Source organism: Eulemur rufifrons, chromosome 30 (assembly GCF_041146395.1).
Source record: "Eulemur rufifrons isolate Redbay chromosome 30, OSU_ERuf_1, whole genome shotgun sequence".
Classification (NCBI taxonomy): Eukaryota; Metazoa; Chordata; class Mammalia; order Primates; family Lemuridae; genus Eulemur; species Eulemur rufifrons.
In genome coordinates, this window is record NC_091012.1 from 125,312,423 (window position 1) to 125,384,511 (window position 72,089).

Below are 72,089 nucleotides of genomic sequence, written 5' to 3' on the forward strand. Positions count from 1 at the left end.
CCCCCAATAGAAAAATTAATTTCAGTCAGAATTCCATAAGCCTTGATTTCAAGTGCTGAAAAGCAAAGTTGACAAGTTTGAAAATGCCCTTCATTTAAAAATACAATATGCCAGAGTATACAGAGACTCAATCAAGTTGGAAAACTACTATCTGTCATAAAACAAAGTTCCACAGTAAGTCATCCTGTTTGACCAAATTGAATGATTAAATTCTTAACAAAATCCATTTAATTGGTGTGTGTGTTGTGTCAGTTTTGTGGAGTCGCTTTAAGCTGAGGTGCTCCACGTGGTTGACACTAAATCAATGACTGATTTAGAACACACTGTTCAGAAAATGATTTAACAACATGTGATTTAAGAATAAAACCAATCCCCTCTTCAGTTGTGTTATATAAATAATGGCCTAGTTGCAGGCCCCTTGGAGAGAGAATTGATCGAATATCTATTATGCAAACTTGCCCTTTTGTGAGGACTGTACTTGTCCTCAGATTAAAGCTTATTATCATCTAGTTGAGTGCATAACATGTTGGTATGATTGTTTAGTGTGTCTGCAGGGGAGACTGAGTAAGTGTGGAATGCACTAGCTATTCCTGCACATGTATTTAGAACTATGTGGACAACAGTACACGAAATAGAAAGCACAGGTTTGCACTTGGTGTGGTTACATCTGAATCATTTGAACTTTTTTTGTTGTTTCGAAAGATAATGGCAAACCTAAACCCCAAATATTTTAATCCCAGACATTAAAAAAAGTCTTCCCTGTGGCCAATAATGTCCTATGTTCCTTCCTTAGAAATGTACTTTGAGGGGAGTAATAGCCATCTTATAACAAAACCTAAAATTGGCCTGCCCTGTCTTAGGCATGCTAAAATGATGGACATCCTCTAGTGGTGTGACCTGAGTGAGTCACTTTGTTCTCCTAGGTCTCAGTTTCCTCCTCTGTGGAGGATGGGGAAGTTGCACAGTATGTCTGCTAAGGTCCAGAAAGGTAAGATGCTTTTGGGACATGCCTACCACTATAGATGTCTAAATAAGCTACATCTCTAAAAGAGAAAAATATTGTAGATTTTTGCTTCAAATGTAACCAGGCTTTAGCTTCATTTTTAATAAAGAAATACGGGGGGGGGGATTTGGGGCAACATACACAGCCTCTTCAGATCAAACCATTTCTGTTTCGATCTGTGAATCATCCCCCTGTAGACACTGGAAGCCAACAGTATAAACATCTAGGCTTGTTAATGTACAGAAGGGTCTTGCTATGATGAAGTAGAGGGGGCACCAAAAAAGGGGTGTAGGAGGACGAGGAGGGTGAGGTGCAGCCAGTTTAGCAGGAAAGTTTGACTGGTATCATTGATAGATTTGTATGGGTGATGACTTTCACCAGCTATTTCCATCTAATCTATATCCTTTTGGGCCATCTCCCTGCACTTCTACAAAGTTTCTCAGTTGTTAGGACTTAGAATTACCAAATATTTCCCCCTCTCCCATTTAAGTCTCTGAACAGGCATGTCTCAAAGCAAAAGCAGACTTGCACTACAAGTTGGAAGCTATAGCAAATAACTATTTCAGTGTTCATTTTTCCTTTCTCAACTATGTGTGGGCAGATGTTTCTGGGCATCCATGCAAAAAATGCATGTTGGGCCAAACCACAAACAGCTGTACCAGCTGGCTATTGTTTTTGTTAAAATAGACACACTGTCTCTGGGTTAAGTATACACCTGCTTTTCCTTTATCATGCCAGGTACTTGGATTTGGCTGTGTGGTTTTGGGTCCTCTGTCCCTCCTGCTGAGAGCTGTAACTAATAAAGCAGACCTATTTGATGAGAAGCGACAAGCTATTCCAAAATATAATCACACCAAGTCTGCAAAGCTGGAGCTGTCATTGGTTTCAAGGTGTATTAACCAAACTGTACAAATGTTAAAAGTGTACCAATGGGGGAATATTATAAATTCATTCTAGACAACAAAACTGCCTCACCTGGGTGAACTCAATTTCAGTACATGGGTGATGGCCACCCTATCACATGTCTGTTTTCAAGGCTCTGGCTTGCTTTTTTTTGCTTGTCAGAACTTTCATAAGTGTCCCCTTGGGTGGCGGGGAGCTAGGTGAGGTGGCTAGGACTTCAAACCACAGACCATGACTGGAGCTACTGCTGTGCAGACATTCTGGAAGCCTTATTGTTTGAACAATGTTTAAAGCTATTTCTGCCTTTGCAGTTGACCCTTCAATCAGTAGGTTTTGTCAAAATACCAGCAATATCTGCAGTGTGGATAAAATAGGATCCTGCTTGTTAATAAGCTTTTCTTCTATTTGATCTTAGTTTAAGAGACTATGGGTCTCCTAGGGTCTCTCTCTGTCTCTCTCTGTGTGTAAATTGTCATAACAACCTTTTGTTTAAAGATTGAAAATATGCCATTCCCACCTTCCCTTCTTGTTGTTTTCCTTTTATTCTTTTGGCAATGCCTGTTTAGTATCCTTTAAAAAAGGAACAAATTTGAGTTTAATTGTTTCATTAATATAACCTCCTTGCTCTTGATAAGACCTAAGGTGAAAATATACCAAGCGGACACTATCACACTGTTGTAATTTGGTCAACCACTCGGGTACTATCAATATCCACCATTTCTACACACTCAATTTCCTCCCTGTTTTCAGGATTTTTCTTCTCTTTCCTTTTTTTCTTAGAGGGTGGCAGGAAAGTCAGTATCACAGGTAAAATGGCAAAGCAGTGAAAGAAGGTGACAAATGCTATTAAAAACAAGCACCTGAACAGTGTACAGGTCAGATTTGAAGGCACAGCTGCAAGAGGAATCAGACCAACAATATAGCAGAGGTAACTCTGTAAAATAGCTACCCCGTGCACTTCCAGGGAATTTTTTACCCATTTAGTTCTTGTGAAATCCTTGCCCAGAACAAATGTGGATAACAGTGGAGCACAATTGTCAATTGTATAATTAATTCCATAAATTAAGCAGAGCACAGAAATGCAGTCCAGTTCTACTTTCCATAATGTCATGAAACCTATCACTCCAAACTCCACGGACACAACTGTTAGAGTGATCCAGACATTAATCAGAGAATCTGCCACTAGGAATGCTGAGAAGAATAGCAGGAACAAAGCACTGATGCAGGAGTTGTGCAGGGGGGCTCCCAGAGAGGAGGCATATCGATCCATGTACACAAAGGATGGATTGAAGACGATGAACTTCACCTTGGAGGTGACAGAAAGTCTTCTCAGGGTTTCCAAGAGATTATAGAGTTCTTCTCTGTTTGTTTCCATGGTCTTGGCCACCAGAAACATTCTGGAGGCCACTACATCGACCTCATCATTGTACTTTTTAGAGAAGATGATGTCCTCTTGAAAATGTGAAAATTGGGGGGCTTTCAAGAAGGAATGCCTCAACATGTCTGTGAAATTTTTCTTAGGCAAGCCAGTGGATACATTGAGTTTCCGAAGGTAATTTAAATAGCTCTCAAACCAGGATATCCGCACAAACCCCTTGGTGTATTCTAGTACATCTTCTTGGACACTAGTGTTCCAGTATTCTATGGACTCATACATGTAAAACCCAATCACAGGACTGTAGTTGCTAAAGTACTTTTGCTGGGCAGTAGTGTACTCAATGGTTTGCGTTGCAGTTGCTACGATGTTACTGAGGTCTGACCCTTCACTGACCTGCAGATAGCCCATTAAGGCAAAGGAAATATAAATAAGGTAAAAGAGAACTACAAAAGGCTTGACATAGGTGTTGGTTATCCAGTCACAGTAATAGCGTTTGAGGAAACATACCAATAGGTGACTCTCGTAAGTGTTCGCTTCCTCGCCTTCAGTTGTGTCCTCACTGAATCTGGCTGTCAGGAGAAACCTGTACCATGCCGGCTTCTCTTGTAATACCTCAGGCTTTGGGACTTTTCTACAGAAGATACTATGCTGGTAATTGTTTTCTATGTAGCCAGTGAACACCAGGCTGGAACCATAAAACGAGAGTACATAGAGGTAGTTGAAGAAGATTGCAATACAGGAATTGCAGCAGAAAATCCTGGCTGCCTCAATGTTCGTGAAAGGGCTGGCCCCTATGCCAAAGGTGACCAAGTACATGGCAGTGGTGAGAGAAAAGGAGAGCATGGAGTCCGCATAGACTGCTGCAGTTCTCTCTTTAACATGTTGGTCTTCTCTAGTTTTCCTCCAGGAGGATAACATTTCAAAAGTCCCATATAATCCATGACCTGAGAGGGCAGAAAAAGACCACAGAGCAGAAGTTTAAAGAAATAATCTTTTTTTAAGAGGGAAACCAACTTGATCATGAGGGTTGACTGGGTCAAGGGAAATATAACCAGCCCTAGTGGTGACGGGTTTGTAAATGCCAATGATTTCTCCTATAGGAGATAGACCCATGTTTTGGTGAATGATAAATATTAATGGATAGTAAAGGGCAGCTAGAGGGGCAAAGATCTTCATGCTCCTTTCTGGCTTAAGAAAGCTGGATGAACTTTTGCCTATAGAAAGATGAGTAGACTTGTGCCTGTGTCTCTGGGGGGTTATATACATTGATAGCTTAGGGTTGTTGGTGCAGTTTGGTTGGTGGAACACTGCAGAGGAAATGTCTGGACACTCATTATTTTGCTTTCCATCTCCACAAGTTTGGCTGGGGGTCAGTACAGAGGAAGGCAGTGGGCAGAGAGTTCTGAGTTAATGTCCTGTCACCTTATTTAAAATTGGCCAAGTGGAGGACTTTAGTGAGAAAGAGGCAATGTATTTAATTTGAGTCTTGACAGGAAACTAAATCACAGCCTCTGGTGTTTTTTTTTTTTTTTGCTTCCCCAAATATCAGGGCAGGAAGCAATAAATCTGAGAAAGAAGGAAGCAGAATAAGTAGGCACAAGTTTGAGTGAAGAAGAAACATGGGAGAAAATACAGACGGAACAAGATTCATATGAACTCTTCTGGCTATTGATAAAAATTAGAATTCAGGATGAAGGTTGATGACTTGTATTTTGTCTTTAGGGATCTGTTTGACTAATTTTGATTGTCCATAGATGACATATCATAATGACTCTGCTTGCTGGCTTCCCTGCACTATTTGGCAGTGGCCTCTGTGGGAGAGCCAGGTCAGTAACCTCTTTCCTTAACTGCTTAGTGCCTTTGCCTCCCTGGTTAGTATTCCTGCAAAACTGGAATAGCAGAGGTATACTAAGTGCCCTTGTTCTGACTCCATTCTGCTGCCTGGGACCTCATCTAGCCCAACTTCCACTATCTCTTCTTGTAGGTGCTAGACACTTCGCCACTGTACCTTCCTGGGTTTTCAGGTGTCTGAAACATTGGAAAGCCCACCAAAGTGATCCATTGCAGCTTTCCATAACCCCTGTCTTGGCAATGGGATCAGCAGATCTAATTTTTTGCTTCCACGCTTTGGCATATTCAATCCCATTACAGAGGTTAATAAAATCTTTACCCTGTGGTACAATAGTCTTGTTTTTAAAAAGGTATTTAAAATCTCCAGCCAAGCATAATGCTGAATGAAGTGAGTCACTGTTATCTTGTGTGTACAATAACTAAGCACGTCTTCCCTCGTGCCCAGGCTGGTATTTATATTCTTATTGTGAAGTCCTGGCCTCAAACCCAAACGTCCATTTCATAGTAGTGATATAGGCCTGTTTCCTCAAAGGGATTTGGCATTTGTCTTAATTTACTAGGCATCGTTTTACAGCCACTTTTAGAGGTCAGGTCAAGACTGTCAATTTGATAACTAGCACCGTGGCCCCTATTAAATTGGAGGCACCTAAACTCCCCAGACACAAAGTAAAAAGTACACTCATTGACTGGCATCCTGGCATCCTGTTGTTAATTATGTTTTAGGTAGTTAACATCTAGTCTTGGGAGGGAAAACTATTAAATCTGTTTCCACTGTGTTCTCAATATAGACCAACTGACTTTTTATTAATAGTAACTGATCCCTTGACAATGAGAGTAAAAAGAGAATTAACGCCTCTGAGGCACTGGCACCCTGGGGAAACAATACTGACTATTTTGTCTGGGACCATGTAGACAAAGGAAACTTTGATGGGCAAATCACACTTTAAGGGGTCACTGTAAGTGGCAAATGAATTTTTTTACAGTATTTACTTGCCAGAAACAAAATATATATATAGTTTAAAACAGAGCTTTAGTACTGAGTCATTAAATACAGTAAGAAAATAAGGATACATATAGCAGAATTAGAATTAGTCATATAGTAGAATTTAAATTAAGTCTATTTTGCAGTCCTTTAAAAAATCAATGTGATGTTTTATAATGACATTATCTGACCCTTACTCTTGTTGGAAAACACAATAAGAATTCATTTTTTTTACCTTGTTGTTGAACAATCTTAAAAGCTAATTAAGAAAATAAATTCGAATTAACAGAGCTATTAGGTGACAAGAGTGAGGCTCCAGGGTCCAGAATGAAAATGATCAAACTCAAGGAAAGGTGGAAGTAGGCTGTTAGCTTGTTTCTTGAGTTCTGTTGCTGCATTTTAAATGCCTTGTCCTTCTATAGTTTGATCTTTTGTATCGAGTCCTGACTTTTTGCATATGTTCTTGGTTTGGGGGCAGTTCCAAACAGAATTCTAATTTTATTCTTAGGGGTTTTTGGAAATAATGCCTTTTTTTGGTCCTGTTGCTACAGGGGTGTGTGTGTGTGTGTGTGTGTGTGTGTGTGTGTGTGCAGACATTCATAGAGGCCAGAGAAGGCTCTGAGAAAGATCTGTTCTACCAGATCATTCAGCATTTGTTACTAGACCTCTTTGACCTTGCCTCCAAAGGCCTCAACCACCATTCCTGATAGGCCTGATTCTTGTTTCTCCAGCCACACCTCTCTAGCAGATGCCTATACCCTAAACCCCAAACTGGAGTTGTATGGTGTCTTATAAAAACCCTTTGGATTTCTGGGACAATTGCTGATGCCATAACTGGGCCTCCTTCCTGAAGCTTAGTCATTCAAGGGAGGAACGAGTGCCAACAATAGCTGTAGATGCCTCTCAGGGATTAACAGCCTGGAGTGCCTGGCTGGCACTAAACCCAGCTCACAGCTGGGTATTTATGCTAAAGAGGTCAGTCTGTTGCCCTAAACAGACCTCTGTTTCCTGGCCTGGACTCACTGGGAGACACATTCCACAAGCCATAGAACATGAGGAACACCCTGCCACCCCCCAAATTACAGCTGAATTCCCTTTGGTTTTGGCCTTCAAGGGTATCCTTTTAAATGCAGACTCCTCTGGGACAGTGGTCTACTGAAGCAGCTTCCTTCAGGTGTGGGAAATCGGACAGAGAATAGGAATGGGGAGGGAATGAAGAGGAAATGGTAAGGAGGAGAATTTCACAGAGACTAACTTCTTCATGATTTTTCCTCCAGCCAGCGCTGGCCTTATCTTTTACTGCCACTCCAGAAGCTAGGCCCATCAGAGCCAAGGAAAGGCAGAGAAGTAAGGTTTTCTTAGGTTCTGTTCCTCTCTACTTTCCTCTCTCAGCAGGTGGCTCCTTTCTTTAGTGTCACCATCATCCATTACTCTCCTAACTTTGGAGCTGGAGTCCAGCAAAGACTCTGAACCACATCTTACATCAGATACTGCATGTGGACTGAAGATATTTTTCAGAGGTTTGACTACTGTTTACTCCATTTTTAAAAAGTGCTTTAAAAGCACTTTTTATTGCTGTTTTCTTTGTGTGCTAGCTTAAAATTTTTTTCTATGAAGTATGAAAAAAATTCTATACGCTTCTCTATTAAGTCTGACCAAAGGGCCTATGTCACTGACAGAAAGCATCACTTTGGCAAGGGACAATTTCCCATCTCCAGGGTCCCAACTCTGTTCCCAAGGACTCCCAGGAAGGCAGAGCTTATGGGGGAGGAGTTACCTAGGTATGAAGTTTCAAAGAGATTCTGACCTTGGTGACCAGGGGCCCTACAGTGGTAATGGGAGTCATGGCTCATCATCAGAGGGGCAGGTCACAGCCTGAAACCTGGAAGTACAAGACTATCATAGTGAGGATGTCGGGAAACTCCACATCCTGACACTCACATTCCAAGGAACGTCCTGGATGATGAAACATCCAGGACATTCAGTCACAGTATAAGGTTGAAGAGTTGCCAAAGGGAACTGTTAAACAGTACATACTGATTCTATCAAATTTTGAAGATAAAGAGGCCTTTAAAGCATTTGCTTGTCTTTCAAATGCACATTCAAGATGTTTGTTTCCATTACACTGCATGTGTGTATTGTTACATGCATATGAACACATGCATATCGGTACACGTCAAGACACATATACATATACACACACAAACACACAGGTCCGAGTTCTAATTATTCATGAGTGAATGCTTTGAGGCAACACAGGCTTTTAGTCAGGGACTGGGTTAAGGACATTAGAGTGCTTCACCGATGTTCAGATACAATTTATACCAGGAGTATGATTTTAAAAAGGACATTGCTGTATTAATTTTATTAGCAGCAGATTTGGGGGTTGTTAGCTAGTAAAATCAAATCCTAAAGGATTTAGGCCAATAATTTTTCTTCTTTTGCAAAGAATTTTTACATCTGAATGTGTAGTTAACTTTCAGGCTTTGGAGCCAATGGAGAGGAAAAGCAGCACGGATGATAAATAACACTGATGGTGGAAAAAACTCAAGTGGCTGATCCTCCAGTCACATAGGGTGACTCTCAGGCACACTCACAGATTAAATCTCACTCTCACTCAGACCCTTTTCTGAGGCCTGACCAAAGCCTTCAGGGTTGTTTATAATTCAGTAAGGCAAGAATCCACTAACAAATAGTTGAAAGTTAACCTAACTTTACCCAGTAGATATGCCTCTGTAAAGTTGTAAAGTGAATCATATTTGCAATATTATAGGTGATTTGGTTTTTTTGTTGTTGTTTGTTTATGAATAATCATAGGCAAATTGATCTACTGTGTACATCTGGATTTTGTAAGTCTGATTTTTCTTCAGGTCCAGATTCTCCCACCTTCCCCAGTACACACAGCCATAAACAGAGGCTGGTTGATGCCTTCAGATACTATTCAAATTTTAATCCTTTCCACACTAGCAAGATTTGCTCATCCTGAATTCCTCAAAGTGAGGAATTGCTGAGAAGATGAAGAAGTGAAATGGGATGGTTTGCTGATGGATGATCTTTCAGTTTCAGTATAAAAACATTTAATATCATGAGTCAATGAAGCCATTTATAGCATGCCTGGGCAGTACCAAATTTCATAGATGGAAATAAAATTACTACATTCTTCTCGAAAATCCATAGAATATAATGCATGAGCAAAATCTGCTTAAAACATATTTTATTCTTAGATGAGCTTCACCAAGTAGCTCATGTTTATAAAATGCTTGTCTTTTGATGACATCCACATAAATTCATGATTTTGGAGTTTTTTGAGAATAAATTTAAAGTATATATATGTCTGGATTGAGTAACATCTATTTTCAGGGAGAAGTTCATTAAGTGGGTTATATTTACACTTTGCCAGTTATAAACATTTACTTTCTAAGCTGAATTGTTTGGTTTATCACAGCCTGTTTTGTCTCACAGTTAAGAGTAAGAGTAAAGGTGTACTCTGCTCAAGTAAAGACAGATGTTCACATCAGGGGGAATACACATATCTTATTTTTTGTACTAGAGCATTGTCACATTTTGATAATTTTAATCACAGCATTGGGTTTTAACCTTAGAAATGATTTTTCTTCACTAGATAGCTGCAAAAACCCCCCCTAGAAATGAATTTGCTAATAGCTCTTCCTTGTTTAAAGATAAGGTAGTTAGATATTGTGTGTACACGCACTATGTAAAACCAGTGTATATAAATGTGGCCCATAATATATGCTATGGTCGTTGTATATCTTTTCATATAGAAAACAGATGTAATATATAAATATATGTATATGTGGCATATCCTGTTCAAACATTTTATATGTTTACATATAAAATGTTTGAATATACAGTATATTGTATATAAGGAGAAATAGCATTTAAACATTCAAACAATATATATTACATAATATATGTTATAAACACATTGCATATATTATGAAATATGTTTGCATAATATATGTATTATATGCATACATATAAATACATAACATGGGCTTATGACATATATTACATGTGATATATAATATAGCTAGTGTGATATATATAAATATTATGCACACATATTATATACATACATACACATACACACATGAGATGGATAGTAGGCTAATGTGAAATTATTTTCCTGATGAGCACAGAAATGTTAGTGCTGCTATAGCAAAGAAGCGGTTATAGAATTCCTCTCTTGGGCTCCATCTGTCTACATTTGGTTCTTGACTGACAAAGTAACCTTGGTGAAATGCAGGGTTTCCTTGACAATGATTTTGAATCTGCTTGGGTTGTGAGGTCCTGTAGACCCATCTGGTTAAGAATTGCCTAGCTGTGACTTTCTGAGATTCTAACCCAAATGTAGATACTAGGTGTTTCTCCTCATGTTCTGTTTTTAACTCAGTGTCCTGATGTTGTTTCCTGCTACCTGACCTTTATGGGGTCTGCTACTCCTCCATTCCTTAGATAGACCACCCAGAGGAAAGCTAGGGGTCCTGAGTCAAAGACAAAGCCTCTGCCTGAGGTCTGCCTTTCTGGACCTGCATCCTCAGTCCTGTTCTTGTTTTACTTTATGGTTAAGAATAGAACAGTAGAACTTGCTTTGTTCCATCTTCCCAAATCTATTTATCTCTACCTATTTATCTCCACCATAGTATGATTGATGAAGCATAAAAATAAAAGGCTGAAAACTAATCAAAAAACTAGATTATACAATCTCCTTGTAAATTAGTCCCATAATGACCATGGGGCATTACAAAAAAAAAGATATTCAAGAAACAAACTTTGAAAATATTATAAAATAAAATATCTCTTATTTTAAATCAGATATACCAAAAATGTGAACAAAACCCCCTTATAAACCAGTTTTTTCCTAGAAACTACTGAACCTATTACTGATTTATATCTAAGCAGAGTATTTTCACAGGACTCTAATATACTTCTACCCCATCAGGCAGTTTGTCATATTGTTGCAAGGAATGGATTTTTACAATAATATTTTAGGTCAAACCATACAAAATTACCATTTTTGTAGTTCAAAAATAGCCAGATATTGGTACCAATTTTATAGGTCAAAAATGGTTAGATATTGGCAATTTCATATGGTTTAAACTTTATTATTACCTGGGTGATTTTTCCCCCATGTTCTCACGACTTTAGGAATATATCAGAATACTCATCAGGAAAGCAAAACCTTTCAGGTTTGCTTAAGTTTAGAGCAAAAATAATTAAGAGTTCCAGTTTTCCAGTTGAAACTAAATTTCTTGCACCAAGAATTTTTGCCCCCCCCTTTATAAGTTCCATATACTGCATCATATTTCAAGTGGAATCATATGAGAATAAATTCTTGAAGAACTGAACTCAGTCTCTCTCCTGGTTTCAGCTAAATACAGATAGTCTTAGAATATACAGCTGAAAGCAGCCAAATTTCCCTGGTATTATTCTCTTCTTAACAGTAATCCACATTCTTTTTTTCCTTTCATATCCTTGTCTCTGAGTGGCCTGGGTGGATAATTCAACAGGTAGAAAGAGGGCACCCTGGACCTGACATTTGACCTCAAAATCCCAAACATTTAAAAAAAGGGCTTGAAGAGTATTTATTATCTCAGCCAATCTCCAGGGCTCTTGTATCTTGATAAATGCAAAGTTACCCTTATAAATCAGATTACCAAGTAGAAACTAATAATATTGAAACTATCTTTCACCATGACTTCAGCCCTCCCTTTTTAGCTGTATATGATGTACATGAAGCAACAAACTTTCCAGATACAGAAGGAAGAAAACCTTCCTTCTGTTCCTTTCTATATTCTCTAACATTCCATCCCTTTCCTGATTTGTGTCTGTCTGATCAGCAGAGCTGTGGAAATACTAAGACTGTAAGGAGAGCTTGCACATATAAAACCTATGCCAATTTCTTAAATAATACCCAACTAGAAATCAATGGCATAAATCCTCATCCTTTAAGGAAACTCCATAACAGATTAAAATGGTGAGTATCATATGTTTACAAATGGTAATTCAAGTACTTCACTACTTGATAGCAATGTAGTTTGGAAAGAAAGGACATTATTTTATGCATGATAAAGGGGTATATAGCAAATAAACTCTTCTCCAAATTATAGTAACTAAAAAATGTCAATGAGCATTTTTAATAGTGTAGACCTTTTAGGATTTCAGCTCTAAATAAACCGATCTGACTCATCTGGACAGAGGTTTTGGCAGAAGTGGGATCGTCTAATATGCACAACACTGATTAAAAACATTCTAAATCATGATGTATCTATGCTTACATCATTGCCAAAATGATTCATCTGTGTAGGATATATTCTTGCTGCCAGAGATGTCACGTATCGTCTTGGCTAGAAACACACAGTCACATCCCATTATGGTGAACTCTTAGAGTTTATCCAAATTCTTTCCTCTTCTGGAATTTTGTCAGGTTAATACCGCTTGACACATGTGGTCTTAAAATTTTCCATTCTAAATCTGCCATTTTGGCATTTGGCTGAATCTGGCCTTATGTGACCAGAATCACACTGCCCATGTTTAGTTTGTTGAGTTTTAAATCTATAATGTTTATCACATTATAGACCTATTGACAGCCAAGGAAATGTCTGCAGTTGAGACTCTAAGATAATTTTCCTTCTAAATGAAGGCTATATATATTTTTATTTGATTTGATATTGTATTTATATAACATACTAAATCAAGTAATTTTGCTTAAATCTGCTTAGGTTAAGTGTAGCCATTTTATGTTATAGACAGGCAAATTTAAATACTGGACAAACAGTTTATTGACCCAGTGCAAAACCATTAGCATGGCATTTCTTCTTGGTCATTTGAAATATTTATTGGCATTTTAGAACTGGTCATCAAAAAACCAGAATTAAACATTGACCTTGAATGCATCATTTGTGAACCTGTTGTTGCTTATATTTCATTTCACAATCAAACTCTAAAGAATGAAGAGTTTATCTGAGAAATACAGAAGGGCAACCATCCTAAATCCAGGCACTGTTAGCTTTATGAGCATATAAGCACCCATTACATCGTGCAAATTATTTTTTGCAAATGGGCCTTAGCTACTAAAACATATAGCTTCCTTTCATGTTGTGACTAAGTAATTTGAGAACTCTTTGGGCTGAAAGTATAAAGGTTGCACACTGATTGTCAGCAGGGAAAACTGCTGTCAAATCAATGCATGTAGCATTCCTCACAAATTGCAAACAAGGGCGTATTGGGCACCTGTGGTGCCTGGTCTCTTTCACTGCGAATGCCAGATTTTTCTGAATTGAACTCTGACGTAAAGTTCAGTGATACCCAGTCCCTGTGGAGTTATGGCACTACTATTTCTGGATTTGTTTTTAAAAGACACTCTCCTGCTAACAGCATCTTTTCATCCTGCTATCTCTTACCTCCTTCTCTACATCAATAAGATCTGCCATAGTCTTTTTTTTTTTTTTTTTTTTGAGACAGAGTCTCACTCTGTTGCCCAGGCTAGAGTGAGTGCCGTGGCGTCAGCCTAGCTCACAGCAACCTCAAACTCCTGAGCTCAAGCGATCCTCCTGTCTCAGCCTCCCGAGTAGCTGGGACTACAGGCATGCACCACCATGCCCGGATAATTTTTCTATATATATTTTAACTGTCCATATAATTTCTTTCTATTTTTTGGTAGAGATGGGGTCTCGCTCTTGCTCAGGCTGGTCTCGAACTCCTGAGCTCAAACGATCCGCCCACCTCGGCCTCCCAGAGTGCTAGGATTACAGGCGTGAGCCACCACGCCCGGCCTCATAGTCTTTTTGTGTTGACTTTGACTTACAATATTTAAAACTTCTTTAAAGGGTACAAAAAAGTTTTAAATACTGTATTTAATAAAATTAATTTTAAGAAGTTTTGAATATTGTAATTTCATTGTACTTAGTATAATTAATTTTTAAGAAGTTTTATGTATTCTAATGTGCTTTGGGCTCACTGGTAACAACCTGGCATGTCATAAAACCAGCACCGATCGTCCTTTCTCTAGCTCCGACATCCTTTTTTCTCACCTTAACAACCTTACTATCTCCCTTCAGTTCCCCACCCTTTTCTTATTCATGTTTGTCTTCCTGCTGCAAAAGCGGCAACAAAAAAAATCACTGTATTTTGAAAATTGAAAGCTAAAAAAACCCTCAAAAAATCCCCAAAACACTCAAGCATGTGACTAATCATGGGCAAAACATCTTAAATTACACTTTGACTCAAACCTTTTTGGAAGCTACTAATACTCAGTCCTACTCACTCTTCAAGGAACCACCTTGTATTCCACAATCAACCCCCATGGTCCTGAGGTTATTTTAAAGAGGCCAGTTATGCTGCTTTTTTAACAGGCTGGATTCAGGAGGAAATACATCAGGCTCCTTCTCTGTTGTTTTCAGTAGTGACAAGTAAACTGACTGAGCAAATTCTCAGGCTGCTCAGTCTCCCCACAGTGCCTAACTTTTCACAAAAGCTACTAGTTATATGTTTATTGACTAGGTCTCAATTCCCACAGGCCACAGAACATCGAGGGCAGTATGTAATTCTGTGGCCTTACAGCCCCACCAGCCCTGCTTGTTATCATTTAACTGTAACAGAGCTGAGATTTCCTGAGGAAATTCTTGTCTTTTCTACTACTCGAAAAGAGGGCATAAGGCATACTAATGAACTCAACCATGGTTATTTCTCAGTCAAAGAAAAATGCCACTTCATTTGTCATATTAGTATCTGATTCCAAATGACATTTTATTTTTGCTAAAGGAATTGATGAGAAGTTGCCACAGAAAAAGGAGAAAGCTAACTGCTTGAATACTTGGCCCACAGAAACCCTGCCATCAGGCTTGCTGGGCATGCCATCTTGGATACCAGATGGACAGAGCAACCGATGTTATGACCACTATGGCTTTGTTTTGACCATTATCTCTATCAGGGAATTCCTGCAGCCCCCCAGAGTGAATACACTGGAAGCATACTGTAACTGTCACTATCATTTTAAAATATTCTTCTGAGTTCATAGGAAGAACAGGGAAAAAGTTACCTTCCTACTGATGTCTCACATGTTACTTTCAAAGTTCTTGTACATTTATCATGTCCTTTTGTGTGATGTTCACATCCACTCTCTTCATAAGGTGGGGAAACTGAGAGTAGGAGACACCATTAGTGCCCAATCCATGTGCCCTTTCATTCACCATTCTTGAACTCATTGAAGACTTACTACTACAGAGTCACCTGAGGCCTTTCTCTGGCTGCAAGAGTAGGCTCAGACTTCTCTGGGAAGTGCTGGGGAGTTAACTACCCTGGGGAGTAGCCCTCAATGAATCACAGGGTTTCTGGGTAAATAGCCCAGCTTCCTCACCCCTCAGGGAGGACCTCTCTGAAGTGTGTTTCACAGTGTCTCCCAAAGGTTCCCAGTGGGATTGATCCACAGGTGTCCACAGCAAGGACCTGTTCATGAACATACCCTGAACTGTCCACCTTCCTGTCTCACTTCCTCACTCCCATGCTGGTGATTTCAGGGCTCACCTCACAAATAAACTACTTGTATCCAAATCCTTGTCTCAGGGTCTACTTCTGGGGAAGCTGAACCTAAGACCCTGGGGCACAGAGAAGATTAATATCTGCTAAATACCACACAGCTACTTAATGGAAAACGAGGGCTGGAACCCAGGACTTTGGATTTCTGGTACATTTAGCAGATTAGGTTGCCTCTTGGTGATGACCAGCACTTTACAGAATTGGTTGCAGGACTTCTTGGCAAAATGAGGACACTATAAATGAAACAAAATTGTTAGATGGCTAGTCTTGGCCTTTTAGGAACACAGCACCACCAGCAGGAGGAAACAGAAAAAGAAAGGGTAGTAATTACCTAGCATGATGAAAGGGACTCCCAGGAAGGTAGAATTATATTTCCCACCAGTAAGATTGATGATCCCAGCTGCAGTGAGAGTGGCCAGGCTTATGGTCACCAACCCGAGCAGACCTAGCCAGGGTTTGCTGCGGACGCAGTCCTGCATAGAGCAGCAGAGGATGGCCATAGTGACCACCAGGATCAGGCTGGTGACCAGGTAACGTTCTGACACACGGCTGGTCTTCTGGAAATCTTCCCTCAGTGATGAGGACGTGTAAGGGTACATTTTGACTTTGCTGTTGGATTTCTGGAACAGTCTGACAGTGTCGCAGAAGCTGGACTCCCACCTCTCAGCCACCATGTCATTGAGACTGTTGATTGACTGCAGGTAGTAGGTGAGCTGGATGGCCTCTGCAGATTTCACCCGGTCCTTGCTGTGCACGGTGACACCCCCAAGCTGATGCCCATTGTACACGGCCCTCCCATCCTTTAAGTGAGTGATTGGGTATGTGATAGCAAAATTGGTCCGATTGGTGGCCCGAGCATTCTTTAGCTCTTCCAGGACATGCACTATGTCATCCACGATGCAAGTCTTATCATTATTCAGGATACATATGTGGGCAAACGTGTAATTAAAACCAGGCCTTGGAACCTGGATCTTGGTCACAGCAGCATGCAACTGTGGGGAAAAAATGACAGTGTTTATTACCAAAAATTAGATGTTAATAAGACAGACATTAGCTCTGTGGGTTTGAATATTTCTGTTTTTTGTTTTTTGAGGGGGGAGTCATTCATTCCATCTCTAAGCTAAAGAGTTCAAATTAAATGTTATAACCTTAGAACAGAAATAGGTAGTAGGGATGCAAAACACACACTTGACCAGTGGCTCTCACAGTGTGTCCCCTAAACCAGCAGCATCAGCACAACCTGGGAGCTTGTCAGAAATGAAAATACTTGAGGGGGAGGGTGGAGCCTAGGAAACTGGGTTTTCACAAGTCCTCCAGGGAATTCTGATGCAGCTAAAGTTTGAGAAGTGCTACATTAAAGCACCAGCATTATTTCCACATGGTCTTTATTTGCGACCCAATTGGTCTATAATGTTTGGAAATCTTATATAGGTCCCCTGTTCAGTCTCCCTCTTGAAAATGTAATGTAAAAAGTGAACTAAGGTACAATTCCGAATGCAGAAGTCTTCTGCAGGTCCATCCTTTGCTGCTGATTTGCAGGGCAGCTAAATGATCTTCTCATCCAATTCAATCACTCTCTACCTTAAAAGACAAGAGGTTCACCTCGAGGGTCCTTGTATTCCTTGGTTTTCTTTGTCTGCATAGTAGGAAGGAAGAGAGCTGTAACTGTAAGAGCCTGGCTGGGATACATGGGAATCATGCAAAATGAGAACAATAGGATTTATTCTACATGTTGCCCCATGTTGAATTTGCTTTGCCCATGTACCATATACCTGCCATCAAAGTGCACATGAGAATACAAGCACTAATTTAACTGCCCCTACTACATGCCAGACACAGTTCTAGACCCTTTATACAGATTAACTCATTTAATCCTTACAAGAAATTAAGACATAGGTACAAATGCTAGCCTCATTTTACAGATGAGGAAATTGAGACAAAAAAGCCAAGTCACTTGCCCAAGGTCACACACATGGTAAGAGGCACAGCTGGGCTATCCCAGGCAGTCTGGCTCCAGAACCTGTGCTCTTAGCCCCTCACCATGCACCTCTAGGTTGGCAGTGCCAGTAGCTGAATGAAGGTTCTTGCCAGCAACTAATTCCTGAATTTGTGCTTTTACTACCCCACCCCTAAAAAAATCACAAGTAGGAATATGTGTAATCTATTATCTAAGATAAGAAAACAAGGCAATGTAGGGGGGAAGTAAGTGACTTAAATGAGCTACTGCCATGTGTCAGGGCTTCACACCTTAAGTTCTCTAAACAGTTCATTTTACAGATGAGACAACTGAGGCCTGGGGAGGGCATGCAGTTGGGTGATGAGGCTAATCGCTGTCTTTTCTTTAATGGCATTGTGTTACTGTTTCAGTGGTAGCTACACAGGTCCCTAATTTAATTGTTTCAACTAGCCAGCTGCTTGTCCTCGTGGTGGCTTTGCCTTCTCTGTGTAAAATGTGTCCAGTCTGGAAAATGAGGCCAGTGGCAGACATATAGTTGAGTGTTAAGTAAATGAGTGTATCTAGGACTGTGCCTAGCACTGTGTGGGCTCTCCCAAAAGCACAGATAGCCATTTTGCATGTCTGATGAATGAAGAACATTTCATTTGTAAAGAAAATAGAATTTAACATACACAGAGTAGCCATACTGTAGCTGTGCCATTGCAAATCATAATCTTCTGAGAGTCTCCGTGACCCTGATAAATTTTCTCAGATTTCTGTTCTAGATAGATTATTTGTTAAGACATTTTGCTGTGCACGTGCCTGGGTGAGTGAGATATTATGCTTTTGAAAAAATGTCTGAGGGGCACTGGCAGTCAAAGTTTTTTTGTTAGCACAGAGCATGAGTTGTTAATCCTGATTTTCAGTGCCTCTTTCCCCTACATCTCTTCATGGGTACCAACATTCAGGTTCATAAAACATTTTATTATATTATGTTTGGCTGAAATATTTGGGGTTCTTTCATATATATTAATACATAGCTACACACACAGGGATACCTAAGGGGCTATTTTCACAACCCTAAACATATGCTAATTGCTTGTTTTGATGCTTTGGGGACTAATGGTGAGCAAAATGTCTTCAATGGTTTTAAGCTGTAAAAGTGTGTTTTTATCCATTCTTCTCTAAGCATGGCCCAGTGAATTTTGGTTAAAAGAACTCCTAACTAAAAAAAAATTTGCAAAATGTAAAAGGTTATTTTGGACAAGAGAAGAACTAAGGAATTTAAAGACAAGAGAGTTTTGATAAGATATGAAAGAAAGACTTTGGGGAAAGATTCAAAAGAGGCTAGAAAAGGAGTGGTATTGAAAGCATGCATATGTATAATATTTAGTGCATTGTTTGTTCCCATGAGCAGTATAATAAATCTTCCTTAGAGTGATTACTAAATATGTCAAGTGAAAAAGATTGCCAAATAAGATGGTGTTAAGCCACAGGGCTGAACCCAATTATAGCAAGGGGATATTTTCCATCCATTCTCTAAGTTGACCATGCCCTGCTGGGTGGGGAGTTGTAAACTATTTAGTGATCTGCCAACTCTGCAGATCTACTGCTATGACCCCTGAGACCATACATTGAAGAAAGCAGACACCATGTTAACCCCTGTACCACCAGACCATAGGAAAATGAGAATCTTACTGAAGTCTGAGAGGGAAGGTTTCTTAACTCAGCACCAGAGCTGCTGTAGGATGCAGCTGCCTTGACTTTCTGATGGAGTGGTGGGCAGAACATGTGTCACTCTTGCTTCTGAGTGGCAGGTTGATACAGAGTGACAAAGCAGCCAGAGAGGGGGTGTTGGCTGAGGCCACCCACCTGGCAGGGGGAGTCTGTGGGATTCTACCATGGGATAAGAGGTGAAAGGGTAATAAGAGGAATGGGAAAGGAGAGTTAAGACGGACTCCCTTCTATGACTTCTGAGATAGCTCAGTTCTGATTTTTGGTTCTTATGACTACACATCAAGTACATACACAGTCTACTCTTGGATATCCATGAAGTCATGGGCAGACAAACTACACATGCCACCAGAACATCTACCCATATAGGGTTTTAGAATGCCCTGACTTTCCTAAAGGAGCCCCACTCAGGACAGAAACATTAGCAGATGTTCTAAACCATGGTACCAGATATATTCACAGGGGGGAAAGGAAGCCAGAGATCAAAGCTATGCTTCAGATAATACACAAAATGGACAACCACAATCCACACAAGCTTAATATCGAACTAGGTAAGAGACTCTCTTCTCAGAAAAGGAAGGGAAAATGACACAAAGTAATAGCCCTCACCCTTGATGCGGTCTCAATCTGTCATGTGAATCAACATATAATCCATGTTTCTATCACTATGTATAGATTCTAGATGATTCACTCAACACACATTCAACAAGTACTCATCAAATCCCCTGTGTTGCCAATAATAGGATAATTTCTCTGAATTTAGTGTGCTTGCACTCTTGCATGGAAAAATCACATGAGATACAATGTCCAAAACAAAGGAAATATCCTAACAGTAAACAATGCCAAGCACTTTGTGCTAGTAAATCCCAATCCAATGTCAATTCTGATCAGAACATTTTTGATTATTATTGTATTTGCTGTGAAAGAGGCCAGACTGAACGTTAAATTGAGATTCATGCTAAAGCTCTGAACATATCATTTAAATTATTAGCTGCTTTGCTCTCATCACCCTTCAGGTTAAGAACGATAATGATAATAGTAGTACTTTTCTGTACAGTTTAAAAAAATTATTCAATGCAAAGATTCTATGAAAATGGTTAAATGATTATCCTCAATTTACAGCTGGTGCAACTGAGGCCTAAAGAATTTCAATCACTCACCTAAGACGACCGAGTTTAAAAGGCAGATGCAGGATTCTAAATTAGGTCTTACTCCACAGCAGGACACTTACCCTGGACCAACACAAATTCAGCAGTGAAGATGTAGAGAATTTAGAGAAGAAGAGTCAGCCCGCCTGGTTCAAATAACTAGTGGTGGATATGACCAAGCCGTGGAATGGTCGGTCACACGTAGAAATGTGGAGTCCGATAAGAGAGACCAGAAATAATCCAAACAGCCAAACCACATCTCCAGATGGCAATATTATATGGCAATATTAATAGGTAATGAAGGGGATGGGTTTTGAGTTTATTGATTTTTCTTAATCACCATCCAGCCTCTGAAATTACTAAATAAAACATTTCAAAGACAGGCTTATTAAGAAAAAAGGCCATGAACACAACGAATCCAGTAATAAGAAGTTGTGGCTTCCAGTGTGGCTTCTGCTACTTACCTTAGAAGTGTCAGAGACCTTAGGAATGTCACTCTTCTTCTTTAGGTCTGAGACTTCAGGTCTCAGATTTATCAGGAAGAAAAGGGTATTGATCTAGCTAATCTTTAAGGACAAACCCTTCCAGTTCTAACACTACATAATTCTAAGATGAATGACATTCACAAACTATGCAGATACTGGGTGAGAAAGTTAACTTTATAAATACCAGTTTGAGATTTTATTACAGCTGCTTGAGGTATGCTTTTTCAAAACATTGACGTTCTTTTTAGGACAATGACAGACCTGATAGTAGATGAAACCCAGAAGGAAAATAGGGTAAAGAAAATAGGTTTCCTGAAAAAAACAAAACAAAACAAAACAAACAAACAAAAAAAAAGATTCCCTTCTTTGAGTGATTTCTCGTTCTGGGGAGGCACTGGCTCTTATAATCCCCTTCTGCCAGAGCCTGGGACAAAGCCAGTATGGGCTGCCGGTCACGACAGGCCAGAGTCTAATTTCCTCTCTGCCTCTCCTTGGCACACTCAGATCTTCCTCAGAAGACAGCAGGGACACCTTGTAGAGGAGAGTACAGAAGGGATCTGGGAGGAGGAAGTATCTGCTCCTGAGTGGTGACTAACATAGGAAAAATACCTGTGGGTTTAGAGGATCTTATACAATACCTTTCAGCTCTTTTGTATTTGTTTCTTGTTGAAAAGAGAAGAGGGAAGGCAGGATGGCCACTCTGCCCATGCAGGGCAATTAATACGCTCTGGGAACAGCCTCAAGTAGTCCCCAGGAATCTCATGTGCTAGGGAAGACTCGGAGAAGGTGTGGGTTCCCCAGGTTCCAGCAGGATGGAGCTCCAGTCACCTCTAGTGGGAGTTAGCCTGATGATCCCCCCTTTATGGGCTGCCTTCCCTTCCTTGTCTCACATTCCCACCCCCGCTTCTGCTACTCCCAAAGAAGCTGCATACATTTTAAAAATGCAAAAAAGGAGACTGTGGTTTGCCTTCCTAACCTATATCATTTGCCCCCAAATATTACCTTCCAAGTGACACTACATCAAAATTGCTTAAGAATGCTTTCAAGGAATATCTGTTTTTTACCCCTAAATGAAATGTTTTCTTCACTGAATCTCTCCAAATCCCAGGTCTTGGTCTGGGGCTATCTATATTTTGCAACTGTAAATGGGTAGGTACTAACTGGCAAGGTATCCTAACCCAGGACACAAGAAAATACCTTGAAGTGGATGGATCTGGCCGCTGCAGTTCATAAATTACGCTAACTCCTTTGGTATTATGTTCTGTCTTTGCATGATCTCACTCTCACCCACTCTCTTTCCTCTTCTTTTAATAGAAATGCATTACATCAGAACACCAGAAGTCGCAAGTTGGGGATTGTTACCATGATTCATTTGTAGTGCAGCCAAAAGCAAGTTAGTCATCCCTTAATAAGTGAACAGAAATATCATTCTGCCTTTGAAACATTACATTTTCAGAGGACACCAAATTTAAGCTGTGGATGTAGCCAAACAAGTGACTATCTATCCACACGCTTCCTCTGCACATGTGTGCCTGGTGTCATGCTGACCTGCTCCAGTAACAAAAAGACAAATGGTCACCTCTGTCAATACTGCAATGCCAGTGCAGGTCTGGGAGAGTGGAATGCTTCTGTTTTGCCCCTTACTTTACAGAGGGGTAAACACTCTTCTTGCGGGTGTTGACACTGAAAAGCAGCCAAGGCAGCCCCACATTGTAATTCCCCAAACAAGCTCAGTTTGTCTTTGCAGCCTTGGCTGAAAAAACAAAGCAGCTTTGGATCTGAAGCAGATAAATCTCAGATTTTAGAAACAAAAAATAATGATGGTGAAAGAAAATGCAATAGCAATATCTCATTGCAACTTCTGCCTGATTCCTTACTGGTCTGGATGAAAAAGACATTACAATGAACCACAGGTCCAATAATCTCTTTATTTCCATGGTCTGGGAGAAAATCTCATTTGGTCTTGATTTTTTAAAAATCCTTCAGATCATGGAGATGCCTGGCAATCTGTAAAGTTAAACTTTCTGATTAGAGTGTTTATTTTCTACTTCTCTAAATTCTCACTTGATTTCATGGTCAAGCTTAAACTTTAGTTGAGCAAGTTTGTGGGTGATGAGTTTTGCTGGACAGCTCTAAGAGGACTGGATGATCAGAGAAACGGGAGAATGTTAAAGATGACTGAGGGGCCAAACTGCAAAGGGAAGTGCCAGGGAGCCAACTGTGCAGGGAACAGGCAACAGTTGTCTTAAGATTTGGTTAAGAGGACACAAATAACCATTGCAAAGAACAGGAAAAACAGGATGCCGAGGACATTTAGGTCTAGAGAATGACCTGAGTGGGAGGAGCACTGCATCAGGAGTCAGAAGGCTTCAATTTTAGTCCCGGTTCTGGGTCTTGATGGCCATGTGACTTAGAGAAAAACAAAAAATGAACCTACGAAAACATGCCACTTCTCTGCTCTAAATCCCCCAAGGTTCCCCATTATGCTCAGAGCAAAAACCCAAGTGTTGACTATGGCCAATGACATGAGAAAGTGTCCTTGCTGACCTCTTCGGACTAGTGTCTTACTATTCTCACATCGCACTGCTTGTCTGGTTTTTGATTCTGCCTGGAATGTTCTTCCTCCAGACACCTATAAAACTTGTGTCCTCACTTCCTTTACTTCCCTGCTTAAATGCAATCATCTTACCTGACTGCATCCCCAATTTAAAAAAAGTAGCATCCCTTGGCATCACCATCATCTTTTCTTATTCTAATTTTCTCATGGCCCCAATCATGATAGGACATTATCAAAGGTTTCATTGTTTTTCTTTTTTAAAAAAATATTTTTTATTTCAAAATATTAAGTGGGTATAAATGTATAAATGTTTTTGTTACATAGATAGCTTTATAATGCTTTAGTCAGGGCTGTAAGTGTGCCCGTCACCTGAACATTGTTCACTGTACCTGTTAGGTAGGTTTTTATTCCCCTCCTCCTCTCCCCACCCTCTTCTTGATTTACAATGATTTTACTTCTTTCTGTGCCCATCCATGTGTGCCCATCAATTAGTTCCAAATTCTTAGGGAGTACGTGTAATGATACAAGAAGGGTCACTGAACACTGGGAAGAAAGTACTGACCATTGTTTCTTTATTCTGCTGCCCCCACTAGAATATGAGTTCTGCCGTGGTGGTACCTGTGTCTGTTTGGTCCACCTTTACATCTCTGTTACCTAGAACCGTGCCTGGAACACATACTCAGTTAGCTGTGGATTAAACACATGAACATAATAATCTCATGAGTGAATGGACTTTAGTCTGTCTCATGGGCATGATGAGAGCCAAATGAGATGATGGATATGCATGCCTTTTGTAAACTCTGGAGGGCTACACAAATGCAATTATGTTATCATATAGCAGGAAGCATGGATAAATAATATCTCCTCTGGTTAGTGGTCTTACAGATGTCCAAGCATAACCTAGAGTCGATTCCTGATTGCCCTGGACCCCTGATCTTTCCCAGTTTGACAACATCTTGTGCTTTAGTGGGAAGGATGTGGGTTATGACATCAGAATGCCGCAAGTTCAAATCCTACCTCTGTTAGTACTAGCTGTGGGATTGTAGCAGACACAGCTGGGCCCTGCCCACATCCCCTTGCCCTTACCACTTTAACACACCAGCCTTATTCCCAGTCTGCTGTGGAAATACTGGAATATTAACATACTATCTCAGTCCCAAGTAGCCTGGACCTATGACTAAAGACAGTCTGTGTATAAACAGCCCAGCTCGCATGTCCTCCCAGGTGGGATAACCCCGCAGCATGTATTTCTCACTGTTTCCCAGAGTTCCCCAACAGGATTAGGCTCCAGCTGCCCATAGGACAAATGGCTTGACAATGTCCCCATAACTGAGTGCTTTCCTTCCCTGTCTCATGCTGCCATTCTCTTCTCAGTGCTTCCTGGGATTGTCTTCCAAATATACTACTTTCATGGAGTCCTTGACTCCAGGTCAGCTTCTGGGGGAGGGAATCCAAACTAAGCCAATGACTTTAGGCATTTAGTTCAGTTTCATTATCTGTAAAATGGGGATAATCCTTACCATATAGGGTCATTACAATAACATATAAAAGGTGTCTGGCCTGGCATTTAGTATTAGGTCAAACCATATAAAATTGTCATTTCTATAGGTTAAAAAGTGGTTCAATAGTAGCAGTTTCATGTGGTTTACTTAATTGACCTTCAGTGAGTGCTTGTTCTTTCCCTCTCCTGGCCCCTGCTCCCCAATATTCCTGTCAGAACCTAAGCTTCCCTAGAGGGTATCAGAAAATTTTTTTGGTTTCCAAGAGACAATTTGGTGGTACTAGAGCAGGCTTTTAGAGAACAGACAACAGTTTTGGGCTAGGGAGGAGCTCACAAATCTATCCAGTCATTCCCTTTTCCACAAGCAAGAACAGAGCTGCACACATTTGGGCATAAGCTCCCACATGCAATTGTAATTCACGCTTTTAGTAGTTTCAGCTTAAGAAAAAAAAACCAAAAGTCAAAATGCCATATAAGCCATATCCTTGAAATATCTGAAACTGTGAATAATTAATAACACTATTAAATCTAAAAAATTATGAATATGTGTCTCCACCAGATGAGCTCTTTGGCAATTTTTTTTTCCTTGAAAGGATTTTCTAAGTTTCTTATGGGCACTGAGCTTGAGAATAATGAAAATTATGGCTGACGAAAAAAAAAAAAAAAACAAGAAACAAGTTCCACCTAATGACATGGTAATGGTTCTCCTGAATGATGGACTATGAGCCTTACAAGAATGAGTACTTGATGTCATTCATAAAAGAGCATTAATACCTGATAGTGCATTTTTCCCAACAATAATTTTTCTGTGTTCTCAAGGTTCTCATACAAAGCTACTGCCCTTAAAATCATAGCAGCGTTTCAGCCACTGCCCTCCAGTTCCTGTTCTAAAGAGAGGTCTTATAGCATAAAAGGTCAAGCTGTGATAGTTTCTGTGATTCAGCTTGCTAAGGCCTTGACCCCTTCTGGGAGATGCTGATGTTGGTGGCATGTTTTGGCATTGTGGAGACAGACTGCCTGATCAAATCCCAGCTTTGGCACCTAGCAGATGAATGATCTTGGACACGAAGCCGTTATTTAATGGCTATCTCTGTGCCTCAGTTTCCTCATCTATAAAATGGGGACAATAATAGTACTATCTCATTAGGATTGTTGGAGGATAAATGAAAAATTGAATGTAAACTGCTCAGTAGTCTCTGACACACAAGTGGTACCTAGTAAATGTCTGATAGCAAAAAAAAAAAAAATGAATAAACAGAAAACCCCATTTCTATCTTCTATTTTGCCTTGCTCCACCCCAACTTTTTTTTTCATTTAAATAATGTAACTTCCTCAGTTGTTCTTGAAAAGTATATTCAATGCAATGTAATGGTGACAGATTTTTGCTCACATCTTCGATGAAAGACTAAGGGGTAAAATGGGGTTAGAAGCATGCATCAGTACAAATATTTGAAGAGAATAGCTGGATAGGATAGTGTGTGTTTAAAAGTTGGCACTTCCTAATTCCGGTATAAGCTCCCAGGCTAAAAACTATCCCATCTTCTTCAGGTTAGCCCCCTAGTTAGATTACCATGCACAACAAGTAAAGGAATCCAATGCAGGCAGGTAAAGATGGTGGGGATAAAAGAAGGAAACTGAAAAGTATTAAGTGCCTACTAAGTGTTGGACATTGTTGAAAGAATGCTACATCTATCCTCTCATTTAATCCTTACAGCAACTAAGAGAGGTAGATATCATACTCCCATTTCTGGGTAAGGAAACTGAGCCTCAAGAAGCTTAAATAACTTGCCCAAGGTCACAAATTTAGTAAGTGGATCAGCCCAGATTTAAATCCTGAGCTCAGAAGATTGTCCCCTAATGGGAGTTCCTTTGGCAAAATTCCCTAATCTCTCTGCTTTGGGCATTTCAATATTGATAAATTTGCTTTCTGGTATTAAGCGTAAGCATGGGCAGCCCACAGCATGAGATGGTAATGATGCAGCAAAGTCAAGGGGTCAGACGTGACAGAGCAACCTAGGAAAAGCAACAAGACTCTGACCTGTATTGAATAGTGAAGCCCAGTGAATGCCAGATATTTACAACAGAAACCTCAGAAAGAAGCCACAACCCCATTACCAATGACAAGCATGCTCAACCAGCTAGAGACAAAGAAAACAGATGTGAAAAGAGACAAGACTTTCATCAGTCCAGATAGCATCCTTTGCATCATGTATGTTTCCTATGTTACCCTCGCCCCACCCAGACTTACACACAAGGGAAAAGAAAAAACAAAACAAACGTTTACAGAAAATATTAGTAAAAAGGCGTGACAGTGTGTGAATTTATTGAAAACATCAGATTGAAGTTGGGGGTGTTATAGGACTTGGGTATCATCCCTCCCCAAAGGCAATTTAACACTAGAATATACATGCTCATGAGGGCAGGGACTTTGTCTCTTTCACTCAATCCTGTATCCTAGGCCCCTAGAGTAGTGCCTGGCACATGGAAGAAGCCCAACAGACGTGCTGACTGAACTCTCAGTGTTTGTTCCTTCTTGCTGATTTATATTTTCTCTGGTGACATTGAATGATACTTCATTTGTACCCAAAGGCTACTGTGCTACATGCATATAATTTACATCTTAAATAAACAGATGACATTGAATTTGGTCCTGTTGCTTACATGCTGCAGACAACTGGTTGGTCTCATTAGACAAATGAATATGGTTAGACTATAATCTAAAAAAATGTAAGAGCAGAGAAACAATTTAGGTAGGCAATTAGGGACTGAAATAATTATGTGCTATACTTAATTATAGGGTAGTTTGAATTTTTCATGTGTATTTGTTTTTTGGGTTTCTTTTTTATTTGAAGTCCAGAGACTAGTATAAAAAATCTTATGTATCTACCACCCAATGTCATGTCTATTTGAAGATTCTGCTTCTGCTATTAGGGTTGTCGACGGGCAGTGTGACCATATAATTTATCATCCAAACTGGAACACTTTTGAAAGAAGTGCAAGAGGGCACTGTTAATTTTATAGGAACAACAAGCACAAAATGGGACCATCCCAAGCAAACCAGGAATATATACTCTTCCTATCCATGGATGTCTAAGAGGATACAAGCACTGATGTAACTTCATCTGTTTATGCTTCACAGTGGACCTGAGATGACAATCATTTGGTTTGCAGCCCCATCACTGCTGATGAAGCCTAGAATATTGCACCTGACACTACCTTGTCATCATCAAGGCCTCCAGGAAAGTAATTTGGAAAAACTCCTTTTGTCTCTAACCACTTCCAGCCACACTACCTTCCCACCATTGCACGTTCCTTCATGTCAAGGCTCTGATGTTTTGCAGGATTCAGCTATCCTGCAGCTCACTTTTACTCGCTACTTCAGAGGTGGGGTACATCCATAGGACCCTTGGAACATTTCATCTACCTTCCCTGAGCACACTAGCCCTACTAAAATTGACAGATGGCTTCCACTCAGCTGTCTCACTGACATGTAGCTTCTGGAAGTGGATTGCTCAGCCAGGAACAAAGATTGTTTTCATGTCCAAAGATGTCACTCTGGAGGATTCTATCTTGCTTTAATGCTGACAGTGGCTTGCTGACTTGGCTAATGAAAATTTTCAAGGCTGACAGATATGAAGTCTGTGATGGGTCTCAGACACTGGGCAGGTAGGAGGCCAGAGCTTTTTTGCTTTCTTGAGAATTAGAGGTCATGCGGATAAAGTCTTCTGCACCTCATCACCAATTATAGCAATGACCCATTTATTCAACATGTATTAAGTGTCTACACTGTGCTGGGAATTATGTAAGCCCTGTGGAGATAAAGAACATTGAGACATAATTTTACCCTTAAGAAACTTAGAGTCTAGTGGAGGAACTTCAGGCAGATTCTCAGAATTGGTCAGCACAGGCAAATCACAAAGTGAAGTATTATAGTGCTATGATAGGAGTAGCTAAAGGGTGCATTGGGGTACAGGGAGTCTAGTATGTTGGAGTGTAGGACGTGTGTGTGTGTGTGTGTATGTTGGTGAGGGGGATGTAGGGGTGTGTGTGTGTGTGTGTGTGTGTGTGTAGAGGCATGTGTGTAGCAGTGGCGAGAGTGTACTGAAATACAAAGTTGGACAGGAGACAGGAGCCAGATGAGGGAAGATTTTCTTATTCAACCATTCAATGTAATTTATTAGTACCTATTACTAAATCTTACCTCAATCCATGTCAACAAGACAGATATGGCTCTTCCCTCACAGAGCATTCAAACTAAGGGAGATAAAGACAAGCAGTGAGGCAATTACAAAATCTGTGTAGAGTTCTAAGATAGGAGAAGTGCAGGGTATTAAGAGAAGGGTTACCCACACTGGCCTTGCGATCATCAGGGAAGACTTCTAGGAGGAAGTGACTTCTAAATCAGGACCTAAGAATGAGGAAAAGTTAATTATGGGCAGAGGCTTGGCCAGGGGTGTGGAACTGAAGGAGAGAGTACTTTAGGCAGAAGCTATGACATGGGCAAAATTTCAGAGGCACAAAAAGGATGTCTGGGGAAATGGAAATAAACTGAGAGGAAAGTCAGAGAGGCAAGCAAGGTTCAAATCACACAAGGCCTTGTTTGTTGAACTTGGAGGACAGATTTTTTTCCTGTAGGCAAGTGGGAGCCAATGAAAGGTTTTAAACGGGGCACGATTAGAATTGTGTCTTCGGAAGATCACTCTGCCTAAAGTGTGGTAGCTGGTTTGGGAAGGATGAAGAGTGGAGGCAGGGAGATGGAACAAAACACTAATGCAATAACTAGTTCACTGGTGAAAAGGTCTGAACCACAGGGGCATTCTAGCTTGAAGGAAGCAAAAGGTTTATGTCTCTACCTTTTTATAGATCTGGACAGCTTAGCCCAGGGCGTAAGCCAGGTAGTAGAATTGGATGACAAGTTTAAGCCCCATGGTACTGATTAAACATTTGGGCTGCATTTCCTAGCATTGGGTCTTAATGTGCTATCAACTGCAGATTTATAGATGTGCAGATTTAGCTTATGTGTGGCCTTTCACTTTTCTGTATGTACACTTCTAAAGTGCAGTCATAGATCATATAAGCACAGAAGTTCCTGGCCAATTGCTTCAAGTTCCTCTTTGACAGATGTGGTTGGCACTCTGTTCATAGCCCTTATCTCTTGAGAGCACACCTGCCTGACTTCAAATGCCAGCACCCACACTTCTTTGTCAGAGAGCCTACTTTGCCATCTGCTTGGCAGGCCAGAAGTGCTGGGGAATTAACACCTCTTGGGAGCATCCCTCAACCAATGACAGATGGGAGTTGGCCTATAAATACCCAGCTCCCTCCCCATGGGTGGGATCACTCTGAGGTGAGTATGTTTTAAACTGCTTCTCAGAGTGTCCCCAGTAGGATTGTGCTCCAGTTGCCCACAGCAGTTGCCTGCTTAATTACGTGCCCTTTTAGGCTCTGTCTCCTTTCTGTCTTGCTCCCCTTCTTGTTGCCCTTCACATCCCAAATAAACTGTTTTTACTTGATTTTTTGTTTCAGGGTTGGCTTCTAGGGAAACCCAAATTAAGACAATGTCCAATAATACTCAAAGCCTGAGTTTCCTAGTGTCCTCAAAACATTAAAGACTTCTAAAACCAACTTCCCAATGTCTTATGTGGAAATAAAACAAAATTTAACTCCTAGGGAGTAAAGTGAGGATTTTGTGAGCTTCTCTTAATACTCAATCTTTTGGTGGTGGACACATTTTTCTGATGATGCACACAGTAGGTATGCAATAAATATTTCTCCAAGAGGCCCTGATAAGTTCATCAATATAGATGGCCTGATGCTATCAACTGCAGTTTCCCGTCATTTGGGACATAGTCCAATCTTTTCATTAAGGCTTAAAGCTAATCACATGTTGGGTCCAGGGTATATTGATGACAAGAATACACATAACTCCTCAAGAAGGGCTTAGGCCTGCATCCTGCCAGGAATGGAGAACTGTGAGATGACATGATCTCTCATTTTTCTTCTTGCTGATGATAAAGGAAGCAGGCATTTCTTTGGCTTTTACTTTATTTGGGGAAAAAAAAGCTCAGAGACATAGTTAGAAGCCTCTTTGCATCCTTCTGGAACATCTCAGCAGGTAAGGTCTCAGACTTCAGTGTTCTCTGTTGACAGCAAATGCTGGAATATTGCCCAAGTTGGACGAGAGTCCCTATCTTTACATTTTTGGATTTCTGCTATTATGGCAGTAGGTGTGTGGGAGAGACAGCTGATGTATTCACTGGATTCTTTCCCAGGCAGTGATGTGCCTGGGGAGTATGTGCTGATGGAGACAAATTCTCCTTGCATCGGCACTGCTGCCAGTACAGGTGTTGAAAGTCTCCATGATGGCAGTGTGTTGGATGTCAGTAAAACTGAGCGGATTTGTCTGCCAAGATTCAGGCTGCCTTTCTTCTTGTTGGTACTCACCACTGTTGGATGCTCCGCACTGCTAGGATGGTTGTCTAACTCTTCCACCTTACTAATAGTGTCACTGACTAGAATGTGTGTGTGTTATGTGTCTATACTCCTCAATATTAAGGTATAACATCTATATATAGTAAAGTGTACAAATCTTCAGTGTACACTTTAATGAATTTTTATATGTACACATCCATAAATATTGCTCAGATCAGGACATGGAATATCTAGCACCCAGAAGTTCTCTTCATATCCTTCCTCAGTCAATACCCCCCCACCGCCAGAGGAAAGCTTTTCTGACTCTATCAACTTCAATTAGTTTTGCTTGTTATTGAGCTTCCTATAAATGGAATCATGTAGTATATACTCCTTTGTGTCTGCTGTCTTGCATTCAACCAATGGCCTGTGCAATTCATCCATGTTGTTGTGTTTATCAGTAGTTTGTTACTTTTATTTATTTTTGCTGTGTAATATTCCATTGTGTGAAGATACCACAATTTATTTTTCCATTCTGTTGGTGAGCCTTTTGTGTTGTTTCTAGTTTGGAGGTTTTATAAATAAAATGACTATGGACATTCTTGTACATAGCCTTTGGTGGACATGTGCACTCATTTCTCTCAGGTATATACAGTGTTGGCAAATGTTTAACAATCAATTCCCTAACAAAAATAGCTCTGGTTTATAAATGTTTGTAAATACTCCCACCACAGTCAATTTCAGGCTACCAAGGGGATGTGAGTTAGGAAGAGATGTACCCAATCATCTTTTAAGGAGCCAGTAAGAGCCAGCCCCAGCACACCAAAGGGTATATATAGACCCAGGGGTGGAATTTCTGGATCATAGAGTAGGCATATATTTAGTTTAAGTTTTCCAAAGTGATTGTACCATTTTACAGTTCCACTAGCAATGTATGAGAGTTCTGGATGCCCCACATCCCCAGCAACAATTGGTATTATCAGTCTTTTTAATTTTAATCACTCTGGTGGTTGAATACTGGTATCTCGTTTTGGTTTTAATTTGCATTTCCATGATGACTGAAACTAAGCACCTATAAACATGCTTATTAGCCCTGTGGCTATCTTCTTTTCCAAAGTGCCTATTCGAGCCTTTTGCTCCTTTGGATATTAGGTTGTATTATCTTTTCCTTACTGATTTGTAGAAGAATATCTAAGTTCAAGATCAGTGAGAGTGACTGTAAACACTGTAAGAGAGAAGAGTTCCAGAGGCAGCCTGGCATGCTAGAAAGAGCCTGACGCTGGAGTCATACAGACTTGTGTTCATATCCAACTAAGTTAGTCACTTCCCGATGACCTTGAGCAAGTCACCCTTCTGGAGCCTCAGTTTCCCCATCATCAAAATGGGGTTACTGTCTTGTATTGTTGTTGATTCCTGAATGACACGATATAGATAAAATGCCTGGAAGAAAAGCCCATCACAGGTGCCCAGCAGTCTTTTGTGTACTGAAAAATATTTCCTCGTCTCAATCAGAAAATGTAGTTGGCACCTTCACCCAGGAGTTGCTATTCATGAAGTGCATGATGGTTTTAATACCTAGAAATTCAATATTCTTCCTGGCTGTCTAGTGGTGTTATTGTCATAGAGCAACTGCCTCTTCTTATGATAGGAGGATTGTATTCTTTGTGAGAAGTAGCACTTCTCTTTTTGTGGGAGGCACAATGACAAGGTTTACCAGATATGATATTCTTGCTGATTCTGCTGTAACTTACTTGATGTGAGGCAGGAAGGATCTACAGGGTACTTTTTAGAGCCCTGCCTTCTATTTTAGGGGAGAAGTTGTTGCAAATCAGCACTAATAAGAAACACGCTGTTTCAGAAAGGACTGCATAGTGAGCAGCCAAGTTGCAGTCCCCCACTCTCTCTTCTAAGAGTTTGGACTTATGAGGAATGATGGGCTCAGCTTAGGTGTCATTCCTCCAGGAAGCCTGCCCTGGAAATACAGATTAGGCCCTGATCCCCTGTGTGTGGACACATCTGTTTCATCACTTGCGATATTATAATGGCATCTTCTTTCAGCTCTTTGAGGGAAGGAACTGAGTCTTGTTCTTTGTTATATCCCCACTCCCAGCACAGTGCACGCAAAGAGTAGGCACACAAAACTCAAGATAGAAACGTTCTGGACATGCCAGCATACTCTTGTACAATCTTCTTGGCATCACTAGCATGCATTAAACAGCTTCCCCTTGAATGTCCTGAAACCTAGTTAAATATTGAGAAGTGATTAAGCAAAAGTACTAGCTAGTTCTCAGAGACTCAGGGAATAAAAAAGCAAAACAAGAAAACCAAAAAAGCAAACACACAAACATGAGGAACCAGAACACATAGGAATAGATGATTGTTAAAATGGCCGCAAAAGTAAAGATACTGTAGCAATTTAAAAACAAAACAGTATAACAATGTTTTTCTAGCCGAGCTCTGAAGGGAATACACAGGCAGATATTAATATATGTATTTCTAGAAAGAATAGCATATTGGGCTTAGGAATACAGAGATTTTAAGATTCTCAGTCTATCATTTCTTCTCTCCTTTTCCAGGCTGAAGTAGCTTCATCAGAATCTATAAACCAGCCTACAGATCTCAAACTAAGTTTGGGTTCATTTAAGAAATGGATCAGCTTAGGGGTTACTCTGTTACCTTGTAAATAACATAGCTAGGAGAAAGCTGAGACATAATGTAATAGAAGAACCTGGAACAGCAGTATTTCTGTAAATGGCATCTTAATGTTTTCCATCTCATATTAACCACTTAAAATAATTGTTAAAATCTGTGATGGGCTTATTATCTATTATGAGGTGCTAGTGGGCTTTGTAACTTTTCTAAGTTAAAAAAAATGGAGAACAAAAATGTCCTTAAAGGGGAAAACTGAAATGCTAAAGAGCAGACCATTTTGAAGTGGAAACATTTTCACGGTGCTTTGTACACAACTTTATAAAGAGAAATCCCAATAGGTAGCATAAATAGCTCTCAGTAGGGAAGCCTCAGATTGTTTTTATGAGGTGGAGAATGGTGGCTTTGGCAGAGCACCCTGTAAAAGACAGTCCGTCAGCCACTGGCAACTTCCCACTTGTGAGTCTGAGGGCAGGGTGCATGCTTTGAGAACACCTTCCACAGAATCTTGGGGTCTATTAGCATTGAATGTTGAGGAAGCTTTGCTGTGCCTGCTTCCCCGCTGCCCCAGGGGCAGGGAGCAGGAACTACTGCAGTCTGCACCTGTTGCAGCATTTGGCTGGATTCCAAAAAAAAAAAAAAAGAAAGCCTTACAGGAGCAAAACCAAACCAACCCCAAACATGAATTTAGTGGAAGAAGATGGGAACAGTTAGGAGACAAGTTGGGAAGGGCTTTCCAGCTTTCCAGAATACCCACAGTGGCTAACAGCAGTAAAAACAAAGTATTTCACCTTGTTTCCAACCCATTCTAGCCCAGCCTCCTGAAGATTTCCTTGTATAATACACTTCCAAATTTGAGGTTGATAAGAAAGTTGTGTGTGATTTTCTTTAAATAAGCTGCAGTTATGTTTAGATGGCACAAACAACTGACCTATTTATTTCCTTTTAAGAATATATTTGTTTAGATAGGCCATGGGACGATAGCTAGGTTGCAAGGATTATGGCTTTACACATTTTAACTCAAAGTTTTGTGATTTTTTTTCCCAACATAAAACAAATGGAAGAGGAAGGACTGTTTCCCTAATTTTTCCTGGCCGTACTTTTGCTGCCTCCTCCTCATCCCGTGCTGGTTACTGACACCCTTGATTAAAAACCTGTGAGGCTTGCTCTCCACTTCTCGTTTCCTCAGCCTGAGCCTCTGATCCAGCCCCGCACATCCCTGCCCATTTGAACCACCTGTGGAACTTTACAAGCTCAGATGCCTGGGTCCACCCTCACACCATTAAATCAGAATTTCCTGGTGATTAATCTCAGACTTATAGCAATTTGTATTTTAAAAAGCTTCCCAGGGGACTAGAACACACAGCCAAGGTTGAGAACCCTTGCATTCATCAAGTCTTGTCAATTTCACCTCCAGAATCTCTCAAATCCATCCTCTCCTCCATTTCCATTGCTCCTGATTTGGTTCTAGCCCTTATAATCTATCTGGATGACAGAAACAGCTTCCTAACTTACCTTTTTTTTTTTCTTTACTTTCAGTCTACTGCCACCAGATTTATTTTTCTGAAACACAAATTCAAACTTGCCTTCCCTCTGCTTTAAATCCTCCAATGGCCGAATGATGGAACCTATATACTTCTTAGATGATGATGGAGAACAGCTGCTCCTCATCCTAGGCAGGCTCTATTAGCTTAAAATGTTTTTTTTAACATTTTATTTTAAAATAATGTAAGACTCATGAGAAGTTGCAAATATAGTTCAGAGCTCCTATGTACCCTTCATCCAGCTTCCCCTAATGATAACATCTTGCATAACCATAGTACAGTATCAAAACCACAAAACTGACTTTGGTACAATACTATTAACTATGGGGGCCTTATTTGGATTTCACCAGTGTTTACATGTACTCTTTTTTTTGCATGCATGTAGAATACGATGAGATTTTATCACATGAGCGTAATACAGTTTGAAAATGATCTATTTTTCTATCCAGCAGTGGTTTTCAACATTGAGTGCACATTAGAATTACTTAAGGGAGCTTCAAAAAAGTACCCATGTTTGGGCCCCACTCTAGACCATGCTTTAGTTCAGCACTTCTTAGACTTTAATGTGTATACAAATCAATCGAGGATCTTGTTAAAAATGCAGATTCTGATTTAGTAGGTCTGGGTGGAGTCTGAGTCTGTAGTTCTAACAAGGTCCCAGGGGATGCCTACAAAGATGATTTGGAGTAGTCCACCCTGGTTTTAGACCAATGAAATGAGAATCTGTAGGTTTGAGGCCTGGACATGGTTATGTTTGAGTTACTCTGGTGATTCTAATATGTACCCATGGTTGAGAACTACTAAAATATGTGACAGAATTTGAAGGTTGTGTGGTCCTTGGAGGTCATACCATCCCAACCTTTATTAAACCATTCTAGGTCATTTTAGTCTCCTCTACTGAGCTGTTCAAATGCCAAACAACTGTTGGAGTTAACAACTCTTTCCTTCCTTATAATCCATATTCTTCTTCTGAAATTTAAAAATATCCTGTGTGAACTCTCAACTTGCCTCACTTCAAGTTCTTCTCTATACGTTTCCCACCTTGAGACAAATGGGAAGGAAAGACTGTCTCTTTGCTTTCATACTCAAATTCTATAAATGAGATTGCTTCCACTTTAGTACCTAGTCTCTTCTCATTCCCGTCAATTGGTGGCCAAGGCCACAGACATTAGAATGTTCTTTCTCTAGCATTTGACAAGATTCATCTTCAGCTGCTGACTTTGCTTTCTATCTTGCAGAGAAAACCCAAGTCATCAGATGGGAATTATCTTCAACTTGTTGTCACCATATAAATAACTGTATCTGTTCCCATCTTCCCCTGCTCTGAAAATCAAGGTCATGATCCTCCCTTTCTCTAAGGTCAGTTGCTTTCATTGGGTTCTACCTTTCCTCTCCTTCCTAGTACAATTTATCTCCTCTTCTTCCATGTCCCAAACTCTTGCTACTAATTCTTTCCCATTGCCTTTTTATATTTTAATATGCTCATGTCTCTCCCATATTTTTTTAAAAAGGCTTCATTAACCCCACATCCCTTCCAACTTCTGCCATATCTCCCCTTCTTTAAAGAACCATTTACATTTGTTGTCTCTATACTTCAAAGAGTAATTCATGCTTGCTAACTTTATCTCCTCACCTCCCACTCACTTCTCAAACCACTACAGTCTAGAATCTATCCTAGCTCAACCAAAACTCAACAGTGACTTCTAAGAAGATATATCCAGTGGCTACTTTTTAATCCTCATCTTCTTAGACTCTAAGCGGAGTTACGTTAATAATAAAAAGTCAAAGGAGTACTTAAAATATCTGAGATGGTTAAACATGTTGAGATTTTTATGGGAATCCAGTGGGCTCCATTAAGGCATGGACATGATTTCTTCACTGCTGTATTCCCTAATATGTGCCGGGCAAACAAAGGTGTTGAGTAAATATCTGTAGTTTGACGGAAACCCTTTCTTTCTCCCATAATGAATTTCATGATTTTGACTCTCTTCTCTCCTCCTACCTCTTGACTTAGCTTTAAGTGTCTATCTGACTCCTCTACTTTTGCGTATTTGTAAATTTGGTATTAATTAAGACTGTCTCTGGCACTTCTGACCTTGTCATATTATAATAAATTCTTCATGGGCAATGAATTCCACCTCCATGTTTTGACTTGTCACCTTTATGCTGACCAATGTCTAGTTCACATCAATACCTCACCTCTTTCAAACTCCAGATCTGAATTTCCATATGCCTCCTGAAGATTTGCAAATAAATGCTATGGCAGTATTTCAACTGGTATATATCCAACAGCTGAATCTTACCCTCCAAATTTGTTCTTCTACCTGTTTCCTGTAAGGGTAACTATGCTGTTAAACAGCATCATCCTCTTTCTATTCACCCAGGTGGGAAACTTCTAAGCCAACATTACCCTTTTTCCCTCATTTATTCCCACACCCAAATGATCCTCAAGTCCTGTTGATTCCATCTGCATAATTTTGGGCCAGTATTTTTTGTGTATGTTCTGAAGCACATTAAGTTCTTGGGATGTTAATAGGGGTCACCAAAAATGTAAAAAGTATCCATATTAAATGGATTTGAGAAATGCTAAACTGGATAGAGTTAAATAGGTTTCTTTACAGAGGAACTTTTTAGAGCCTTTAATACGATAGTGTGCATTCAATATGAGGATGTGATATGGAGATACCACAAGTATTATTTGTTAAAGTTACTTGGCCATATAGCTTGCTTTTTTTAAAATTTTTTGCAGCACCAAAGGGAATTTTCCCAGAACACATTTTGGAAAATAGTAGTCTAATCTATCTCCTTCCTTTTCCTTCTGCAGTTGTCCTATTCCAAACCTCTTGCTTACAGACTTACAACAGCTCCCTCAGTGCAGGAAGGAGTCTCCTGTCTGCAATGTCTTGCTTCTCTATACTTCTGTAAAGACACTTCTTATAAAAGTTTGATCATGAATCTTCCCAGAGTAGTAGACATTATTTTCATTACTCTGTAAAGGTCATCTATATCCTTACTTATTTTTAGCTTGCTTATTCTATCAATTACTGACTGAGGAATGTTGAAGTCTCCAACTAGAATAGTGGATTTGTCTATTCCTCCTGTCAGATCTACCAGTTCTTGCCTTGTGTATTTTGATGCTTTGTTGTTAGGAAACATACATGTTCAGTATTATTGTTTCTTCTTGGAAAATTGATCCCTTTATCACTATGTAATGCCCCTCTTTATTCTTGATAATTTTCCTTGTTCTGAAGTTAGCTTTGTCTGAAATTAATATAGCTACTCCAGGTTTCTTTTGATTAGTATTTGCATGGGATATCTTTCTCCATCCCTTCAATTTTAACTTATGTGAGTCTTTAAAGTGGGTTTCTTGTAGACAGTATAAAGTTGGGTTTTGTCTTTTCATAATCCACTCTGACAATCACTGGCTTTCACTTGCAATATTTATACCATTCACATTTAAAGGGGTTACTGGTACAACTGAATCAATATCTACTGCAGTGGTAACTGTTTTCTGTTGTTTTGCATTTGTTTTTTGTTTCTTTTTCCCCCTTTTTCTGCCTTCTCTGGTTTTAATTGAGCTTTTAATATCCTCTCTTAGTATATGAATTATGCCTCTTTTAAAAAAAATTTAGTGGTTGCCCTAGCACTTACAATATACACTTATATATAATCTAAGTTCACCTTAAAATAATACTATATTGCTTCACATGTAGTACAGTTATGTTATAAGAGAGTATTCCCAATTTCTCCCTCACATCCCTTGTGACATGGCTGCCATCCATTTCACTTACCTGTGTTATAATCATATAATATATGGTTACTATTACTGATTTAAATGAAGAGTTACCTTTTAGATTAAGAATAAGAAAAATAGAAATATTTTACCTTAATTTATTCCATCACCAACATTCTTCTTTATGTAGATCTGAGTTTCTGACCTATATCAATTTCATTCTACTTGAACTTCTTTTAACATTTCTTGCAGGACAGGTCTGTTGACAATGAATTCTCCTCAGTTTTTACCTGAGAAAGTCTTTATATCTTCCTCACTTTGAAGCACACTTTTGCTGGATATAGAACTTTAGGTTAGTGGGTTTTTCCCCTTTCTATACTTTAAATGTTGCTCTCCATTCTCTTCTTGCTTGTGTTTTTATCTGATAAGTCTAATGTAATTCTTATCCTTGTTCCTCTATATGTAAGCTCTTTCCCTCCCTCGAGCTTCTTTAAGGTTTCCTGTTTGTCTTTGGTTTTCTATAGCTTCAATATGCTATTCCTAATTGCAGTTTTATGAATACTTATCCTTTTCTGTGTTCTTTGAGCTATCTGGATCTGTGGTTTGGTGTCTTCAATTTTGGAAAGTTTTTGGCAATTATTACTTTAAATATGTCTTCTGCTTCATTCTCTCTCTTTCTTCTGGTATTCCAATTATATGTATATTGTACCTTTTGATAATATTGTCCCACAATTCTTGGATGTTCTGTTTTTTTTTTTTAACACTTTTAACTGTGTTTAAATTTGTGAAGTTTCTATCACCCTATATTCAAGCTCAGTTTCCTCTGCTATGTTAAGTCTACTGGTAAGTTCATAAAAGCCATTATTCATTTCTGTTAGTGTTTTTTTAATCTCTAGCATTTTCTTTTGACTCATCCTGAGAGTTTCCATCTCTCTGCTTACATTACCTGTGTATTCTTGATGTTGTCTGCTTTTTACACTAAAGCCCTTACCATATTAATCAGTTACTTTAAATTCCCTGTCTGATAATTCTAACATCTGTGTCATATCTGAGTCTGGTTCTGATGCTTCCTTTGTCTCTTCAGACTATATATATTTTTTCTTTTGGCATGCGTTATAATTTTCTTTTCCCCAAAGCTGGACATGCTATATCAATTAATAGGAACTGAAGTAAAGAGGCCTTTACAGGGAGGATTTCTGTTGATCTAGGAGTTGAGATATATTTAATGTTTATTGTAGTACCAGAAGCTTCAAATTCCTATATTGTCCTTGTTTTTGTCTCTCCTGTTGACTCTGGACTTCCCATCATACCCTTCCTCAGAGAGAGTCAGTGTCTTGTTACTCTTTCAGATCTAATCCACTATGGTTATACTGGAGCCCTGTTGATGTGGTGGTAAAATGTGGAAAGAGGAAATGCTATATAATCTACCAGTGAAATCTTAGTCTTTTATAGTGGACATGTGCCTTGAGGCTGTGACCTTCATGAGTATTTCTCCAGTGGTATAGTCTTTTCTCCTTGTCCTCGACTCTTTCCCTGGCTGTAGTGCTCCAAATATATTTCATTGAATCTCTGGCCCTTGTTGACTCCTCCCAAAACCCTTAGGTAAGACAGGAAGGCTGAAGGGAGCTACAGTGGGGAGGAACCTAAGATAAAGTTTCAGAATTTTGCTCTGGTAAGTCCATTCCCCTGGAGAGACAGCCTTTGTTATGGGGAAGACTGGGTGGATTTTACAATGATAATACTGCTGATCTCATTTTATAGATGAGGACATTGAGACCCTCAGAGAGGTTAAGTGACTTGATCAAGAATACATTAATAGTTCACAGCCTCAAACAGAAAACTTTGGGGTTCTGAAGCAATGCTTATTCCACTATGCTAAAACTAGTACTTACTGAACTTTAGCTGCAGCTCTCCTTCACGTCTCTTCAACAGCACTGATATTAAATAATATTTGAGACTGAACAATAGCTTCCAGGGCCCTCTCTGTGGACACTTCATGCCTTGCAACTGACAAAGACTCTCTCCTTGACCAAACTCTAGTCAGGCTCCTCTGAACCTTTTTTCCAGCTACACTTTGGTGTTCAGACTTCCTTATCTGTCTTTGTGTCACTCAGTTTTAGCAAGACTTCTGCTAAGTGCATTTAGCCAGAATCTCCTACTCTTTGTATCTCATTACTCAAGATATCTCACCAAATTCCTCTTCTCCCATCATGCCCCAGTTGATATCTGATCACTCTGGCCTGCTGTCAGCAAGAATCCTGTCAGGTCAGTTTAGCCAGAATCACCACCCCCCACCCTTGATGTTTATTCTTAGTAATTTTCCATCCACTGACCTCACCCTGCTCCTTAGCTATAAATTCCCACTTTTCCTTATTGTATTCAGAGTTGAGCCTGATCTCTCTCCCCTACTGCAAAATCCCATTGCAGTAGTCCCTATACGTCTCTCATTCGATCCCCCTGAATAAACTCTGCCTTACCATTCTTTAGCAAGTGTTATGAGTAATTTTTTTCTTTAACGCAACCACAGAGCTGGGGCCCTGTCTCAGAAACGCAGCATGTAGCTCCTATTTGTGCCTGCTGTGCCTTCTGGTTTGCTTTAAAGGAAGTTTCTGCAAAGGCAAATGGCAGATGACCCTGTGTGGGAAATCTTTGGAAGAAAAGCAGCTTTGGAAATCACATATGTGGTGACAATAGCAACAAAATTCACAGTGAGAGTGTGTGTGTGTGTGTGTGTGTATAGCGGGGATATCTCGCTTCCTTCATCTCAGGGTGTCCTTTCCTCCACTTATCCCCTTTCTCCTGAACTCAAAAACATGGAGACAGGCAGTAGAGCAGACCCTTCTGTCCAATATGCCTGCTTTATACTGCAAACTTCAAATATGCTATTATAGCATCATTCAGAAATAACTGCTGAACAAATAACTTTTGCACCCTGTTTGTATCTGTTGGCTAGCTTCTACAGGAAGAGACTGCACTTTTTGGAATTAGTCCTGGCAGCTAATTACTAGGATGCTTTATAGCAGTGGCTCTCAAAGTATTGTCCCTGGACTAGCAAGAACAGCATCACCTTGGCAACCTGTTAGAAATGCAAATTCTCAGGGTCCACCCCAGACTTACTGACTCAGAAACTCAGGGGGTGGAGCCTACAGTCTGTGTCTGAACAAGCCATCCAGGAGCGAGCCATCCTCTCAAGTTGGAGAGCTAGTGCTTTAGCTTATAGAGGCAATTAAACAGCACTGCATAATTAGTCAGGATACACAAAGTTTAAGCAAGGTTCCTCAGGTCCACTAATCCACTGCTCTACTGAAAGTGTGGTCTGCAGACCAACAGCATCAGCATACCTGGGAGCTTGTTAGAAGTGCAGAATCTCAGGGCTGCTGCCCAGACCTACTGAATCAAAATTTGCATGTTAATAAAAATTCCTAGGGAATTCAGAAGCACAGTCAAGTTTGAGAAGCCCTGCTAACCTTTACTTACACTGAAGTTAGTTTTGTTTGAAGAGATTAGGCATAGAGAACCAGGTAGGCAGAGGAATCTTCTTTGGTGGATTTGAGGTGGAGCCTAAATAATCGTAGATTTCTTTTAGGACCCTATAAAAAGAAATTTTGGGAAGGGGTGTTTGGGCAAGCACACAGATCTAAATGATAAAAATCCCCAGTCAGCAAAATTTTATATTTCAATTTCAAAGGGCTTTACAATTATCACTTTGCAAGATCCTGATCTGATGACATTCTTCCCTGTCAAGTGCTTGCAGATCTACTTATGTGGGCAAGATTTCCCAGGGAAACACTATCGTCATGTAAATTAAGTAAGAAAAGAGAATTGTTAACTCTCTCACTTAAATTGCTGGAGAATCCCTTTTTGGTATGCTGTGCTGTGTGATGTGGTAAATAGAATCTTGAAACCAGAGCCCACAGCATCCTATAACTTTTAATTCCAAAGGCACTTCCCTGAGCAGGAAGTGAAGGCTTCCTTTGTGTGCAAAACCCTGTCAAGCATGAAGATGAGGCTCTGAGCCCAGAGAAGCAGCCTTGGTGAGCTGGAATGCAATGCACCCATCCTCATCCACAACTCTGCCTGCCTAAGAACTTTCTGTGAGAAGAGGAGCTGAATGTTCAGCAGTAGGATAAATCCAATCATCTGTAATGACTCAGACGGAGTCATTAAAGACCAACAAATTGGCAATCTGAGTATTGAGAATGTAGGTTGAGCACCCATTATTGCCTGTTGGATCAAAGAAGAAAAAAATGCCTACATGTGTATTTACTCAACAGGCAATAATGGCTCCAAAAGAGCTGGCACACATGAGGAAATAACGGTAATTTTCAAAGTAAATAGTAATAATGTTAACACACCTTACAGAAGGCTGTGGTTACACAATGTCTTCCTATACCTTATCTCATTGTATCTTTATCTTAAGTGGGTGAAGGAGATGCTATTACACTCAGTGCAAATGAGGAATCTGCTTTTCAGGGAGGTTAGGTGACTTGCCCAAAGTCACATACTTAGGAGAATGGGAACTTGAGCTTGGCTTTCTGAACTCCAAATCCAGCATTCTGTTTGCAACAGCTAAATATGAGCCTTGCTACTCAAAGTGAGGTCTGCTGACCAATAGCATCAGCATCACCTGAAAACTTGTTTAGAAATGTAGACTTGTTGGTCCCATCCCAGATCCACTGAATCAGAATCTGTATTTAACAAGATGCCCAGGTAATGTGTGTGCATGTTAAAAAGTCTGAGAGCAATCAAACTTTACTCAGTATGACTACTTGCCTAGGTGCTATACCACAATAAGAATAAAACAAAAGCCAACTGCTCAAACCTCACAAAACTAAGGTACTAAATATCACAAAGATTTTTTGAGCACTTACAATGATGGCTCTGTAGCAGAGATGCATTTTTTTCTTGAAACACTTAGAACTAACAAAGCCATGGTATTAGTGACAGCAGGAGAGCCTCAAGAAAGAATGGGCAAAGGAATCTCCAACTTTAATACTAAAAAATCAGCAGTTTTCATTAAATTCACCGAAACATGCTGATTTTGTACCGGTATCATTTTTTTTTTAAGTTCACCTTTTACAACAATACTTTCTATTACCCTGGGCTCAGTCTTAAGAAGAGAGGGGCTGAGTAACATTAGAATGGTGAACTCTTGAACATTGGTGCTATGGTCAGGAGAATGCCTTGTTTTTTTTATTTTTTTAAAAGTGTGTTTCATGTTTACATTTGAGTATGGGTGTGGCCAATGTTTTGAGACTTTACTTGAAGCAAATAAGGGCATGTGTACTGTAGAGAGCTGACTTCCAGGGTGCTCACTGGAAAATGCACAGTGCTTCACCCTCCCACATGGAAATGTGCTGCTGAATGGGGACTGAGGTCAACTTCACACCTTCCCAAACTGTGCTAGGACCAGAGAAGGTGGTAAGGTGTTTGGTTTTCTAAGAATTTTTCCTCATGTAAAGTAAATGGCAAGATCCGGAAGCAGAATGGATGCTTATTGCTTATCAACAAGTTTGAAAACAAGATTTGTCAAGGATGAAAAATGAGGATGAGGATAGATATAAAGAAATCACATGGTCATGCTACCAGGCAAAATTATATTTGACCAAAACAAATCAGTACAGAGGGAGAGCACATTTCCTGTCTTATAAGCCATTAACCAGCAATAATTTATTAAGCACCTGCTGCACACTCCACATTATGCTAGGCTCCAGGAGAGATGTGGCAGTACCGGACATTGTTCCTGCCCTTGAAGAGTTCATGATCTTGCTCGAGAGAAATGATCACATGACAATATAGCAAATTATATAAGAGTCTACAGTTAAGCATTAAACAATGTGGATACAAACGAAATCCAGATAGACTTAAGGAAGAGAAGAAGCCATGAATCTGAGAAAGCCTCATAAAGTAGGAGGCACGTGAGTTGAACCTTAAAGGAAGGAGGGAGGGTATTTCTAGGGAGAACAACAACAGACGTAGGTGTGTAAAGATTGGGGCTATAAGATGGGGGCCTGCAGACTTCTATAATCATAAAGGAAAGAATGCTTGGATATGTGCCACTCAAACGTAGAGGTTTGGCATCTAAAACCACACCTCCTGGTGGCATCTAGGCCCTGTTTGGAATCATCTTTACCAGCATCCAGTAGTGCTTGTCAAACTCAAGAATAACTAAACATCTATACTGGATCATTCTTGACTGTAAGCTTCATGGAGACAAGGTCGTGGCCATCTTGTTGAGTGAAGGGATGAATATCTCCTAGAAATCTGAGCCCTAAATCGCTAGATGTATAACTCCGGATGAGTGTAAGACACTTAGGGTTGATGCTTTCAGGGTCCCACCCATATATAGACTCAGCTCACACTTACCCCTACATGCCAAGGTCACTTACTATTAATACAAACACCTATAGCTCTGTGCCCAAGGCTTTTTTTTTTTTTTTTAAATTCTAGTTGTGGGACAAATATAGCATATGGAAATGACAGAGATTTAATACTCCCATATGCAGCCAGATCAACCAGTGATGGCTGGAGTTGGGGAATAAATATCCAGCTTCTTTACCCACAGTTGAGATTTCTTGAACACATGTTCTACAGTGTTTCCCAGAGTTCCCCAGTGAGACTGAGCCCTGGCTGCCCACAGTGGACACTTGCCTGACAAATACTCCTCTAATTGGCTTCCTGCTACTCTCTATTTACTTCCACACTCCCCTGTTGGCCTTTCTAATATCACCTCCCAAGATAACTGACTGCATTTGAATAAATCTGCATCTCCACTGTACTTGCAGCCCATGAGTTAATACTAAAGTGGAAGACCTAACAATGGGGATCTTTCAAAATACCAGAAACAATATTCTTGAGAGGATTTCTTAGAGAGCAAGAAGATAAAAATAGCTTCTCTATTCCCTCATTGCCTCCTTTTGTTCAAAATATGAATTCTGAAGTTGAAAGCATGACTTATTATTCAGGGTTTCCCATATGAAATAACAACTGGTGTTGATTTCCTTTTTTTCTTTTCTTGTCTTTTAAAGGTTAGAGATTACTCACCCCCCCTGCTGGTCATTAAATCAGTCTGGCAGGATTCCTCAGTAGTTCTGTGGCCTTCCGGGTATGTCGTGGTGACACAGGCAGTGCTGCAGGCAGGGCTGCTTGCTGCGTTGTGCTACCAAGCAGGTGACTTCAAAGGTCTGTTTTAGGCCTAAGTTAGGTACCAGATGGCATACCCCACAAAGTCGAAGCTGATCAGCTCACCAGTATCTCATATTTCCCTAGCTCTGGTACAGAAGGATGCTGCAACCACTCAGGTAGAAAACAAATAACTTCTGTTAGCTTACTTCTCCTTCTCTTACTTATCAAGGAGTCACCAATTCAATGCTCAACTGTTCTGTGAGGTTTATAGGTATGGTGAATCCTGAGAGGTTCAATTTTGTGTTCATCCTTCCCTAACTCTAATATGGCATCTATCAAGATACCATGAGTCATTAGGTGGGCCTCCTCTCACACTATAGCTTTATATTTAAATTTCAGCTTAAATTAGAAGTTTAACTAAAGCTTGTCCCAAATGTGTACCTGAATGGGGAAGTAAAAGATTGATTCCCCACATCTAAATGAGACAAGTGGGGTGGGCATTGGACATACCAGTCACAGAAATGAAACATGCTTAAAAGTGAGATAACCTTAGAATGAGATTGTATTTAGATTATTTGGATGCAAACCTATGAAATGAAAGGAGAATGAAAAGCAATCTCAATCTCTCCTTAATTTTCCTCTAGTGCAAAAACAAAGTGTAAAAAGCAATTGACTGGTCCAGCAAATGCATAAATGCTGCCCTTTCAGGCCTGGGCTCAATCTTTTCTAAGAGTTTCTGCCACTTGGATAACTCACAGAAGGGACTGGACTGCCCAAGGCTTCATAGCACCTGTCACTAGACAAAGCACCCTGAGATGCTAAAAGCAGATTCTAGCATTAGCATCTGCGGAGATGACCTTTAAGGAGCCTTTTAAACCCAAGGTTCTTTGATTCCATGTTCCTTGGATGCAAGCTCTTCTATTGTCATTTTACACTCAGAAAAGCAGAGCAGCTGGAATAGGCAACAAAGCACTGCCTCCTGCCTCCACGGCAGGTCACCGCTCACAGCAGGATCTTACACACTGTCACAAGTACCCTGGCCTAAGTGGGCAACTGCTACAGATTGAGGCTTCAGGCATGCCAATAATGGCACTTTATTAATTGACAAGCCTCAAAGACCAGTGTCAATTTAGCAGTATTGTTATTCAAGCAGTTATATTGCATTTAGTTTCTTAGGTTCCTCTACAGTGGGTGGCAGGGGACAGAGCTATAAGAGAGAGCAAGATAACTGCATCTTGGGAAAGATTACACTGGGAAATCTGGTCTCTGCCCAACTTCTCAAAAGAGCATCACCTCAGAAGTTGTAATATTTGTCCCCAGTGAAAGTTCTTTAAGATTTTTGGATATGAACTTCTCTTTGGCATTTTTTTAATTTTACATAATCACTTTAGCTGAAACAAAATCCTAAAAACAAACCAAAAAAACCACACGCAAAGTGGAGAGTTTCTTCACCTTGGCACTACTGACATTTGGGGCCAGATAATTCTTCATTGTGGGGCTATACTGTGCATTATAAAATGTTTAGCAGCAACCCCGGCCTCTGCCCACTAGATGCCAGTAGCACATGCCCCCTCCCCAGTTGTGATAAACAAAAATGTCTCTAGGCATTGCTAGATGTTTCTTGGGGGACATGGTCACCCCCGGTTGAGACCTACTGTCTTACAGTATTAACTTTCTAAAAATTGCTCTAGTAATTCAATTTTGGAATACAACATAGGAACTTTTAATATAAAGAACAGTAAATATTTTAGGCTTTGTGAGCCACACACAGTTTCTGCTGCATAGTCTTCTTGGTTTTTGTTTTATTTTGTTTACAATCTTTTAAAAATGTAAAAACGTATTCTAAGCCCAAAAATAGGCTGGAATTTGCTGATCTTTAGATTGTAGAGGAAGAAATGATGGTGATTCCTGTAATGATTGAAAGTGTTGAGACAGTATTTGGAAAAACTGGGATCTTGATCCAGCTATCGGGTCCTTGTGATCCTGAGCTAGCAGTTACGCTGCCCTTCTTGGAAAACCTGAAGTAAATAACTTGAAGTTAGATTTTATTCATCTTGTTTGCAACTTAATTCTTTTTTTTTTTTTTGAGAAACGATCTCCCTCTGGTCACCTGGGCTAAAGTACAGTAAGCACCATAGCTCATAGCAACCTCAAGCTCCTGGGCTCAAGCGATTCTCCTGCCTCAGCCTCCGAAGTAGCTAGGGCTACACCACACCCAGCTAATTTTTCTATTTTTTGTAGAGACAGGGTCTTGTTCTTGCTTAGGCTGTTCTCAAACTCCTGGCCTCAAGCAATCCTCTCACCTTGGCCTCCAAAAGTGCTGGGATTACAGACGTGAGCCACGGTGCTCAGCCGCAACTTAATTCTACTTAATGTCTTTAAACACAAAAGGTTTAAATAAAACAGACTCAATGTTTGAACAAAATGAGATTCCCTAGTAAATGGAAGAAGGTTTGCTTAGTGAGGATATGTCCTTCCCATGGTTTGGAATAAAATATCCTGAGTTTCCTTTGAAGAAGATGTTGTACAAAGGAAGTGCCCCTACCCAAGTTTAAAACTGAGATATGCTTTGCTATGACCACAGAGGTTATCAAGGATGGAAGAATGGTATCTTGCACAAAAGAAGCCTAGAAACTGCTGGTAAAGTTGTAAAAATAAAAATAGTATTAAAAAATACATTTCAAAGTAGTTTCCATGGAATTTTCCTTACCCATCACATAAATGTCTGAGTAAACTAGAGACAGTCCATTCAACAAGTTTTGAGCGGCTACTATGTGCCAGGGACTGTGTGAGGCACTAGAATTGAATCCACCTGGACCCTGCCAATGAATAGCACTCAAACAGGAAGCAGTTACACTCAATCATCCAGATATTTTTCCAGTAAAATCTTCTATCTTTGTGTATTGCTAATTACAAATATCTTATGGTTTACATTTGGCATTTGGAGTTTCTATATGCGGATTTTAATTGACACCAGACAGAATCAGTCAAGAAAATGTCCTTATGATTGAATTACCACTGTTAGAACAAAGGTATGGGATGGGACTTTGGTCAAATATACTTCATTTGGATAAAAAATGTACATTTTAAATCTTTCAAGTAGTTTATCATATGAAAGTAAATTATAGGGCACTGGACTTGGAATCCAAAACCCTACGTCCCAGTTCTGGTTCTGTCCTTGTCTTTTTTCCATGGACAGGTCAGTTAACTTCTAAGGAGCAGTCTTCTCATCAATAAAATGGGATAACAGTACTTTTACCAGTTTATTGTATTTAAACTTACTGTATTTTTTGACTTATAAAGTGCCATAAAGGTGATATCATTATCATAAGGACTGGGCAATACTGATTCTTCACTCTACACAGATGATACTGGAATAAATCAAGTATCGTTTTGGTTACAGCCGGGATCAATTACACTTCTTATACTTCATTTTGGGTGATCACGAAGAAACATATCTATAAAAGCCTGTGAGGCCTTACTTTGAAATTTGCTCTGAGATGAACATCATAGATTTTCTGTTAAAAGATAAAATGAGCTAAATTTAATTTTCTAGCGAAATGAAGACTTTTGAAGAGCAGAATTTATTTAAAGAGGTTCAGAAATTAATGGTTGAGCCCTTACACCATTAGGTCCCACCCACTTTTGCTTAAAATTACATCTTTGCCCTGTAGCCTTCAGAGGAAACCAGCCACTGCTAGGGAAAGTCATTCCCTTATAGTGTGGGGTCAAATTCTACACTACAGAGTATTGTAATCACATCACTTGCACAAATTTGAGAAAGCTCCTCCAAACCAGGTCAGCTGGATTTTCAAACATAGATTCTTTTTTTCTGTAATACTCTCAATTACATTTTTAAAAAGTCAATCTGGTTTTTCATTTTTTGTCATCACCCCTCCTTCCTGGTTTATTTTTGGTCAGCAAGTAGCTGGACTAATATCCCAAGAAGGATCTCCTTTACTGAACAGGTACAACCGCAAAACATTATAAGGAAAGAATGGGTCTATTCTTCATGCTTGAAGCAGCACCCTACATAGCCCTACAAGTTACTTCCTCCAGTTTTGTAGTGGGGCCTGAGAAAACCTCAAACCCTGCTTATGCTCTGTCCACTTCACTTCACTTCAAATGCCATGCCATAAAATAGGCAGGGACTGTTTGGTGTTGTGTACAGTGTTAACTGTCAGTACTATCCTTGATGCTAGTAATGAAGTATCAGAATAACACTAGTAACGGCAGTAACAGTGACTCTTTCACTCCTGACACCTTTTGTAAAGGACAAGTCATCATGTCTCTAAATGGAAAAAAAAAATGATGTGATCGCTCCGACACTTTACATTACCATGACTACTGAAGGTCCATTTTCCTGTCCCCAGGCTCTATGCCTACCAAAAATAGGGGTTCGATGCAGAAAGAAAAAATGGATATGTTATTTAAAATCAAAGGCAATTTCCCTGGTTTTGTAAGTTAAGGTTTTTATAAGCTGTATGAACTCATTTGACCAGAGTCATCAGCTACAAATGAGTTCCGACCACTATTAGGCTTGGTTTTGATTTTACCCAGACACCTAGAACATGAAAAACCATCCCATTTCTTAAAAGAACCCACTGATTCAACCACTGTCCTTTAAAGTTGCCCTTTAGGCACAGAGGCAAAGCCAGCCTCTCTCTCCAGTTCCAGCCTTCACTTATAATAGTATTTTCTGTCCTGAACTGATCAAAATCAAATAGGGGAAAAGGAATCCAGTTGAAAGAGATCTGCTGTGCCTGTTGATGTCTCATTAACCTTGAGAGTGAATGTAACTGGTGACTGCCTGTCACGGTGGCTTGATGGTTTGTTAGGGGGGGAAAAGCCAGTGGAAACATCACTTTGAAACAACAAAGAGAAACATCATTTAGTAGATCATCCATCAAAAGATGGGGCATTTCCAACTGTCAGGACTGGCTAAATTATAGTTTCCTTAAGCCCGCGATGAATCTACTACATGTTTTCTTGGGAAAGCATTTGGAGCAGTATTTATCTGTGTGTCAAAATACGGTCACTGAAGTATTGAAAAAAGCCACTTTGATGTTGGAAGTATAATTATGAGAAAAGCAAACATCTCAGGACTAACGTTACTAAGGTTCTGCGATAGTGAATGTGTGATGATTTGTATGCCATTAAAAATATCATGAGCCACTCAATGTAAAAAGGTCCTGATTCCATTGAGTTCCTAGTCAGATTCCCCTCATTACTAATTGCTGATTGGTAACATGTCAACAAACAGAAGGAGGGAAATAATAGGCGAAAATTAGCTTGTCTCTAGGGATAAATTGTTAGCTGTAGAGGAAAAGAAGAGGAAAGTGTTCCCCAGGTTCACTGGTAGATTCCCCTTGGGATAAGTACACTAGAAATCTAACTGGCTTCTACTCCCAGATCCGGACAGAGACCCACACAAAACCAGCACCTTCCATGCCTCTGCCCCAGCGTCCCAAGCTGGGGCTGGTTCCGTCTGCCCTCCCCAAAAGAAAACATTAAGTAAACATGCCCCACAATCCCCACGGGGGTTCAGACGGAACATTCTCACCTATTTTTACTTTTCTCTCTGGGATCTCCACTTTTCCATCTCTAGTCCTCACTCCTCTGCTTTTCTTAGGAACTTCCCAGAAAGTTACCACCATTAACCTCACTTTTCACATCAAATTCCCACCTCCCGCTGCGGCGGCTGAAGGCACAACCGGTTTCTCTAACTAGCTGCGCCGGTTTCCTGCGCTCTTCTCAGGGCCATACAGCATGGCTTCTGTTCTCACCCTCTGGCTCTTCCCCTCACCCCCACTCTCAAACGCACCTAAATAAAAGTGGATCAGTTCCCTCTTTTCCTAAAGTTTTTGCATTTCAGAGGAGAGGAGCTACTGTGAAAAATGAAATAACTGCGAATTACAGACATAATTTCCTACCCCGGAAGACAGAGATTGCTACCTCGCTCGGGAACAGGGCGGCAGGACAGCCCCGTCTTCGCCACGGACCACACTTCTTTCTGGGTGGGTGGGAGGCATTTTCCTCACCATCTCGCCTCACATTCCTCTTTACCCTCCAACCACCCCCCGCCGCGGCAGCCTTTCCCCAAACACTCCGGGGGGGCCAGAGGAAGGGAGAAAAAATAATTGGGACAGGGAGGGGTATCTCGGGATCCCCTCCAAGCATAGTATTTTGTTCTCAAGTAGCAGGACTTTCTAGAATGTCTTCTCTTGTTCTGCACCTTCCTGGCCCAGTTACCCAAAGCCTCCCCGCCCCCAGGCCCACTGTGACCAAAACAAGCGCACCGACCACAGCACCGTGGCCGCCGCCGCCCCAACTGTTGCAGCAACTGCGGGGTGGCGGCGGAGGCGACGCGGACAGGGCCAGGGCTGGGCCGGACCCGGACCGGACGCTCCCTTCTCAGGAGTCTGGGAGGCTCCGCTCGACTGCCTTGGGGCGCGCGGTGCAGGGGAGCCCCTGCGGCAACCGCCTGGGATAGGAGAGGCGGCGCTCTCAGCTGGGACCCCAGCGCAGAACCAGCCTAGCCGCGACCGCCGCGCCGGCGGAGGCTGCCGGCACCCGCCCCCCCCTCCCCATCTCACCTTTAAGATCAGGTCTGTGTGATGCTGGTCCAGCATGTTGGCTTTCTGGAAGGAGGTGACGATGACCCGGCCGTAGCGCCCAGGGGTCTGCAGGTCCGAGTAGAGCCGGTGCTTGGAGCGGTTGACCGGGAAGAGGCTGTTGACCAGGTTGCGCTCGATCTTGGCCAGGCTGTGCTGGGGCGCCAGCAGGTGCTCCACGCTCTCCTCGACCTGGTAGCGGCTGAAGCTGGCGCCGAGCAGGATGGAGATGAGCACCGGCGCCGAGGCGAAGAAGACCGGGTGACTGGCAATGAAGTGGCCGAGCCGGGAGAAACACGTCCTCAAGCCCCTGTGCAGAACCTGCCGCAGCATCCTAGAGCAGAGCGGGCGCGGGAGGAGGGCGAGGCGCACGCTCGGCGCGGGCTCGGGCGGCGGCGGCGGCGGCGGCGGCGGCGGCGCTGGTGGCGCCCGCGGCGGCGGCGACGGCGGCGGCGGCGGAGGCGAGACCCTGAGCTCTCCCGAAGCCGCGGCACCACCATCGGGGAGTCCCGCGCCGCGCCTCGGGAGGGTCCCCTCGGGCTGGAGACACGCCCTCCTGCCCGCGGCCGCGCCCTCCCAGAGAGCCCCCCAGCTTGGCGGCCTCCGCGCCGCCCCCACCCCGCCCTACCCCGTGCGCCCTCCCCAACCCCCGCCGCCTCCCAGCCCGGGGGGCCGCGTCCCCTCTCAGTGCGTGCGGGGCCCGGGGCAGCTCCCGCGGCGCGTCATGACCCCACTCACCCGACCCCCAAGGCCAACGACGGGGTGGCGCGGGGAGTGGCGGCGGCGGCGGCGCTATCGCCTGGAGACTCTGCGCGCCAGCCTAGGAACACGAGGACGGAGAATTCCAGGCTACACCCAGTCCCCTCCCCTCCCCTCCCCGCGCTCCCCTCCCCCGTCCCGGCCCGCCGAGCTTGCGCTCCCCTCCCCTGTCCTCCTCCTGGGAGACCCAGAGATAAATAAAGAAATGGCCCCGATTTTCCAAACAAAAAGTAAAGAGTTCTCCCAGGGGCTGGGGGGGGGGGGGGGTGGGGGGTGGGCGTCGGGCGGACCCGCTGAGAGCCAAGTCTCCTCAGAGGCGGAAAGGAGCTGGCTGAAGACTGCGTGCGCCCCGGCTCTCGCCAGGCTCAGGTGGTGGCGCGCACTGGCTGGTGCCGAGAGGGGGTGGGGAGCGAAGACGCTCGAACGTGGAAATCACGCCTCCTCCCAAGTAAGAGCCATTTAAAATACCCCCCAACACTGCAGCTTCGGCGGGACCACAGGGTCCGGGTGTGCGTCTGGAGCACGTCCACTCAAAAGGTGTCTGTGGAGAATCTCTCTCGCCCTAATTTATGGTCGTTCCAGAGTGGATTGGGGCAGAGTAGCTCTGCTGCACACCCCCCAAGCTCCCTACCCGGTCCCCCAGTAATAAAAGTGCTGATAATGACGGTCAGCCGATGGAACCGTCCATCGCTAGGGCTCCTGGGCTCCGGGGCTCCTAGGCTCCCGGGTCTTCGCCTGCCCTTCGCCTCCTCCTCCTCTCTCTGTCGTCACTGGCAGGTCTGGGGGACCTGGTGTGGCGGGGCTGGCGCGGGCGTCTCTGCGGGTGTCGAGTGTTTGAGAAAGGCTGGCCAGGGAGTCAGTAGCGTTAACCCTCTTCTCCCTCACCCGCCCTCTCCTCCTCCACACGCGAGGCTGTGAGAGTTGGGGGAACCTTATCTCAGACCACAAGAGATACAAGTCTCCGAGTGTGTCGAGCCGCAGGGGGCGCGGGGGAGCCCGGGGGGCGCAGATGGCTTGGCAAAGTTGGGCGTGTGTGTGTGTGCGCGCCAGCCGTGAGCTAGCAGGCAGCCACTGTGGTTCCCCTCGCACTCCCCCTCCGGAGAATTCCCTGAGAAGGCGGGCGCCGGCTTCGGGCCCGGGATAGACCTGCGGCGGCGGCGGGAACGGCCACGCACAGGTACAATTTAGCGCGTTTTGTTTCGCGCTCCAAGCCTCTGGGTCCGTCCACTGCAACGCAGACCCAGCCGGATCTCGGAGTCTGGGTCACTGAGGCGCTTTCTCTGGCCGGGGGAGGGGGTGCGTGGGGACCTGGGCGCGACAAGGGATTCTTTGGCTTTGTCCGCGCTCTGAGCACTTGACCTCCCTACCCCGTTTCTGCTCAGCCTCCCAGTGCCAAGGGTCGAGCGGGAAGCGGTGGCCCGCACTACTGAGCATGGACTTGCATATTAATCAAAGCTGAAGGAAGGCGAAATAGGGACAGGAGGAGGAGGAAGAAGAGGAGGAACAGAGGCAGAGAGGGAGAGAGAGAGCGCGCAAGGGAGAGGGGGAGAGAGAGGGAGGAATGGGTGGGAGAACGCGCCTCAGGGAGGCATTTCCCTAACGTTCCCATTCCAGACTCCCCTACACTGAGCAAGCCCTCCACTTCTCAAACTGAACTTGGGAACTTGCACGTTGGAAAAAGGAAGTCACGGGCTGGGAATTCCTTGTTTTTAAAAATCTTGTTCCTTCCCACATACCAGACCCTTCTTCCTACATTCTCTGGGCAACATCTGCACCTGCTGCACTGCCCACCCCAGGGGCGCACCTGCCTACTCTGCCTGTGCTCCCTAGGTCCTTCCACCCGTCTCTCCGAGGAGAAGGAGTTCTCTGCTCATCCTCGCTATTCCCCACCCCGCGCTCTGTTTCCAAAGGCTCCCCAGGACGCTCAAGTCTAGCGGCTTCCAGGCTACCCTTCTCCCTCAGTATTGCCATCCCCGGGAGGGACACATTTGAAGGGGCTAGAAATTCCCCTGCCACACTTCACTTGTGCCCTTCCCCCAGCATCTTAATTTTTGCTCGCGGAGACGCCGCTGCTCTGCAGCGCTTTGCTGATTCACGATGATCGCGGAGGGAAAAGCCTCATTGACTTGTGCCCCTGCAAGCGGCGAGGCGAGCGCGAGTGGCTGCGAGGGCACGCGCTTTGGGAAACCACCCACCATTGCGCAGCAGAGGTGCTAAATGACAGGGTGGATGCCCTGCGTGGCTCTCAGCCCGGGCAGACGGAAAGACGGAAAGGCGGGGAGGGGGGTGGCGGTGGGAAATACTGTGAACTCAGCTCTTTGAGACTGAGCCAGCGGCATCTAGTGGGTTTGCACCTCTCAGGAGGCCTAAAATCAGTCTCTGCACAGGGAATGAACGGAGATGTTTCGTGTGTCCTGATGCTAGCGCAGGGACAAAAGTAAGAGAAAGAAAACCAGCCGACAGGTCTCTTTGGGCGCCTTTAACATTTTGGCGAAGTTCTTTTCATTATGAAGTCTTTGACCCTCAAATGGTTCGCTCCCAACTTTGGTTCACCCTCGTCCCTAGAATTTCCAGCCTTTTAATGTCAGCTCTCAGGCAGGCTGAAGAACAGAGTGCCCTCTCTCAGCGCCTGGGCTGAATCTTAGAGCGGGAGAAACCCTGCATTGCTCAGCTGGTGGGGGCGGGAGCACTGTCCTCCCACACGGAAAAGGCCTTTCCTTTGAGACCAAGGCATTTTCCTTTAATCCTCTCCACTCTATTCCTAATTGTCCTTATGTATACTCTGAGGGAACTTCCACCCTGCCTCTTTCAGTTCAGAGACAGAACTGCCTGAGAACGGATATTGGGCCACCTTTTACTGAGGGCAATCTAGTTAGTGTTGTCTAAACTAGTTAGTGTTGTCTAAATTGAGTTGGAGAGAGGGAGCAAGGGAGGGATAGTGTTGCCTCCTCCCGATTTTTCTTCTCTTTTGATTCAGATGTTCGGGGAGCATTGCCACCACCAAGGACTTGAGTTTGCATTTTTGACAATGACCTTGTGAACAGAACTTCCATTAGTATGTTCGCAAATTATTACTTTTTCTGATTAAAAATTAATACATATTAATTTTAGACAATTTAGAAAATAAGAACAAGAAAAGGAAGGAAAAACACCTGTATCTGTGCACACCCGCTAACTTTCAAAGTAACCTCTGTTGATAATTAATTGTACACGTAGATGATATAGAGATTAAAGCTATTGGTTCTGTAGCCTCTGAGTTGAATCCTTGCCTCATTTACTAGCTACAATGCATTGGGTGAATAAGTTTACCTCTTTATGCCATAATTTTCTCTTCTGGAAAATGGGAATAATAATAATTCTGACCCCATAGAGTTGCTGTGAGGATTAAACAGATTAGAAGATGTAAAGCACTTAAAACAGTGCCTGAAATATCACAAGCATTTGATAAATGATCTTTTTAATAATTCTAGTCTTTTCTGTGTGTGTGTGTGTGTGTGTGTATGTGTGTGTGTGAAAAGACAATCAGTCCCTGACATCCAGGAGCTGGCCTGCTATTATCGACAGGGCCTTGGTGTTGCTAGGAGCTGGCCTGGCACTCATAACTGAGCTTTGGTGTTCTCTTGTTGAACATAAACCATTTCCCAAAACATTAATGTCAGATAAGAGCATTATTTAACTTTGATGGATTAAGACAAAATTAGGACCACTCCATAATCATGTCTGAGCACAGAGAAAACATGAACCTTGCCCAAACCACAAAAATGACTAACCATGTCCTTACCCTGGCTAAAGTGAGTAGCAATTATGGTCTTTTTAAAAACAAATTACAGCTTTAGCCTTGTTCTAGTTTTCTCTCCCTCTAGATAAAGATTCATTAAGACATCCAATCATAAAACTATCCCTGCTTCTCGATGGCATACAATTCAGAGCAAGCCCCCTGCAGACTTCAACCTTCCCCCAAATCACTTAACACAAGGCCAAATCCTATGATAAGTCCTTTCTAACAGCCTCTTATTGAGACACCCCTTAGTTCTCTATAGTGTGTGTTCTCCCTTGCTGCAACCAGAAATAAATCCGGCTTGGTCAACTATGGGTGTGATCCTAGTGGTCTTTGGCAGGAAGATATTGACAATGTATATATGTTTATACAATTTCTTTTTCTAAAATTGAGTATCATAGTAAACATTCTGTTTGGTAACCACTTTTTTCTCATTAAGCATTTCCCATGAGCATTTTCTCATGTCAATTAATATTGATATAAAAGATTTTAATGGCAGCATAGTATTCCATCATATGGCTGAACTTTATTAAACTTACACCATATCATTGGACATTTCATTTTTTAATTTTGCTACTATAAATAACACTGAGATGAACATCCTGTACATAAATCTCTGAGTGTTTCTTTTTTTTTTTTTTTTTTTTTTTGAGACAGAGTCTCACTCTGTTGCCCGGGCTAGAGTGAGTGCCGTGGCGTCAGCCTAGCTCACAGCAACCTCAAACTCCTGAGCTCAAGCGATCCTCCTGTCTCAGCCTCCCGAGTAGCTGGGACTACAGGCATGTGCCACCATGCCCGGCTCATTTTTTCTGTATATATTTTTAGCTGTCCATATAATTTCTTTCTATTTTTAGTAGAGATGGGGTCTCGCTCTTGCTCAGGCTGGTCTCGAACTCCTGAGCTCAAACGATCCGCCCACCTCGGCCTCCCAGAGAGCTAGGATTACAGGCGTGAGCCACCGCGCCCGGCCTGAGTGTTTCTCTAATTATTTTTTTAGGGTCAAATATCCACTGCATTTAAGTGTACTGCATTTAAGTACACTCCTCCTAACAGATGCCTTTCTAATTATTGTTACATTGAAAGGGACAAGGGCTTTCTTTCACCCAGATTAAATTATTTGATAAAATACTGAGTCCCACTTTACAGGGATTTCTATCATGTGTTACATTTGGAATCAGTCTCTTGGCTCAGTCTTGCTCAGATATGCCATAGAGATTTATCATAATGCAGAGTATGGATTTTTTAAAAAAGTTATTTGGTTTGATAAGATTAGAAATAAGGGTCTACTCTTATCCAGCAAATGCTTCCAGAATTAGCTTTTAATCACACCACCATTTTGGGCCCGAGAAACAACAAAATATTTTCATGCATATACCTTAAATCTAAATAGTTGTGAGTCAAACATGAAGTCACTATGCATAGCAGGTGATATAATTCAAAGGATATTTGAGAGGCTGCAATTGAAGGTGGCACTTAGTATTGTGTGTTTATCATTATTTTATGCATTGATACATTGCTAAGTGGTGGGTGTTTCTGCCATCATAAAAGATCTAGGTAAGATTTCTTGGACATGGAAACACATGCAGGGAAGGTCAAAGTATAGCAAGGATTATGCTTTCAAAATGCAGAAGCTCCTCTGGCAAACATGAGAGTTGAGTGGGGATGTCTGCATGAAATATCTACTGGGTCTCATCTCTGTTTTGACTAAAAAGCTGTTTTATGCAGAGCAACACTGTACTCCCCCAAATGGTACCCAAAGGGAGACTTTTAAAGATAGTTTAAACTTGCAGTTGAAGAGAGAAAGCATTTGTGGCAAGCTTTAATAGTCTGCTTAAGATAAAGAGACACACTGTTATGTGTACGATGATCCCTGCTCACAAGTGTGCTAACTGTATGTCTGGGTCTTTCAGGATGTTCTTCCAACTTAGCAGGCTCTCAATATCATCATGATTCTTTTAGAAGAATGATCCATGAGGATGTAAGGAAAAAAGCCATGCAAAATTATTTTCCTGAATAAACATAGAACTCCAGGCTAAAAGAGTGATATTTCAATGCATTGATTCAGGGGAAAACATTTTGACACACATTCGCATGTTCTCTGGATGTCTGTGTTCCCAGTGCCACTGGTAGGTTGAGGTGGCCAGGTCCAAACCTTTGCTTTGCTTTTTTTCTCCTAACAGAAAGCATGGCCATACCTTCTCTGCACCTTTCAAAATCCTTCCATCCTTCAAGGTCCTCTCAAAATCCCAGACCACGTATCTAATAACCTTTCTCTGACTACTATGAATGACATTGATTAATTTAACTCTATTGAGAAATTTTATTTGAATTATTTCAGTGAGCAAGTTCCTACTGTGGTTGAGGACTAGACTAGGAGAAATCGAGCAAAGGATTCCCTGCTCTCGAGGAATTTGTAGTCTAATATGGTTGAGGAAATATACAGAGAATTAAAATATAAACCTGTGTAAGGTAAATGCCAGAGAAGAGGTCCTGGACCACCGGTGTGTGGGGCTCACAGAAAGCATAGATGATATCTAGTTGGTCCATGGTCTTAGAATACCTTTAACCTACAGTTACATCTTGCTTGTTACTCTTTTGAGCTTCTTTGTTATCTAATAGTGTGTGTGTATGTATATATTTCCTATTCTCTTAAGATTTTAACTTTCTAAAGGCCAAGAATCTTATCTTGAACTTTTGATTTCACCTTCAGACCCTCAATGTCAGGACTTGCACAGAGCTGGCCTAAGTAAATATGTGTTGGTGGCTTGTTAGAGTAAAATATATAAATCACTCAAGCAAGATGAGGGTGTTTGCCACATTTAGACAAATTGTTTTAAAGTCATTTTACTGGAACCAATGATCAATGATAAAGAAAACAAAGAAAGAAGTTAACAATTCTGATTTCACGTATTGAAAATATGCATTAATCCAAATGAGATATTTGGGCTGTAAATAAAATAGATGGGGGTGCTGATTTAAGATATACCCTTTAAATTGCATGTGTACATTTTATTGTGGAAATGAATGTTGCTAATTATAAATGAGCATTTTTTGCTAAACTGGGCTGAATAGGACACTGGTTTAGACACATTTTACAAGGAATAGTTTGACATACTTGGGACATTAAAAGCAGTAAAGTGTATATGCATTTAAAAACTAATCTATAACTCCAGTGGATGGGCAGGGAATCCTGTTTCAGCACACATCAGCCTTTTGATAGCCTTTTGATCACTGGGCTAGGCTGGGAGAGGTCTCCTTCTTCTCTTTTCTCTTGGGGTGGTCCTAAAGTTTTAAGCTTAGTCAAAGAGGATGATCACTCTATTCTGGGGATACCTAACTAATGTCACTTTCCTAATAGCAAACAAAGTACAATTCCAGTTTTTCATGAAGTCACACTAGTTTTCCCTCCACTACATCTAAATGAGGAGAGTTTAGGAACATTATTCACTTTCCTTTCAGCACCAGGGACAGATCTTATTCAATCTAGCTGCTCCTACCCTTTCCAACCCCCATCACTTCAAGTTGGTTTTAGGGAAATTTTAGGGCTAAAGAATTTCTTTAAACGAATAGAATCCAGGGGTTCATCATCTTTTTCTAATCCAGGCCAATTAAAATGTAAATAAATTCAAATTCATGGACCATTGATCCAATATGATCTTATTTCAAAATGTGTCCAATACTTTTATGCCCCTGTGGCATGTTTGTATGGGGAGGGGGACATTTAAAGGGAAATGTTAGAAATGACTCCAAAATATATTCTCTTGCATTTTGGGAGTAATTGTGCTGAACATTTACAGGAATTACAGAAAATGGGAAAAGAACATTTTTATGCATTTTATGTGCCAAGTTTAGCCCTAGGCACTTTCAAGTATCTTAGCCTATGTAATTTGCAAAATCACTCTTTGGGCCATTAAGTATTGTCAAACCCATTTTAAAGAGAGGAAATTGAGGGTTGAGGAGATTAAATATCTTGTCCGGGGTTACACTGTAAAGGAAGTATAAATAGAACCCAGGACTATCTGATACCCAAATCTGTGTTTTTCTGTTCAGTTATTCTATTTTTAAGCAAAAAATTACTTGATTATTTGCTTTCTAAAATGCCTTGACTGGATATTATAATGTGTCAAAACATCTTAATCAGATAATATAATGTGCCATTAATATTATAAACAATTTGATATTATTTCTGTATTTGCTATTCATTTAATAGTGTTGTAAAGTGGCAATATTGTGGCCTATCTATTAATCAGTTTTTCAGTGTTTGGATTCATTTCTAATGTTGGTATTCTTTAGAGAAGTTCTGTGGACCAACAAAAAAATATTGTATGGAACCCAAAGTGTTTGCTAATCTAATCCAACCCACTCTTTTTGCAGATGGCAAAACTTCTGCAGTCCTTGTCTGAATTCTACTAAGAAAAATCCCTCAAAATGTTAAAATGGAAAACTGTCAAGTGCTTCCGAAATACATAACGGAAAAAGCAACTGAGTCGACTCTGACCTTATGCATGTTGAAATTTTTCCATCTTTTAGTGGCTCACCAGTAGTCATTGTATTGCTAAGGGAAAGCTTCTTTAATTCTCTTCCTTTGCTTTACTGTATAAAGTGAAGAGAGACCATTCTAATCACCAGATCCATTGTCTTACGTTTGAACATAGGGGACATAAGAAAGCAGGGGGTTTCCTGATACAACTCTTAGCTTCAGGGCAGTCTTTCTTTGATGTTTATATATTTAATCCTTTTAAAAATCGTACTCCAGAGCATAACCTAAGAACAAAGCGCTTCATCCCTTCTGTTATTAGAACTGTGTGCTTCTTGCTTTGACTTTTAAAAATGACAGAGCTACAAGGCATTCTGTTGCCCATGGCTGATCATTTCCTTCTAGTGAATGGCATTATGTTGGTGAATTAATTAATAGTAAAATCTAATTTACATATTCACAAATATTAGAATTGTAGAGAAGTTAAATCAGGAGGCAGCTCTGGAGAGGCTAAGTGGAAGAAGAAAAAAAATTAAAGCTCTCTTTTTCAGACAAGACACAGGACTTGGCATTTCTAGGGCTGCTTTGCTTCCACCTTCAGGCATCTTCTGAATATTGTAAAGAGGATTATTCCAGACGTGGAAAACCCTGTTCTTCTATGGGTTGAAACGTTTAGCCTCAGGTGAATGCCATTACCTCCTATAGTGCCCCAAGCAGCAGGAACTAAAGTAGTTTGGGTACTGGCCTAGCCATCAGCAGATACGGTCCTCCATCTAGCTCTGTTACATTACTGTATTTAAGATTTCTGTCCATAAATGAGACTAATAAAGATGATTATGATATCTCCTTGCTAAGGAGAGTTTCAGATGTAAACCTTGGTGACAAATGTAAAGTGCTTTGAAATAACCACATTCATTATTGGGCCTGCTAAGTCCAGGGCACTTTGCTAAATGCTGAGCATGAAGAAATGTAAACACCTTGCCTTCAAGGTGTCCATAGTCCAGTGAAATGAGGTCAACAAGTGAAACAAGAAACTTATGAGGTGTGGCAGGGACTTTGGTGCGCTATGGGACCAGTGAGAAGGTTCCTCTAACCCAGACTGAAAAGCAGAGGTAGGGTTTGAAAAATCTTTCAAGAGGATGTGTACAAATGCTGTCTGGTGCTCCAACCTTAGCCTCTTGGCCCACCCTGAAAGTTCACTTTAGGCCATTCCTGTATATTTTTATGTCTTCCTGCCTGTCTGTTTGAGATATTCTCTGGCCATGGGACACACTGGAAGTGCCAGAGAGCTAACACTCTTAGGAGTGAACCTTGATTAATGAGGGATAGGAAAAATGATAAATAGCCAGGCTTCTTTGCCTCTTTGTGGGACACCTTGGAGATGCATTTCCCATGGGCTCTCAAAGAATTCCCAGCAGTGTGGAGCCCTAGTGGTCCACAGCAATAACAGGCTCATGCTCATTAGCATATCCTTTTATAGGCTTTTCTCTCTTCTCTGTCTCCCTTCTCCACTTCCTCACTGTGCTCTCTGAGAATTTGTCTGAAATAAACCACTTGCATCCACATCTTTGTTTCAGGATCTGTCTTTGGGGGAACCCAACCGAAAACAGGAGATGACATCCAAATGGAGTCTCAAAGGTTAGCAGTTAGTCAAGCCTAGTGAACTTAATGGTATGTAAATTATACTTCAGTAAAGCTGTTAAGAAAAAGAGTTAGCTAAGCCATTGGGGAGAGAAAGAATATCCCAAGCAGAGGAAATAACATATGAAATTATTAGGATGGGATAGAGAGCTTAGCTTGTTTTGAGAACTATGAATAGTTCAGGATGGATAGGCAGAGGTTTGAAAAAGTAGATAGGAGCTGGGTTAAATAGGAACTTACAAGCTTAGATAAAGAGCTGAGTATTTATTCTCAAGGGGATGGGGAGGCATTCCAAGGGTTTAAACAGGGGACTTTATGGCTGGGTTTATGTTTGTTTATGTTTTACAAATCTGGTGGCCACATAGAAGTTGAATAAGGGAGAACAAGACTAGAGGCAGAGAGACCAGTTAGGAGGTCATGACAATAATTATGACAAGAAGGGATTAGGATCTGAAGCAAGATAGAGGCCCATAGGATGGAGAGAAAGGGAAGGGTTGATACATTTTTAGGGAGACAGAATTGGAAGGTCTTAGATGATTGCTGAATGGAGGTAAGATAGAGTGTCATGGTTTCTGAAGACACATTATCATGCCAAACAGCCATGCCAAGCCATATCCAACCCCAGAAGTATTAGTTTACTTTTACCAAATTCCACTGGAGAACAGAGCTTCTTGTCAGCATGAGGAAGGAAAAAAGGTTGACTGTGTTAAGCTCTAAACTACAACAAATGGGGTTGATTGTGATGATTTGGGGATGAGAGCTGGACAAGAGGGGCCAGTGGCCTGGAGGAGTCCACAAAGTGGAGGCTACGATCCATTAGGTCTCCAATGTGGAGATTTGTGTGGATTAATAAATGACCTTGCTCCCAAAATAATTGAATTAGATTTTAGGGCCAGTTGCTTTAACAAGACAACTTCATTTGGGGAAGGAAAGGAGATAAATCAGGAGGATGAAGAGAAGGAGAAAGGGAGGAAATGATTGGCTTTCATGGGTGAGATTCTCTGGAAAACCTCCTGTCTTTGGTTCATCTCAAAGAGTCTTGCTCTGTTGCCCAGGCTGGAGTGCAGAGGCCTGATCATTGATCACTGTAAACTTGATCTCCTGGGCTCAAGGGATCCTCCTGCCTCAGCCTTCCAAGTACCTGGGACTACAGGCATGTGCCACTATACCAGGCTAGTCTTAGTTTTATTTTTTGTAGAGACAGATCTCGTTCTGTTGCCCAGGCTGGTCTTCAATTCCTGGCCTTAAGTAATCCTTCTGCCTCAGCCTCCCAAAGTGTTGGGATTACAGGCACAAGCCTGGTACATCTCAATTATTTTTGCGTTATAATGCAACCTGAGGCTTTTCCTTTGGATGACCTACTAGAACCCATCTCTGAAGGTGATCAAAGACCATGCACTCTATACATAAGGCCTCCCTTCCCTTATGGCAACTTATATTTCTGTTAGGAAGCACATACACACACAGACACACACATTTGTTTGCGTGCATGTGCACAAACTTGCTTTAATTAACACAGTTAGCAATCACATTGAAGAAAATAAGACCAACATTTTACCATATCACACACTCATTCTTTCATTGACACCTATGTAGAGGCAGTATAAATTTGAGATCATTTTAATGAAGTATTTTTAGTGCTATTATAAATAATGCTGCTGTGAATATTCATGTACAAGTTTTTGTATGGACATAAGTTTTCATTTTTGGGGGTATATATCCAGGAGTGGAATTGCTGGGTCATATGGTGACTTAATGATTAACATTTTGAGGAACTGCTAAACTGTTTTCAAAAGTGCCTTAAAAAAAACATTTTTAAAAATATTTTAACATGTTACTTAAAAATCCCCATAATATCCTAGTAAGAATCAGTGAGATTGTTTAGAAAATGTATTGGATTGGACCAATTATTTATTGCTTATTACTTAGATAGGTGTGGGAGGCTCTTTGTTTGGGGATCCTGAATCTCAGATTGTCATGTCCACATCTTGCTGTGGCACCTCAAACCTTCCATAAAATCTCCAATTCAGGGGTATTCTTTTAGGCCATATACCAGCAAAGATGGAATATAGGGACCACTATCATGATCTCTCATTTTACACTCAGAAGGGGAAAGAAAGAAGGTGGAGGCAAAAAGGGAGCTAAAAACTCAGAGAGTTGTGAGATGGCCACAAAGACATAACATGCCAACTGTTATTTATGGCTTTGGTGGTGGGTGGAGGGCCAGAATCTGAGTTACAATAGCAGGTCTGGTTTGGACCCAATTGGAAGCTCCCTAGTTCATGTCTTCCCCTTTCTCCAGTTCCAACTATTCTCCCCAATGTACTCCTTCCAGTCCCACCTTACATCTATCCATCCAGTCCTCATCACTCTGGTAAATAGGTGGTGAAAAAAATTAGGGGATGGGAAGAAGAGGAAAATGAGAATGTATGTGTTTACGACCCCTCCCCTACTTCCTTGCCTCCCTATTTATTGTCAGTCTGGTAGGCATACTGTTTGGTTTGCCTCACCTGGAGCGATAACACTTTGGTTTCTATAAAGCATCTAGTATCACCTAAGCCACGGAAATGGACTTCCCTATAGTACAATAAAGACGAAATAAGGTAGTGACAAAAATCCCACAGGAAGCACTATTAGCTAATATTATTAAGTGATACCTTCTAGGTGAAACATCTCCTCTACTATAATGTTTCATTATTAATAGTCTTTCGGAGTTTAAAGAAAAGAAAGACCTTTTGATTTCTCTGGCTTGGTCTCCTGGTATTCATAAAGGAATATAGGCTACACATTATGATGCCAAAAACCACTGGTCAATCCAGTCAATCTGGCAATCGAACAGCAGTCAACCACATTATTTGGCATTATGTACACAAAACAGCTAATTGTTTGAATGAAATATTCACATACAAATCAGTTATTTTGACATCATATGGGCACAGTCCAAGTCAATATTTAAATAGTAATTTAAAAATCATTAATTGGAAACATATTTGTTGATTATCTCATATATACAGGAATATTTCTCGTTTAACAGATGGCTTTGTATCAATCCCATCTTAGAAATTAGTAAACACAGATTTTCTCAACTTTGGAATGGAATGGGCCAGAGGTAAAAAAGGCAACTTTTGATAAAATAAATTTGATTGTGCATATTTGAAGTTTACAACATGATGTTATGAGAAGGCAAATTAAAGAAGATAACTCCGAAAACCAAGGCAGTGGTAGGTAATTCTTCAGTGGTGGTAAGATAGTCTGTGGAGGCGAGCCCTTGGAAATTCAAACATCAGAGGTCTTGGTTATTAATCTGATGCATTAGGGCTACCATAACAAAATACAAAAATCTGGGTGGCCTAAACAGAAATTTATTGTCTCGATTCTGGGGCCTGGAAGTTTGAGATCACATCAAGGTGTGGGCAGGGTTGGTTCCTTCTGAGGGCTGTGAGGAGACTCTGTTCCATGCCACTTGCCTAGTTTCTTGTGGTTTGCTGGCGATCTTTGGCTTTCCTTGGCTTGTAGATGCATTTCCCTGATCTCTGCCTCGGTGTTCACATTGTGTTCTCCCTGTGTGTGTGTGTCTGTGTTCAAATTTCCCCTTTTTATAAGGACACTAGTCATATTGGATTAGGGCCCACCCTACTCCAGTATGACCTCATCTTAACTAATTACATCTGCAATGACCTTATTTCCAAATAAGGTCACATTCTGAGGTACTGGGGGTTAGGACTTCAACATATAAATTTTAGGGGTACATATTTCAACCCATAACGTCTGGTAGGAGATCAATACCACCTCCCCAGAAGCCCAGCAGTCTCTGTGAGCTCTGGCAAAAATCACTTTTGATTGGATATTTTGGGATGAAGATAAGGAAGAAGTAGAAATACTAATCCAGTTTTTTATAAATCTTCTGTCAACTGAATGCTAGGAACAGATAATCCTTTTTTTTTTTTTTTTTTTTTTTTTTTTTTTTTTACTTAATGCTCTTCTGATGTCTCCTCTCTACATTTCAAAGGATTGGAACTAAACGTTGCTTTAGTATTTGAGGCCCAAGAAAAACTTGAGCTTTGGCAAAACTCTCACTGTTTTCTCAGGGTGCATTAGGTCTCCTTTAGGCTTGAAGATTGTAAATGCAGTAATAGTCATACTTTGGGTGTTATTCATATATTTTCCAGTCCAGCTTGAAGTTTTGTGTTAGAAGACCCACAGGTGTTTTCTTTTTTGACTTTTTATAAGATTACTCTCTCCTGTAGGAGATATTCTTCCCTAGATTTTTCATTTTCTTAATCTAAGAAATGCCCTGTCAGAATTTTCCCTTCTCCTTTGTTTGAAAACATGTACCCTAGTTGCTCAGCTTACCTGCCACATGCCCTACCCCAGCCAGCACTACGGGCATCCCCACCCCTTCCTCACTGTTACGTGACTTTCTATTTGGATTTAGCAGAATTACTTGTCTACCTACCACTTCCCACCTGGAAGAAAGGGGACCGAGGTAATCTGTTTAAATATCCTGAACACCTAGGTTGGAACCATCATGTCAGAGTGGTCAGCCCTTGCTGTAAGTGATGGATTGTGCTTTGGAAGTCTATCTCTTTCTTTTTCTTTCTTTCTTTTTTTTTTTTTTGAGACATAGTCTCACTCTGTTGCCTGGGCTAGAGTGCCGTGGCATCAGCCTAGCTCACAGCAACCTCAAAATCCTGGGCTCAAGCAATCCTCTTGCCTCAGCCTCCCAAGTAGCTGGGACTACAGGCATGCGCCACCATGCCCGGCTAATTTTTTCTATGTATTTTTAGTTGTCCAGCTAATTTCTTTCTATTTTTTTAGTAGAGACGGGGTCTCGCTCTTGCTCAGGCTGATATCGAACTCCTGAGCTCAAACAATCTGCCCGCCTCAGCCTCCCAGAGTGCTAGGATTACAGGCATGAGCCACTGCGCCCAGCCTCTTTCTTGAGAACATCACTAGCAATATCCTGGTAGACTGTAGACTTTTTGTGAGTAATGTCACAGGAATTTCTTTCAGTGCTAAAGTAGGCTTGGAATGCAGCTTTTTCTTACCTGTGGTAATACCTTCCCCTCTCATCTTGCTCTGCTTCATCAGAAGTGACTCCTTTTAGTTGTTGATGATTTTTGTTGCAAAGCTTTTGGTAAGAAAATAATAGAGGCATGATACAGGCAATTGGAGGGTTAAGTCAAACCATTGGTGGGAAAAAATTATCAGGCCAACTTTCTACTTGGTACCTGTGGCTAGGTGCTGTATATGTCTATACATACTTCATGATTAGATGTTTATATATGGGCATATACCAACAAAATCATGTTCCTTAGTTGTCCAGTGCAAGTTATTGAAGTAAAACATGTTTTTTTCTCCATACAAATTACTAACCAAATATTTATTATAAGCCCACTGTGTGTATCACTTGAGGGATGCAACAAGGCAAAAGTCCAGATTCCTGTTCTCAAGGAGCGTGATATTTTGATGGGGAGATAAGATTCTTCATCCATTCGGTAAATATTTATTAAGCAACTAATATGTGCCAGGCCCAACTTAAGGACTGATCTATGTGATAAGTAAGGCGTCATCTATTCCTGTCTCAAGAAGGTCATAGTTTATTGGAGGATGTAGAGAAGTTGACAGAAGGTAGCAAAAGTGTGGTGAGGACTTTGCTAGCAGGCATCACAGGGCATTGTAAGAGTTGGTATCGGGGTATCTAACTGAGACTGAGAGGGTCAGGGAGGCTTTCTTGAGGTGAAAGAACCAAGACAAATGCATACAGTGTCAGAAGTGTTTAGCGCTGACGGAGTATACAGTCATAAGTGGCAGTCAAAGATGGGGGAGGTCACTTCATGATGGAGTGATAAGGGGGAACTTTATGGAGGTGTGGGGTTTGAGATAAGCTGTGAAAGTTGGCGTCAAAAACTGCACAGACTTGGCCACTCTGCACCTATGCATTATGGGAGCTCTCTGTAGAGAGCTGTGGTGATAAGACAGCTGCAGTCTAGTGTGGTCATAGCTAGATATAATTAGCCAGAAGAAAAAGGCTTGACATTGAATCTGAACACAGTATTGCTATCCAAAAGATGTTGCCTGAGTCACCAGTTTATGTGTGGGTTAAGGGATTACTAGGGAGGGGAGGGCCTCACAGAAGATGGGTGTGGGAATGGAGCAAGGTGGTTACTTTGAGTTGATGGAGAGATATTGGAAGGAAGGGGCTATTCTGGGGCATGAGTTAGGAATACTTTTGTCTGCAAATAATGAAACTTGACTAAGGGTGGCTTAAGAAAAAAGGATTGATTTTTCTTACATAACCCAAAGTCTGGAGGTAGGTGCTAGGGCATTGGTTCAATAGCTCAACAATGTTGGGGCTGGCATCTCTGCCATACTTTTGGCTTTCTCAACATGTTTGTTGCCTTATGGTCAAGATATGACCATCACAATTCTAGACATCAGGTCTGCATTTAAGACATGAAGAAGGGGGAAAGTTATGTCTGTTCCTTTAATAAGGAAAGTAATATTTTCTCTAGAACCTCCCCAGCAGATTTCCTTTTATGTCTTAATGGCCAGACTTGTAGTACATGGCCACTCCTACAATCAAGAGAGGTTGGGAAAGAGATTAGCTTTTTCAGCCTCTCACAAAAGGGAGAAGGAAGTTGAAAATGAGCGTTAGGAGGACCAGGCAGGAACTAGGGTTTGTGTGTATGTTTTTTGTGTGTGTTGTAGGGGCTCTAGGGTTACCTGTGGCCTGGGCTGGCCAAGGCTAGGTGCAGTACCAGCAGAGTCCCTCAAGGGGGAGCCAAAGAGAAGGCCACTCAGCTGGACTCCACAGTATGCTCATTTCATGGTTTTTTGGGGTAGCTGCTCTCCACCATCGTTCCTTCTAACCCCCTTCCCTGAATCCATATCCTCTCCCTTCCCCTCAGATGTTGGCTTTCTCTTGGATTCTGCCATTGCCCTCTTCTCGTCTTACCCTGGAGAGAATTCAGGGCCTGAGACTCTTGCCAGGCCTAGCAGCTGTGCCAACCATGAGCTCCCTCTGGGTAGGGTTTGGAGTTGCCAAGTCTTACATCCCAGTCATACAGAGAGGAGGAAAATAACAGGGGCTTGAGAGCCCAGTGATTGGTGCCAGGCCAGTCAGTGTTAAGCCAGACTGAAGTCACCCTGGGATAAGAAATCTGTTCTCTGAAGACAAGCTGGATTTCAGACTTCCGCATTTTCTACATGGTTTCTGTCTTTCCTTTTAGTGTCTTGGCAAACTTGTTTTCCAGAAACCCCACCCATGTCATCTCAGAACTAAAAGAGAAAAGAGAATTGGCCACATCATACCAATGAGACCCTCTTCCTGACTTCCTAGGCCAGGAACAGGAGAAGCCAGCTTGTCCTAGCCTGAGATTCTGGTAGGAATAGGGTGGTTAGTGAGGTAAAGACCTAAGATGGGGTAGCCAAGAACAAGGGTGCTTTCCTCTCATGAGGGCATTCTTTTAGAAGAGATTCTCAGCCATAGTTGCTGGTGAGATTGAGGAATCAGAATTTCTGGTGAAAGTGACATGTGAGGGTTTAACAGAAAGAAGTACTTTGCATCACTTTGTGATTTTTAATCAGTGTTTATTTTGAATTTCAGAGAGCATTGAAAGTGGGCATAAATGTTCATTAAAGGGTAGTGTAGCCCATAAAAGCTGAGAAACACTGCTAGGGACAGTGACGCAGGACAGAGTGGGGCATCATGTGGGGACAGGTATGACAAACCTTATCTGCATTTCAAAGTTGCCTAAGAGAGAAACTTCTGATGCTTTGGTGAGAAGATTTGGCCACTTTAACGTGTGACTGAAGACAGGAGCTGGGGCAGGCATTCTTAATCTTTCTGGAACCACAGATAGCATTGGAAGGTTGGTGAAGTCTATGAACTCCCTCTCATAAAATATTTTTCAATGCATAAAATAAAATACATAGGATAACAAAGGAAATCGATTATATTGAAGTACAGCTATCAAAATATATTTTAAAAAACAGGTTTGCGATAAAGTAATACAACTGCTTCCTTATTAACATGTTAAATAACAAGGTCTAGCAACAGGTCTAATGACTGCTGTAATTATGGAATAGTGATGAAGGTTAACAGGATTTTGCGATTATCTGCAACAACCGAAATGTGATATGAAAATAACTATGAATTTTATTGGTGACAAAGTCATAGGCACTGCTAGTGGTGCTGCAGTTTGTTGAAGGAAATGTCAAATTTCACTTAGATGTTAGAGGGGCAAAACGGGTAAAATTTTCCTATCCAACTTAGAGACCTACAGGCCTCATGAGTATCCACAGGTTTAGAATTCCTGG

The 72,089-nt window shown here is 41.3% G+C and overlaps 1 protein-coding gene across 1 annotated transcript; it reads right to left on the reverse strand.

Annotated features, from left to right (window-relative positions):
* Positions 1-2,573: 2,573 nt before the first annotated feature.
* Positions 2,574-53,445, reverse strand: PTCHD1 (patched domain containing 1). The gene is made up of 3 exons (XM_069463903.1): positions 53,095-53,445; positions 16,007-16,667; positions 2,574-4,228 (listed from the first exon to the last, which is right to left on the reverse strand). Exons 1-3 carry the CDS (start codon positions 53,443-53,445, stop codon positions 2,574-2,576), a joined length of 2,667 nt encoding a protein of 888 aa, XP_069320004.1.
* Between the last annotated feature and the right edge of the window lie 18,644 nt (positions 53,446-72,089).

What these genes read in the sequence shown, in the direction of transcription:
- PTCHD1 (XM_069463903.1), bottom strand. Translation starts at nt 53,445, where the DNA reads ATGCTGCGGCAGGTTCTGCACAGGGGCTTGAGGACGTGTTTCTCCCGG. An exon ending in ACACAGACCTGATCTTAAAG is followed by an intron (nt 16,668 to 53,094) that starts GTGAGATGGGGA and finishes TTTTCCCCACAG; the next exon opens with TTGCATGCTGCTGTGACCAA. An exon ending in AGTCCCTTTCATCATGCTAG is followed by an intron (nt 4,229 to 16,006) that starts GTAATTACTACC and finishes CTGCCCTCTCAG; the next exon opens with GTCATGGATTATATGGGACT.